We start from the raw sequence: 72,089 nt of genomic DNA, 5'->3' as shown, positions 1-72,089 counted from the left end.
TGCTCGTGTGCAAAGAAGGTTGCTGCTCACCTGAGCCTGTCGAAGCTCTTCCACCTGATTGTGGTCTTTCCCCGGGGAGGGGGAAGAAGTCATCAACCAGGAATGATTATTCCATTGTGTTCCTTTATTTTATTCTCAGAACCTATCAGTGTGGATAATAATGATATTAGCAGCTCGGGTTCGAAAGCACAGGCTGTATTTTCCGAAGGGCTCTCACCTCTACTGTTACTCAATTCAGCCAGTTTGGGGGACCATTTTGGGTAGCCTTTGCTACATGAACAACCCCATCCCTCCCCAAACTTGATGACTTAAAGCTGCAATGACTTATTGTTTCACACATATCTTGATGTTGGCCTGGCAGTTCTTCTCACTTGTTTCAACTGGAAGGTCAGTGGTACTGGAAGCCTCCAGGGTAGGTTTGTTCACAGGATGAGGAGCTGTGTAGGAACATTTCGCGGCACTCTGGTGGCCCTCTGTGGGGCCTCCCATCCTGCTGGAGGCTAGAGCAGCTTTCTGACCTGGTAGTCTCAGGGCAGAGTCCCACGAAGGCCAAGGCAGAAGCTGTAGTGCCCCTTAAGGTCTAGCTTCCAAAGTCTGTGATGTCACTTCTGCTACATTCTACTGGTCAAGGCCAGTGGCAAGGCCAGTCCACTTTCAGAAATGGGGAGATGGATTCTGGCTCCACAGAAGGAGCAACAATGTGTTAGGGTCATACCTACCTCGAGGATTAAGAAAAATCTCAAACAACATAATCTTATAAGGAGCTAGAAAAAGAACAACAGACAAAATCCAAAGCCAGCAGAAGGAAGGAATTAATAAAGACTAGAGCATAAATAAATGATATAGAAACTTAAAAAAAAAATTGAACAGAGCAATGAAACCAGAAGCCAGTTCTTTGAAAACATCAACAGAATTGATCAACCTCTAGCTAGACTCATCAAGAAAAAGAAAGAGAAAGGCCTTAAATAAACAAAATCACAAACGAGAGAGGAGGAATAACAATGAATCCTACAGAAATACGAACAACTGTGAGACAATATTATGGAAAATTATATGCCAACAAATGGACAACCTAGAAGAACAGATAAATTCTTAGAAACATACAAACTGCCAAAACCGAAGAAGGAAGAAAGAGTAAATTTGAACAGACTGATAACCAGCAAAGAAATGGAATCAGTAGTCAAAATCTCAAAAAAACCACAAAAGTCCAGGACCAGATGGCTTCACAGGGGAATTCCAACAAACATTTAAAGAAGAAGTTATTATCTATTCTCCTTAAACTATTCAAAAAAAAAAAAAAAAAAAAAGGAAAAGAAAAGGAAGGAAAACTTCCAACTCATTCTATGAAGCCAGCATTATTCCAATGCAAAGCCAGATAAAGATACCAACAATAAAAATAACTATAGGCCAAAATCTTTGGTGAGCATAGATGCAAAAATCCTAAACAAAATACTGCAAATGGAACCCAATAGTATATTAAAATAATCACTCACGCCTTACCATAATAAAGGTCTTTTATGAAAAACCACAGCCAACTTCACACTCAATGGAGGAAAACTGAGAGATTCTCCCCTAATGTTAGGAACAAGACAAGGATGTCCACTCTCATCATTTTTATTTAACGTAGTACCAAAGTCCTACCTCCAGTGATTGGACAATAAAAAGAAATAAAAGGCATCCAAAATGATAAGGAAGAAGTAAAACTTTCATTATTTGCGGGTGACATGATACTATATATAGAAAACCCCAAAGATTCCACCAAAAGTCTACTAGAACAGATGAATCAATTCAGTACAGTCTCAGGGTGCAAAATCAATATACAGAAATCTGTGGCATTTTTATATACTGATAACAAGACATCAGGAAGGAAATTAAGAAAGCAATCCCATTTATAATTGCATCAAAAATAATAATATACGTAGGAATAAACTTAACTAAAGAGGTGAGAGATCTGTTCCCTGAAATCTATAAAACACTGATGAAAGAGAGTGAAGATGACACAAAGAAATGACAGAAAGACATTCCATGCTCATAGATTGGAAGAACAAATATTGTTAAAATGTTTATACCACCCAAAGCAGTCTACATGTTCAATGTAATCACCTTCCAAATACCAACAACATCTTTCACAGAACTGGAACAAAAAATCCTAAAAAATCATTTAGGGCACCACAAATAGCCAAAGCAATCTTAAGAGAGAAAAGCAAAGCTGGAGGCATCACAATTCTGGACTTCAAGCTCTATTACAAAGCTGGAGTGATCAAGACAGTATGGTACTGACACAAAAACAGACACATAGGTCAATGGAACAGAATAGAAACCCAGAAATGGACCCACAACCTATGATCAACTCATCTTCAACAAATGAAGAATGAATATTGTTGAGAAAGACAGTCTTTTCAACAAATGGTATTGGGAAAACTGGACAGCCACATGCAAAGAATGAAACTGGACCACATTCTTATACCATACACCAAAATAAACTGAAAATGGATTAAAGACCTAAATGTGAGACCTGAAACCATAAAAATCTTAGAAGAGAACACAGAGAGTAACTTTTCTGAAGTTGACCGTAGTAACATTTTTCTAGATATGTCTCCTCGGGCAAGGGAAATAAAAGGGAAAATAAACTATAGGGAAGACATGAAAATGAAAAGCTTCTGCACAGCAAAGGAAACCATCAACAAAACTAAAAGGCAACCTATGGAATGAGAGAAGACATTTGCAAATGCTGTATCTGCTAAAGGGTTAGTATCCAAAGTATATAAAGAATTGATACAAATCAACACCCCAAAAACGAACAATCCAATTTAAAAATGGGCCTAGACAAAAACAGACATTTCTAAAAAGAAGACATCCAGATGGCCAACAGATCCAAGAAAAGATGCTCAACATCACTCATCATCAGGGAAATGCAGATCAAAACTATAATGATATATCCCCTCACGCTTGTCAGAATGGCTAAAATCAGAAAAATAAGGAACAGCAAGTGTTGGTAAGGATGTGGATGGAAAGGAACCCTCTTTCTCTGTTGGTGGAAATGCAAACTGGTGCAGCCACTCTGGAAAACAGTGTGGAGTTTCCTTTAAAAGTTAAAAATAGAACTACCCTATGATCCAGAAATCACACTACTGGATGTCTACCACCCAAATACAAAAACACTAATTCAAAGGGATCCATGTACCCCTGTGTTTACAGAGCATTATCAACATTAGCTACATTATGGAGGCAGCCCAAGGGTCCATCAACTGACGAGCAGATAAAGAAGATGTGGTATATATACACAATGGAATATTACTCAGCCATCAAAAAGAATGAAATCTTGCCATTTGCATTGACATGGATGGAGCTAGGGAGAATAATGCTAAGTGAAGATAGTCAGAGAAAGACAAATACCATATGATTTCACTCATGTGTAGAATTTAAGCAATAACACAAATAAATGGGGTGAGGGGTAGGGACAGAGAGAGAGAGAGGAGCCAAGAAACAGACTCTTACTCTAGAGAACAAACTGATGGTTACCAGAAGGGATGTGGGTGAGGAATGGGGGAAACAGGTGATGGGGATGAAGGAGGGCACTTGTTGTGATGAGCCCTGGGTCATATATGACAGGGTTGCGTCACTGTACCGTACACCGGAAACGGATACAGCCCTCTATGTTAACTATACTAGAATTAAAATAAAAACTTAATGAAAAAATGCTGTGGCCATGTTTAATCTGAGGCAAAGGAGTGGTGTTATTTACTGAGATCATCTCAGCTAATTCTCACAAGAATCTTAAAAGGGAAGGATCACAGCACATCCGTTGTAGAAACAGAAACTGAGAATCAGAGAGGTTCAGTGAATTTCCCCAAGCCACACAGCTAGAGAGTCGACATCAAAACCCATTTCCTTCCCTGACACTGCAACATTTTATCTCACTGAACTTGATTTCTGCTCTGTCATTGAGGAGATTAGAGAAAAGACCGAGAACCCTAAAGAAAACCTCCAGAGAGCTTCTGTGTGGATCATTATTTCTCACCCTGTCTTTCACCCGATTCTGACCAGCCTATTGGTCTGTGCCTCCACCAGGCCATGTCCCAGAGCCGTGCGGGCTCAGGGCAGGAAAAGTCTCTCCAGGCAGGTAAGCCTTCTGTCCAGTGCCATAGTGATCCTGCCTGTTGCCACAAAGATCAAGGAAATGGTTCTCTTGCCTTTTGCGAATAGTTACGGACATTGAGAGCAGATAGGAATCATGGAGAGGCTGAGGAGGACTGAGATAGGGGGTCTTGTGCCCCCAAATTACCTACTCTCCGACAGACCCTTCCTCCCGCACCATCAAAGCGTGTGCCACTGAATCTTTCTTAGAAACAGAGTGTCCTACAGGTCACGAATTGCCAAGATAGAGATTTGCCTGATCAGTGAATCGGAGTGTGATTTGTTTCTGGTTTCCTATAAATGATGAGTGGTCGAAGACTTTTTTTTTTTTTTTTTTTTTCCGAAGACTCTTGATAGTGAGTTTAAGCCCCACGTTGGGCATAGAGTCCAGTTAAAATTTTTGTTTTAATAGCTAATAATTTTTTTTTAAAGATTTTATTCATCTATTTGACAGAGAGACCACAAGTAGGCAGAGAGGCAGGCAGAGAGAGAGAGAGGAAGAAGCAGAGAGCCTGACGCGGGGTTCGATCCCAGGACCCTGGGATCATGACCTGAGCCGAAGGCAGAGGCTCAACCCACCGAGCCACCCAGGCGCCCCATAGCTAATAATTTTTTAAAAAGTCATCTCCTCTCCCTTAATACTGCCAGGGTTGGGAATTCGTCAACTGCATAATCCTACTGGAAAGAGAAGCAGGTCCTTTTCCCTTCCCAGGACCCAACCCTGGACATTCTGCCCCAAGTCTCGGACACCCTGGAGGGGCCCAGCCTGGCACACAGTGGGGTGCCGTGGGGGAGGGGTGGGTAATCTAATCTTGCTTGCTCCGAAATCTGACCTGGTCACTTTTTCTCTCTGCTCCTCAATTCACTCACCTGTATAATGGGGACAATAAATCCAGTCCTGTCACTTCCCAAGCATGCCGGGAGGATAAACGGGACCGTGGATGTGAAGCGGTTCATGAATCCAAGAGTGTTGCCCAGGTATGAGAACTTAGAACTCTCATGATGAGCTCTGACCAGAAAAAATGAACCCTTGCCAGCCCAGCTTCCTAGTCCTGGCAGCAAACCCAGGAGGTGGCCGCCAATACCACTGTGGCCAAACCAAAGTTCTCATCTGGACCCTTATGGGCCTTATGGCCTTGTCCACACCTGTGCGTGGGGCAGACATGACACCCTCTCCCCTACCTCCAGGAGCATTCCAGTCTTCCCCAGTCTGGCCCATAGATCGGCTCTTCCGCACCCTCTGTTGGAGGGGCAGAGTGATAACTCAAGAATCTGCCCTTTGGTGTCCACCAGGAGGGAAAAAAAGTGCCAGGTGACACTTCCTTTTACCAAGTCTTCATTTTCGATTTTAATTGTTGCATAGAATTTGGCTTTCAAATGATTAATAAGTTTGAATCCATATGACAAGTTATAGATGAACAGTTGCGGGTCCCACGGGCAAGAACACAAGAAGCTTCATTGTCGTCCATCCATCAGACCTCTAATAAGAACGTCCGGACTTCGGTGCTTTGCCTTCTGACTTGGAACAATAGGGCCACTTGGTTGGACTCTGTGTGGCCTAACCCCACCTCCGAAAGGGAGTACGTTCACCTGCAAGGAAAACTATGACCCTGGCTTTACAATGGCCCACTGAGCCAAGAAAAGGAAATCCCAAGTACGATCGTCTGGGCAATGACCCGGCTGGGCAGTCCTTGGCTGAAACGGGCACCTGGGAGACTCGGGTTTTCCCCACGCCTCAAGAAAAACATCCAAATGATGCTCTTGCAAGTTATACGCCTGCAATTATTCCAAAAACAACACCCTGAAATAGATGAGCCAATGGGTCAGGAAACGATTTCCCTCGGAGGGTAATGTCTTCTGCAACACGCCAGCCTGGGGAGTGATTTACGGGCCGGCCTTGCAGGTCTGACGGGCTGTCCTCCCCGAGCTCGTCTGGGCCTCACTGTCTCCCGCCAGCCTGAGGCCGGGTCTGCCTGGGCCGCCGGCTTCCTGCAGACTGTGGGCTCTTTGACACAGCAGCTGGGCTGGCTTTCGCTCTGCCCCGTCAGTGCACCTTATGTGTCTCCAAGGCTCACTCAGCTCCTTCCTCTCGGCTCCAGACGCTTTTTCCAACTCACTCAGCATTTCCACTCGCCACTGGGGTTCAGGCCCGGCCAGCAGCCGCCTGACCTCTGGTGAACTCTCCTCCATACTGGCTCCTTCGAAAGCCTCCTGCTTCTTTCTCCTTGGCCTCCTGGGTGAGCTCATTGGACTCGGGAGCCAAAGGGAGGCGAGATGGGCCCAGCATCTGCCAGGGAGCGCTCGGGAGGGGCGGCAAAGCACTTTCCTTCCTTCTGTGAAGATTTACTCTTGCACCAGGCTCTGCGCTAGGGGCCGAGGAGGCGACCCTGGCTGAGGCAAGGGCTCTTCGAGAGGGGCAAAAGGTCAAAGGTCACACAAAACAGAGCGATAAGGAGAGAAGGTAGAGGTTGTGGAGGAGGGCTCCCACCTGCCTGTGTGGTGGGGGTCCCCTGCGGGCAGCCTCAGCCCAGGGGTGTGTGTGGCTCCAGGAGCAGACAGTGCTTTTGGCAAAGGAGGGTGTCCCCCTCCCCCAGATGGACACAGCCCCATGTAGTGCGTGTGGCTTGGCAGGCAGAGCCAGGCCGACATATCCCTTCGGCCAGGCATCGCCCCATTAGCTGCTGGCACATGTCTGTGGAGAGGCCCTAGAGATACTTCTGGAAAAAACAATTCAAGGAGACCCTTAAAGAGCACTGTGATAGGCTGAGTGGTGTCTCCCCTAAATTCCTGTGAAAGCCCCGTCCCCTGGTTCCTCAGGAGGTGACCTTATTGGGAGGTAGACCCTCTAAAGAGGTGAGAAAGTAAAAATGAGGTTTGAGGGAGGGCCATAATTGAACTTGACTGGGGTCCTTATGGGAGGAGGGAGTCTGGACACCTGGAGAGACACCGGAGGATGCAGAGACCCACAGAGGACGCAGCGAGAAGGCAGCCGTCTACAAGTCAAGGGTGGAGGCCCCACGAGAACCCAAGCCTGCTGACCCCTGATCTCGGCTTCCAGCCTCCAGAGCTGGGAGAAAATACACGTCGATAGTGTGAGCTACCCAGTCTGGGGTATGTTGGAGGGAGCCATCCAGCCTCCCGGCAAATGGGGAGGCCCCGAGGCAGGGAAGTATTGGGGGGGTTTAAAGACCAGAAAGTCTGCCAGTGGGGTTGGATCTGGGCGAAGCAGGGGGACAGGTAGGACCTGACGTAGTGGGGGAGGCGGCGACCTCGTAAGGGGCCCTGTGGGCCGCAGTGCCTGGGTGCCGCTTAGGAGGAAGCCCCGGGTCTGGGGAGGCTGAGGCGGTCTTCCTGAGCAGAGACTGGGGAGGGAGGGTGAGGCCCATGGGTGGGAGGCCACAACTCTTGGGCCTCAGCCTGGCACTGCGATTTACTTGGGGACACATGCTTCATTTTACAGATCACACACCGCCCCCCGCAACCCTGGACATCTTTTTGCACGCAGAATTTCTTTTCCTTCCTCTTAAGGATTCCTTCCTTGGAAGAAGTCCCGGGTGGGGAGATAATAAGGGCATGAGTCTTTCCTCTGGGCCATTTGTTTTCTCCATCTTCCAGAAGCAATTTGACCACATCACTCTCTCCCTGGAATGTCACTCTCTCTCCACAGCCCCTCAGCGGATGAAAAGACTGAGGAAAGAAGTATAAAAGTGGAGCACAAACCAGGAGCTCAGAACGTCGGTTCCGAATTGTCACCTCATTGTGGGAGTCCTCTGGGCCCGGTTCACACACACTCCTGAACGGGAAGTCGGTCCCCACCACACTTCCAGAAGCAGACGCCAAGAGAAGTCCTGGCTTCCCGCATCTCAGATGGGGCATCTGCTCTCTTCGCCTCTCCTCTGCAGCCCTGGGAGAAAAGATGCACCTTCTAAGAGCAGACCTAGAGGCTATAAGCTTACCAAGCCCAGAGCAGGAGGGGGAGGGGAGCCATTGGTAGAGAGGAAGAATGGAGAGTTCGGGTCCTAGGGCCTGGGTTTGCATCCAGGCTCTCCCACACACTGCCTCACGTTGGCCGTAGCCTCAGCGTCTTTCTTGAGTCTCAGAAAGAGGAAGGATCCCTTTTGACAGGGCTGATGGGGGAACAGAGTGAGGCTGAAGCGTGGCCTTGTTCTAGACAAGGAGTTGTTGCTCAGGTAACAGAACTTCTCCTCAGTTAGCCAAGGAAAGGGGATGAGGTGGAGTGGGAATGAGTATGAGGGTACAGGGTCCTAGAGAGATCTGTAAAGAACTACCTTATTGGGCTCGGAGGGTCCTAAAGATGGGTTTATCTATGGGGTAGGGGGGCTGGGAAGGGGGCTTGTTCAAGAGGTCTCGGGCCCATCCGTGTGTACTTTCTCCCGTCACGCATCAGTCTGTGCATGGCCCAAGGTGGCTGCTTGCTCTAACAACCTGTCTCCCCCGTTTGCCAGCCTTTCTGCTTCAAGCCCCATGGCAAACACCCAATTTCCTCTCAGTGTCTCTTGATTCAAGCTCCTCAGAGAAGGGGGAATACGGTGGGCTCAGTGTGTAGCCCGCGGGCAAGAGGACCTTGGGGAAGGTTGAGGAGGCGAGGGAGGCTGGACATTGGGTGGGGTGATCATGGTGAGTTCTGAGAGGGAGGGGATTATGACAAAAGGCTACACAAAGGTGACTTTGTTGTGTTCTGTTTTGTTTTTCTAGATCGACTGATCTTATCTCTGAAATGGGCTATTATCTACCAACCAAGATTTGGTCTTTCTCTCACACATGCCACCAGCTTTTGGGGGTGGTAACCAAGTTTTAGACACTATCACTACTCCCCTTGGGCCTGACACACCGTCAGGAAGTGAATGTTACACGTACGACTAAGTCACCCCAATGACACTTTTCTTCAAAGTCTTTCTAGAGAGTTTGCCTCCCACCAAGGGTGCCCATTTGTCAAGACGTCTTCGTGTTTCCACTGAAAGTCCATGAGGAGGGATCAGACATGACGCCCCAGCTGTCCCTTTGAGCAAGGCTCTCTTTCCTGCCTCACACACCTCTGGGGCAAGAACCATGCCCTGTCCTTTATGAGCTCCCCAAAGCCTCTGGACTGATGGGTTACACCGTGTGACCTACTCTGTTCAGGCTGCTGTGACAAAATCCCACAGACTTGGTGGCTTCTAAACAGCAGACATTCAGCTCCCACAGTTGTGGAGGCTGGACGTCCGAGACTAAGCTGCCAGCCTGGTCAGGTTCTTGTGAGGAGTCTCTTATGGGTTGCAGACTTCTCACTCTGTCCTCACATAGTGGGAGAGCTAGGGAGCTCTGTGAGGTCTCTTGTATGAGGGTACTAATGCAGTTCATGAGGGCTCTCCAGGCGTAAGCACCTTCCAAAGGCCTCGCCTCCTGATACCATCATTTTGGGCATTCGAATTTCTATATATGAATGCGGGGAGACAAGAACATCTGGATTGTAGCTCTGTGGAAGCCTTCAGCCACCTTCTCACCCCACCCCTGCTCTTCTCTGTGCCTATGCCTATCTGGGGACCCACTGTATGTGGCCAACTGGCCCAAACCCATTGCCATTAAAATAGGCAGCCATCAGCATTGGACACCAACCTTCCAATTCCATCACCAGGAAGAACAATTCTTTCTTGTTCTACTGTGCTGGCCTTACGAGGTGCTGATTTTGCTGGGCTAAACCATTCCCCAAAATCCCCCTCTCTGTGGAGTTCTGGTAAGAGTGAACACCAGGGAGGTCCAAGGGGGACATCGGGAGGACAGAAGAGGACAACATGGAGCAACTGACACATGCCACTGGTCACATGTCTGCTGGCTCACTAAGCTGGAGTTGGATCTTCCCCTAGATCTTCCTTCAGCATCTTAGAACCCAGTGAGGGGCCCCCGGGTTCTATAGGACCCACACCGCCAAGATCAGAGACGGGAACCAACGCAGGGTTCTGTCCGTCATGGACCCAAACTCATGCTTGTTCTTGCTTTTGCCCTGATACATCCCAGCCTCGGACATGGAAGAACAGCCTTCCAGGGATTGCTTAACCAGCTCCCCTCCGTGTAAGTTCAAATCCCTGGAAAGGACATATCTCCCAGTGGGTTCTCTCCTCTGCTTGAACCCTGACTGATAGGTCTGCCAATCCCTGCCTCTCCTGCCACACCTGACCTGGGAAGCTGGACCCCACTACGAACACGTTTCCTTTATTCAGCAACTGGCTGGATTTACTAGACATTCAGAGCAACGTGACTTCTGCAAAACAACTCTTAGAAGCCTGGGATAGATTGACTACCTAACACGAGGCTCCTCATTTCTAAGAGAAGGCAGAAAAGGAGACAAATATATGTACAAACGGAATTTGTGGGAAAAGCACAACAATATTCAAACATATTTGGAAAAGGTCAGAGTATCGCTTCCTTCAGAAAAGGAAACTCTGTCCTGGGCGACACAGAGTCATAACGGCTGACGGGGGCACTCACACAAGGGCCTCATGGAGAAGAAAGCAGGGCAGGCACCGGCCTCTTTGTTTTCTAGCTGAAGAAACTAAGGCACAGGGAGACACCAATGTGCTACAGAGGTTGCCTGCACAGGGGCCTGAGAACCCAGCCCAGGCCTCGGTTCTATTTTACTTGGCACACATGGTATTTTGGGTCTGGTTTAGTTTGTGTTTTTTATTAGCTCCCAACATTTAAAAAAATCAGAACACTTGACCCTCATTCTCCCCCTCCCCCTCTAAAAAAATATCCAGATTTGCTATTCGGCAGGGGACACTGGAAATGAGCAGAACCCGCCCTCTTTGGAGAGAGAGGGAGGGTCCATTTCCAATGGTTTCATCTCCCTATATAACCTACAGTTTTCTCCTGGCATTTACATTTGAGCTCCCTTAAATCAGCAGACTTAAGACTCAAAGTCGGATCCAACTGATTCTAATTCTGCTGCTTTTCCACTGGACCACGACACAGTCCCAAACATATCAGACACCTGTGTTTTCAGCCACTTGACAAATAGATAGAGTGTCCTTTATGTGTAGCTTGAGAATGGTGGTGAACAAAATGGGTATCTGGGTGTGTGTATGTGTGCGCGTGTGCAAGTGTGTGCACACACGCATATAAACACATCAACATATACGATTATTCCCAAGGTTTTGGTGTGAGCATCGTCTGATGTTCCACCCGGGAGCTCGCTGTAATCTGGGAAATATCAAACCGGCCCCAGAAACTCAGATGTCTGTCTGCCTATTTCCGGAGATGGTTTGACTTTTTGTCCACTCTACTCTGAAACTGTAGCCAGCGTGTCTTTTGCGGAAAGTAACAGCTCACCTGGAAGTCTTGGCTCCTTGTGTTCCTGTTCTGCAGCTTCGTGGAGGCATCGCTGGGAAACACGTGGGCTCATGGGCTGGCTAAGTCGGGGGACACGGAGCATAACCGCTGGCCAGTGGGCTGGGAGCTGGGACCCTCCTCTCTGAAGCCAAGTGAGATTTGTAGGCTCAAACCTCAGAAAAACCCAAAGGAAACCGGAACGAAGGGCTCACCTTCGCTGGAAGGCTTCTCTCGACAAGGAGACCTGAAAGAGGGACCAAGATCAGCAGCTGCAGGGGGATACGAGGCTGTGGATTGCCGCTGTTGATGTGAAAAGCCTTTTCATGGAGCACATGCAACAAATGGGGCACTTTCCTTCCTCCTGAAGCAGCGTGGTGGTCATGAAGGAGAGCATGCGGGGTGGTTGGGGCGTTGTCACCCTTCCATGAGCCGGCTGGGTGGCCGGGACGGAGGGTTTCTTCTCCTTTTGCTTCCGCTCTCCCCTTTGTAAAATGAGCATCTTGGACTCAAAGAGGGCTGAGCTCCCCTCCAGCTGTAAGCATCAGGTACAAACCACACAGGTGAAACCTGCTATCTTACTTTGTAACCACGCAGTGTTACTCATTGCATGGTATTACTAACCACTAACTAATGTTTCTTGTGTGTTTGCCCATGCTAGGAATGCTACAGCGCTTTTATTTTTATTTATCTTTTTTAAAAAAGATTTTACCTGGGGCGCCTGGGTGGTTCAGTGGATTAAGCCTCTGCCTTCAGCTCAGGTCATGGTCTCAGGGTCCTGGGATAGAGCCCCGCATTGGGCTCTCTGCTCAGCAGGGAGCCTGCTTTCTCCTCTCTCTGCCTGCCTCTCTGCCTACTTGTGATCTCTCTTTCTCTCTCTGTCAAATAAATAAAATCTTAAAAAAATAAAATAAAATAAAAGATTCTACCTATTTATTTGAGAGAGAGAGAGAATAACTAGGGGCCAGCAGCGGAGGGAGAAGGAGAAGCAGGCTTCCTGCTGAGCAGGGACCCTGATGTGGGGCTCAACCCCAAGACCCTGGGATCATGACCTGAGCTGAAGGCAGAGGCTTAACCAATTGAGCCACCCAGGTGCCCCTGCTCTAGCTATTTTAAATCTCATTTTTAAACCCATCTAATTTTCACAGCCACCCCTAATTTACAGAGGAAGAAACTGACACGGAAAAGTAAAGCCCTTGTCCAAAGTCCCGAGGCTCCTAAGCAGTGGTCTGCTCCCACACAGTCCCACTCCAGCGTCTGTGCTCTTGGCCTGCCCTCCGTGATGCCACCTGTCTCAAAGAGGGTCTTGTCTGTCTCTTCGGGGTTTTTTTGAGCTCCTGGATGAAGAGGCAGAGGCATAGAATGTTGTAGTAAAATGCGGGGGTTAAGGGCTCGGGCTCTTCAAGTCAGAGAAGTGGGGTTATATATGGTCTGCTGCCTTCTACCTGGGGGACCTTGGGAGTATCGCTTCAAGCCTAAACTCGCTCAGCTGTAAAATGAGGCTAATAATTGTACCAGCTCATAGGGTCCCTGGGGGAATGCAGCGAGAGATTGCCTGAAAGATACCTAGCACATCCCTCCTAGGTGGATATCCCCCAGGGATAGATTCACGGGTCCCCCAATAGATGTGCCTGGGGATGTTCGTGTTCATAGGAGCACCCCTGGAAAGTGCCCGCAGGCCCATCAGCAGGACACAGCTGAACGACTTGGTATGTTCCCACAAGGAAATACTATGCAGCCAGGAGAACAAAGTTTTATGTTGAGTGAAAGCCATCAGATATGCATCTGTGCTGTCAGAGGTCGGGGGTGAGGTGCGGAGGGCAGTTCTCGGGACGGGTGGGGTAGGGATGGACAGGGAACTCGAGAGAGTTTTCTGGAGGCTTCGATGCTCCATTTCTTAATCTGATGCTGGTTTCATGGAAGTATTCGTGAATATCTATAGGATAGCCTCCTAACTCCTAATGAATATATGTACTTGTCTGTATATATGATATATTCCAATAAGAATTTTTATTCTATTTTTTATTTTTTTTAAGATTCTGTTTATTTATTTGAGAGAGAGAGAGTGTGTGCGCACAAGTGGGGGGAGGGCTAGAAGGAGAAGCAGGCTCCCCTGCGAGCCCGACACAGGACTCTATAACAGGACCCTGGGATCGTGACCTGAGCTGAAGGCAGATGCTTAACTGACTGAGCCTGACCTGAGCTGAAGGCAGATGCTTAACCGACTGAGCCACGCAGGCACCCCCAATAAGGGTCTTTAAAATAGACAATCTAATAACAATAATTATTAATACCAAGTGGCTAATAACAAGTTCAGAGAGGGTGCTGTTAGAGGTCAGGGAGCAGTTCCCAGCCTCCCTGAACTGCTGTGGGAAAAAAGACAGTCTTCTGGGCCAGGTAGTGCAGGGCCCTGCCCCTCCCCACTCCACCTCTTCCTGGCTGTGTGGCCTTGGGCACGTTGCTTAACCCCTCTGAGTTTTAGCCTTATCTTCTGTAAAAATACCAAGTACCTCACGAGGGTGCTCTGAGGACATAAGAAGATGCACTAGAGACTGGCCCTATATGCGGAAGGATCGTGATGGGCACTCCAGGAGAGCTTGTCCTCTTCCTTTCTTCCTTGCCTTTTAGAGCCCCTAGCACTGTGCAGGGTATGCAGTAGGTACAATATAAGTGCCTCCTGAATGACTAAGTAAAGTTTTTGAAAAGTCACTTGCTTGTCTTCCCAGCAGACGCATCTCTGGGATCCACAAATGAATAAATCAATGAAATTCTCCTGTTTCTCACCCAGATGTGGATGGTCTGCTGGCTCAGAGGTCAGAACATGGCTCCCCTATGTTCCGGCCCCAAGGATAGGTACTCCTTCTACCGGCTTACTGGCTCTATTACTTTTGGCAACGAGGCATGGGGAATTCACTCATCCCTTGTGTTGACTCACCACCGCTTTCTTCCCTGCTTCCAAAGTGAAGCAAAGAGGATACTGCCCTGAATTCCACCAGATCCCGCTTCCTTTCCTGGTGGATTGAGCCTGGCCAGCCGCTAGCTGCCAGACCATCGTTACTCTGTGGGTTAGAGGCTAAGCCTACAGGGAAGGCAGTAGCTGGATGGGACCTCCCTCCCTCAATGGCAGGCAGAGCTCTGGGTCAGGTGTGCAAGTCCTGGTGACACAGGGAAAGCCTTCCCCAGAGGGGTGCTGGTGGGCTTCCCCAAATAGTACCCACATGTCTCTGTCTCTGCACCTTTGTGATGGGAATTGGGTTCTGTTTCACCATAGGAAACGCTGAGAATCAGAGGGTGACCAAGCCTGGTGGAGGCTGCCCAGGCCAGGAGGCTGCAGTGCCCAGGTCAGCCTTCTGACCCCCGATCCAGGGAGCTTCTGTCCCAACCACCGACATCCGGGGTCGGGTGGCCAGTTATGCAGAGGAACGCTTGCCTTTGAGTTGTTGCCTTACTCTCTCTTATTCCAGAGCCTGCAGAAACTTCCCCATTCCGACCTTCACAACTTCTGCCACCAAATACTTACCTGGGGCCATCTGTGGACCAGTCACTGGTCCACGTGCTGGGATACAGATTCTTGTCCTCTCGGAGCTGATGGTTGATTGGTGCATTCTGTGCATACGTTGACTCAGCTGCATGAACAGAAACCAAGCAACAATGGCTTTAGCAACACAGGTTTATTTCTCTCTCACTGAAAGGCCAAGTCCAGTAGGCAGTCATGGGACGCCCAATTTCCTCCCACCTGCCCTGCCAGCACCCAGCATGGTGTTATCTTTCACCTGGAAGTGTAGGGCAGGCAGCGACCTTGAAGGGCCTGACCTGAGGGTCACAGACATCACTCCAGCTCATATCCCACTGGGCTGATCTTGGTCACATGGGCATGTCTAGCTGCAAGGGAAGCTGGGAAATGTAGTCTCCAGCTGGATGGCCCTCCACCCAGATAAAACTTGTGGGTTATATTACTAAGAGGAAGAGGAGAAGGCTAGATTGGGGGGCACTGTGCCATGCAGAAACAGACGACAGTTAATAAGTACTTTAGTAGTAGAAGTCAGATGTACAGGGATGACCTCTAGAAATGACATTTGAGTCTGAATGAAGTAAGGTCACCAGTCATGTGCTGTCCAAGGGACGAGGGCATCAGGCAGAGGGAACAGCAAATACAAGGCCTTGGGTGGATTGGGGTAGGGGTGGGATGTGGAGATGAGGTGTTCGAGAAAAGCAGCTAGAGAATGACACGAAGGGCATGGCGGACCATAGGTAGGGGTTGGCTTTTATTCTGAGGGTGAAGCTTGTGTCTGTGAGGGGTGGGGGGAGGAAGTGGGACAGGGGTTCAAGCAGTGGGACAGGTGGGAAGCCGCACACCAGTCCAGGTGAAGGATGGGTAGTCACGTTGTAAGTGGAGAGGGGAAAGAAGTTGATGAGACTGAGTTTATCCATGAGGAGGAGAAAATGGATCAGGGTCAAAAATTTCGGATAGCCTTACATGCCTGGCTGGGAAAAAAAGAGGGGGGGGGTGGATTTATTTTGCAGGAGATTTTAAAGACAAGGAACAACACGGTCAGACTGAACTATACTTGAGAAGAATCATACCCTTTCATAGACTTGGTGGGAGGAAGTGATTTTATTTAAGATGAACAGAAGTGTTGAGGGGATTGTCCTCGTAAGATGGCCCAGCTTTTCAGGCTGCTGGAAAGCCTGCTCTGCTTGCAGCCAACACGAAGAACACAGAGCCGTGGGCCCCAAGGATAAGATGGAGAAGGTTCTTAAGGACATGCGTGCCCATGCGGTGTTCCTGAAGAGCCCAGGTTGCCAGAAGCAGCAGCGGGAAGCCATTATGAGAGCTTGCACAATCTATTCTAGCTGAGAATGTTTCCCAATATAATTTACAAAATTTCAGTTGGAAATGCATTAGCAGCTGAGCAGTGAGGAACTTCTACGGGGGAAATAGGAAAACTAAATTAAAACCCCAGCTTCGAACGTGATCGAACGGTGTGCACGGCCCCTGCAGTCTTCTCTAACCTTTTCAAGTCCAAAGAGCCCTTTTGTTCTACCCGGTTTATGGGTCGGTTTTCATTGGATTTGGTTTCAGAAAGGTTTTATGGAATCCGTTCAAATGGCTGCCGATGAGCTCACATGCTAGACCGTCCGCTTACACGTGCACCATCCAAGGAGCACAGAGGGAGAGAGAGAGAGACAGATGTTTGCATACATGCACAGGGCATGAAAGAGGGATCGAGAGGAAGGGTAAGACAGACAGACAGACAGGGACGGAGGCGGAGGAAGATGGAGAAAGGCAGAGGGAGAGGATGAGAAGGACACAGGGCACTTAACCTCCTGGGCTGCCTTTGAAATCATGTAGTTTAACCTTAAGCCAGTTTTCTTTCAGTCCTGCGGGCCATCTCCTTGTCCTGTGCAGGCACATCCACCCGCTGGAAAGTTCGCTGGTAACTATAAGACCGTTTACTCCTACTTCCTGGGATTCCTGGGGCCCTTACCAAGGCAGGGACATCTTTCTGCTCCACCAATCCCTTCTACTTGACCGTGACTTTTTAGGCTCTGGTCTCCTCTCGAAATGGCTCTCCTGTTCTTCTAGAGCAGATTCCAAGTTCCAGGGGACACAGCAGGGAGAGTCCCATCCGTTTGGGGACTTTAAACACAAGCAAGGCCCTGCACAGTGTCTGAGCCGAGTGCTCCGTTCTCTCTGTAAACTGAGAGGGATCTAGTCCGCGGGCACCATGACCACGAAGCCAGTGAGAAGGTGTCAAGACACCTCCCACTGGGGAGTCATCCCTATCCCCACCCCTGAGCAGCCTGGATCCTTCCTCTCTTGGAAGAATCACGTGGGCCGTCACCTGGAGCGCCTACCGTGGGTCAGTCAGGTGCCGGGGATCCCAGACAGAGTCCCTGCCCTCACGCAGGGAAGGTTGTAGCAGGGAGACTAGCGAGAAACCAAACCCACACGTAATTCAACTCCCTCTGCCCCGCGCGGGGTCTCACACACTCTGGCTCTCTCTCCCTCCCTCCAACAAATAAATAAAATCTTTTACAAAATTAAAATTAAAATTAAAAATTAAAAAAAATTAAAGAGTAAAATAAAAAGAAGAGCGATTGATGGAACTCTAAACATGCAGCTATAACTGTCAGTACATAGCAAAGTTACACACAGAGAAATCAAAAATTCTCCACGATGGGTGTTGCACGCAGGACGTGACTTCTGCCTCGGCCGGGTCTGGACCCCAGAGAAGCGGGTTTGTCTCGCAAACTCGGTGTGTAAAACGAGAGAGAAATCCACCGAGAACACAGAATTCTACAGTCACACGTGGATCCTCTCCAGAGCGGCGAGATGAGAAGTTAATTCTAGAACTTGACCGTGTGTGTGTGTGTGTGTGTGTGTGTGTGTGTAATTTAGTACCTATAATTTTTTTGTAATTTATAACTATATGTGTTTATATATAAACTCACCCGTGAATAGGTAAGGTTTCTTCTGGGCTAAGTGTGCCATCCATCATATTTGCCTCTTTTATGGGAAGAACTAAAACCAAAGCAGTAAACGAGTGGAAAGAAACAGTGATTTTAAAATCTGAGCTTCTTGTTGGTTACATTACAATTTCAGACATCTATATGGCCAAAAAGAAAAGAAAGAAGAAAAAGAAGAAGAAGAAGTAGAAGAGAAGAAAAGAAAGAAACAAATGAACCCTACACCAAGTCAGAAGCTAAGCAACCATGTGGGAAACAGCATCACATAATAGACAAAGGGCTAATTTTTATTATTTACAAAGAGCTCTTACAAATCAATAAGGAAAAGACAAACAGCCCAACAGCTACATGAGCAGAGTACAAGAACAGGCCAATAGCAGAGAAAAACAAGATATTTGGCCAGTAATATGAAAAGAAGTCCAATCTCCCTCATAATTAAATAAAAATAAAACATTATCTTTAAAAAAAAAAATTGGCAAGACTTAAAATTCATCCTAATTTGGAGCCCCCTGAAGCAGTCCCTGAGACAGGTTTGAGCACAAACAGCTGATGTGGGAGGGGCCGTTGAGAGCATCAGGGTTGGGGTCTCCGAGGGGGAGTGAAGGCAGAAGAGTGTTGCTCCCGTAACTGGAACCGAAGGCCACCGAGGAAGTGGGGGGAGCTGTGGTGAGGCACAGGGGGCCTTCAGTGTTCCCTGGACCAAGAGGTGAGTGATCTGGGGGGCTCACATACTCCCTCCGCTGGAAGGTTGCTAGGAGGGGCTTCCCTTCTGTCCTGCGCCCTGCGTGAGCAGAACAGCCTCTTGCAGCCAGGAAAGCCAGAGGCAAGGGAATGCAGGAACTGACAGTGAGCAGGTGGACAAGGACCCCAATGATAAAGGGTAAAGCGATGGACGGTCAGGGCAGCAACAGGTGCAATACGTTCGGGGGTCACAGTGTGCAAGGCACTGAGTAAGTGTGGATTTGTCTCATGGTCTTGGAATATAACCACTCAGGATAGAGAGACAAATTTCATCTCCATTTTCAAGTGAGCAGAGGCAAGAAAGGCTTCATTAAATAACTTTCCCAGGGTCCTGCAGCAACCGCGTGGTGGAAGGATGATTCATTTCAGGCTGATCAATTCCAGAGCCCAGTCTCTTTACATCCTCACCCACCATGGACGGAACTGTAAACCCGGTACCGTCTTTTCGGAGAGTCACCTGGTGGTAACGGTCAAAAATTTAAAAGCACGCATCTCGTGACTCAACCAGTCCACTTCCAGCTATAAATCCCACAGGCATCCTTGCAAAAGGGAGTCACTCCAGAAGGATATGAAAACAATTGTGGTGTTTTTAATGAAATGATAATAATAAAACCACTGGAAACAATGTAACTAGCTGTTAAGAAAGGGGTAGTAGAATATTTAAGGTATGTCCTGATAATGAACCACGATGGAACACTTAAATATAAGGGCAAGGAGCTATTTGCATTAAAACAGAAAAAGGTCGACAATTTTTTTAAAAATTTAAATTGCTACCTTTTTTGCAAGAGTGGGTAGCAACAAATGTTTGGTTTGGCTCCATTTGTTTAAAAGGAAAAAAGATATTCATTTATTATACGTGCAGTAAAAGATTCAAAGAGAACACTGATCAGGATTGAGAATCTGAGAGGTAAGTGTGTCTCATTTCTTGCGCTATACCCTTCTATGTAAATTTGTTCCCATGAATTACTTTTGTAATTAAAAAGTCCTCGGGGTGCTGGCATTGTGAGTTCAAGTCCCATGTTGGGTGTAGAGATTACTTAAAAATAAAGTCTTTTCATTTTTATTTATTTGAGAGGCAGAGGGAAGAGGGAGAGAATCCCAAACAGACTCCACACTGAACAAAGAGCCTGACGCAGGGCTCCAATTCACGACAACAGAGATCATGACCCGAGCCGAAGCCAAGGGTCAGAGGCTTCACCGACTGAGCCATCCAGGGACCCCCAACTTACTGGTTTCTTATTAGAAGAACCTGGATGGCAAGATTTTCTGAGAAAGCGCCCAAGTCCCAGAGATGGCACACAACTCCCTTCACAGGGCCGTCTCACCCCCAGCGGGTGAACAGCGGGAAAGGGGCTAACAGTGCTTCCGCTCATGGACCATGGTCACGGCGATGTTTAAGACACAGGTTTGTTCTGGTGTGGCAGATTCTCAGTAAGTGTATGGACGCTGGCTTCTCTAAGCTGTAAATTTTCCATCCGCAAAATAAAGGAGTAAGAGACAACAAAGGTTTTTGTTTTCAAATGTTATTTTCAGTGGAATCTGGCCCTAGGAAAACCCCCAAGGTGGACCATAAAAATAATAGCAATAATGAGTTATGTGCCTACTGTGATTCTGAACACTGTAGACTTATTCACTTATTAAACTTCACAGCAATCCAAATGCCCATTTTACAGATGAGAAAACTGATGAGACTCCAAAGGGGTTTGAGTAACTTGCCCAGGGTCCCATGTGAGCAATCTGATTCCAGAGGCGGAAATGAGGAGTTGGAATGAACAGTGGGGGAAAAAGCCCTGCTCACCTTCCCCTTTCTCCCCAAGGTGGCCCCACAGAAACCTTTGGGCTCCCTGGAAGATGGCTGGAGAAGTCACAGCCCTAAATGATCTCCAAGGACATTTTCAATTTAGAGCTAATTAAAAAATATTATAATATCGCAGCCCATTTCTGTAATGTGCTTGACTCTGTAAATCCATAGGATCCTTACAACATCTCACCTGAGCATCGCACAAACCCTCTAAGGCAGAAAAGGCTTGGATTCTTAGCCTGAATTTACACAAGGAGCAGAGAAATTCAGCCCGAGGTCACACTTCAATTATATGGTAGAGGCAACTCTAGAAATCAGGTCTCCTGAGTCCCGGCTCAGGGTTTTTTGTTTTGTTTTGTTTTGTTTTGTTTTGTTTTTTCCCTTAAAGCATATGAAAGCACTTTGTCAAGTGTGAACACTGTACAAATATCCAGTATTATTATTCGCACCTACCTGCCAGCTTTGTACAAAGTACGTGTTCAATAAGGGTCTTGCATTGAATCGCTGATTATGTCTGCTTTATGGCTATAGAATTAAAGTCAGCAAAGAACAATGGGAAATCTTGTGAATTATGATTCTGTTTACCTTTCCATTGTCGAACCTAATCATTTATTTCTTTCAAGTATGCCTCCTGCTATCCTTAGGCTAACACACACACAAAGGGAACAGGCATTTGCCGATTATTCTTCAACGGACCAGGAGGGTTGGCGGCCCAGAAGCACAATGCCTAATACAGTCACCAGGCTGGGATTCAAAATCTGTCGCCAGCGGTAGCAACAACCCAGTTGTCGTGCACTAACAGGACTGCCTTGCCGGTCTGCACAAAGCCCCGAGGGCACGCAGCCACCGTTTATCGAGAGCCTTAAAGACCGCAAACTCTTTGACCCAGAAATCCCCATCCTGGGAATGTATTCTCCCAGGACCCAAGGATGTGGCAACACTGTGGACAAATGCAAAATTTGGGGAAAGGACTAAATGTTTGCTGTAGAGAATTGACTCAGTAGATTATGTCCAATCTTGTCTATGGACTATTGTTGAGTCCTCTTGATTTCGGGGTGGGGGGGGGTCAAATCCCGTAATTATCCGAGATAATGGGCACAACCACTTTTTTTAAGGCGGGGAGAAGAGGGGTTATAAAATCACAGGGGCTGTAGAGGCTCAGACACATGTATATATTAAATGAAGTTGCAAATGTGTAAACTAAAATGCAATGGTAGTCATCTCCTTATCAATGGGATTATGGATGGCTTTACGGTTTATCATTTTGTTTATCCCTGGTTTTATAAATACGCATATTTACTCGCATAATGAAAAAACAGTAAAATTGTTGTAAAGAGATACTATCCAAGGATGTTTAATAGCACGGAAGTGTGACCATGTTAGAGTTTTGCTGATAGTCGGGATTGCAGGTATTGCTTATTAAGCGCGTTTTCATGTAGGATTCTTCTCAATTCTCTACCAGCTTCCTTCCGCCTGTCCTCACAGAGATTAACGTGAGGAAGGCACTGTGATCTGTCCCCCTTACTCAGCGGGAAATCTGAGGGTCAGGGAGGCTGAGAGCGAAACCCTGTGCGTTGGCATTTCCCCTCCTGTGAAATGTGAAAGGAAAACTCGTTTGTGTGCATGCTCGTGTGTGTGTGTGTGTGTGTGTGTGTGTGTGTGTGTGTGTGTGCACGCATGGACAGATGTGTACATCGCTGCTTTCCACGCTTGCGTGATAGGTTCCAGAAGCATCTTTATGTTTTTCCTTTGCTTGTCTCTAGTTTTTCCAAAATGAGGTCATCCGGCGACTTTTTACTAGGAAAGGCAGAAGCATTTCAAGGTTGGAGAAGAAAGTTTGCTGTGGAGGATCCACACTCCACGTGTACCTAGAAAACAAAGGGTGGGTATATTCGAGAAGGAGAATCAGAAGGAGCTAGAAGATTGAGTCTGTAAAGAGATTCCTGGCCAGTTGCCTGAGGCAGAATCTTATTCCTATTGACCTCCCTCTTGCAGACCAGGATCTGTTCTCTCCAGAGGAGGTGCTTCATCAGGGGACTGACCTGGGAGAGCCCTCTGGAAGTTGCTGGCCTGAGCAGGAAGCTTCCCCCAGCACGTCTCTAAGGCTTCTCCTCGGCACTCTGCCATCCCAGCTGGCCTAGGGAGTAGACAGACTTTCGTGCACAACCTAATTCTGTGGACGGTGAGATTGCAGATAAGTCATTCCAGGTGTCTCAGCCCACGGTTGTCTTTTTTTCTGTGAAATCTACACTGTATTATAACTGATCTCTTGCATTCTGGGGCCAATAGAACCAAGAGTCCAGCATGGTGCCTGGCACATAGTAGGTCCTCAATAAAACGTAACACTAGGATTAGGCATTATGACCTATTCATAATAACGATTACTAATTTTGCACACTGCCCCCTTTCAGACTCTCACGCAAGCTTGTGCTTCTCAAATTCCCATCTTTTCCCAGCCCACTACCAAAGTCTGTACTGTTGTCTTTTCCCCCTGGAAAACCTTTCAGACTAGAGCCAGTTTCTCATAGCCAAACTCAGCCTATAAAATTAATTACCATGAAAGTACTAAGAGTTAACCCTAGCTCCACATTTGCTTCTAACAGAGACCTTCAATGCCTTCACTCAAAAGAGCAGGCACTGTACCTTGCTGATTTTAGAGGATAATCAGGACCTGGTTCTCAAAACAGGGAGGGTCCCAGAGGGGCACGGACACCTCACAGCCTCACCCACATTTCCTGACCTCTGACTCTTTCTAAACCTTCTCTTTAAGGCTCTAGATTTTTTATGCCCATTGTCATGTTTTATAAACTTTTATTTGCAACCCATGAAGAGAGATGAGCCTGGAAATCCTTGAAGTTGCTCCCAATAAGCCAGCCCCTTTATTATGACCAGGGTGTGGGGCATTTCCATAGTCCAAGGATCAAAAAGAAGCCATTTGCTTTGGCCGGAACAATGGCTGCCCAGCTATACAACTGAGCTTAGACATCATTAAGGCCAAGAATGCAGTTAGAAGGTGTGGTAATGCCATATACACAGAAGATTATGGATTTAATAGCTGGAAAAGCAGAGCAGAAAATAGATCATTTTTAGTCATCGCGGCAAACTCGGCGCTGTATGCCATAAATACATGGTTAGTCCATCAAAATGACGAGCTGGGAGTATGAAAACCAGGAGATGCTCCGTTTTCAACTCACTGATCTCACTGCTCAGACACAATCCTCTGATGGTTATATTTATGACTTCATCCCTCCAGATTTGCCTTATTTCAAATAAATCATCTCCGATCTCACTGACCCAAATCCCATTTATAACTAAACATCTTCAATCTCTCTTTCTCTCTCTCTTGAGCCTAAATGCAAGTGCAGTAAAAAAATATTATGAATCCTTTAGGGTACTTTTCACCAATTAAAAGTGGCATATTAAATTTCTGAAAACCTTTGTAATCTGCAGTATAAAATCACATTTTATGATAGCAGATAATTTAGAATCCATAAGCTAATTAAATGAAGTGAATGACAACTGTATTCTCTAGATATAGCAGGCACAGATAATGTACAAATTTAAGGGTCTGGAACCTTTTGAAGAAGAGGAAAACAAAAAACAATGGAAATACTTGAGTCACAAGTGTTGGTCCTTACACGTAAATCTGACTAATTACATTATCTGTATAATGGAATTAATTAGGGTATGTTTGCCTCCAAATCTGCACAGAGCTATGGAAATAGGACCTTCTGCTGCTGGGCACCATCTCACGATACTGAGCTACGTTGCTGATGTTCCTGGATCTGAGGGGAGGGACACAAGATCTCCAACCCTGTCCCATGTCTGGGGGGTGTGGGGGCACAGGAACTGCATGAACCCCAGCTATTGATAAAAAGGGGTAAAGTTTAAACAATACATAGTGAAAATGTCTGAAAGCCTCAGGATCATATAAAGTTAAGTAAGGTTTCGAAGAAGATCACCCAGCTCAGTGTTGAGAAGGATTCTGAGGCTGTGTTTAGGCTCAATGAGCAAGAACACAGCGATGGGCCAGAAATGTGTGGCATGGACTTGGGAGCAATAGGACACAGATGCCAAACCTGACCAAGGTCAGTTCTTTCATTTAAGAGATAAGGAGTGGGGGGGGGTGCGTGGGGGCTGCAGTTGGTTAAGCTCCTGACTCATGGTTCTGGCTGAGGTTGCGCTCAGTGCAGAGTCCGCTTGTCCCGCTCCCTCCCTCTCCTGCTGCCCCACCCCCTGCTTATGTGCTGTGTGTTTTCTCTTGCTCTCTCTCTCTCAAATAAAATGGGTAAATTTTTAAAAAAGATTTTATTAATTCATTTGTCAGAGAGAGAGAGCAGAAGCAGGGAGAGGTGCAGTCAGGAGAGGGAGAAGCAGACTCCCCACTGAGCAGGGAGCCTGACGTGGGATTCGATCCCAGGACCCCGGGATCATGACCTGAGCTGAAGGCAGGTGCTTAACTGACTGAGCCAACCAGGGGTCCCCAAATAAGTAAATCTTTAAAAAGAAGAGGACGAAGAAGAAAGGAGGAGGAGGAGGAGGAAGAGATGGTAGAGGAGGAGGAAAGAAATGAGGAGTCAGGGGGAGCTGGGTGGCTCAGTCGGTGGAGAATGCCACTTTTGATTTCAGGGTTGCGAGTTCAAGCCCCTCTTGGGGCATGGAAGCTAACTTTAAGAAAATAAAGAAAATAAGGAGTCAAACCCCAAAAGGGGAGGGCCAAAGGTGCCTAAAGTGAGAAGGTGTTTTTAGTGGTCAGAACTGGGAAGAGATTCGAAGAAGCTGAGCTTTTCTTACAAAGTGCCCCTGAGAGTTCCCCAGCACTCTGCAGCAATTCTGACCATTCTAAAAGGCAAAAAGGAACAACGCAGTTCTGTTCTGCGTAAAATACTAGCAGGGAAGAAGTATATCCTCACAGGTCCGGAGCTTCTCCAGGCCAAAGCCAGCCTTCTTTAGGCCATAAATGAAGCTTCACTGACTTCAATCAATCAGAGAGATTGTTTCGGTGTTGAACACCCAGACATACAAAGGAAAAATCCAACTGTTAGGATATCAAAGGTAGGACTGAATATCTCACGCACAATAGAAAAAGATCTGAAGGTCAGAGTGAATGGGCTGATAAAGCTATGAGGGAAACCCTCATAAATTAGATCAGCTAGAAGCATGACTTCACTTATTTCCTGAGTCATCAGGTTAATGAAAAAAAATCTGTGATAGGAGGAATGGAGGCTTGCTCTTTTCATGTATGAAGTCCAGGCATAGTACCCAGCACAGAACAGGTGGGCTCTAGGCCCTGTGTGATATTGAGTGTCTCCTGCTTAGACTAAAGAAGTCAACTACTAGCAGGCAGCTGCATGGCAAATGTGTTGATGAGAACTCTCCCAATAGTAAATGACCGAAATCCAACTGACATTAACTTAAGGGGGAAAAAAAGGTGATGTGGTTCAAGCAACTGAAATGTTCCAGGATAGAGATAATTTCAGGCACAGCTGGATCCAGGAAGTCAAAAGTTGGTCATTGGATCTTAGATTTGTCCTTCATATTTTGGTTCTTCTTTCCTCTTATGGGCTCCATTTTAGGGCAGATTCCTCATGGAGCAGAGCCAAGCAGCTGTGGGCTTATATCCTTCCAGTTTCAAGTCTATCAGAGAGAAAAAAAGACTGGGTTAGTAGAAGTCCAGGTCTGAGTCTCAGCAGGACCCGGGTCACATGCCCAGCCCAGAAGCACTCACCATGGACAGGGCCAGTGAAGCGTTCTGACTGGTCCTGATGGATCGCCCCATCAGTGCCCATATATTCTTACCAAGATGTACTAAGTCACTGGCAAGTTTTAAGTAGTATACATTGTTCAAGGTACTTTGGGGTTGTGGGGTTGGGGGAAGCTAACTGCCTTCAAACCACATCGACAGAGCTACATTCCTTTCCATGGGACAGTGGTCCCCAAAGGAAATTCAGGATTTTGCAACTCCAAATGACAGGTGTTGCCAGTGGGGGTAGCGATAAGGGAGAACTCGGGAACTTCCTGTGTAGCCCTCAAAGGTGGTTAGAAGATTATCCCCCAGGAAAAAGGTTCCACCCCACAGGGTGGGGGTCTGTGAAACCCACACCAATTCAGTGGTCAATGAATGCTTCCCTCTAGAGGGAAAAGAAAGCGGGGTCCTGACCAGGTTAATGTCCCCTGATAAACAGAAGGGAGAGAGACAGCAGTAAAACTGTGAGCTGGTGTAGTGGGCCGAATGGTGGCCTTTTTAGACACTGAGTCCCAACCCTGTCACCTGTGCATGTTGTCTTCAATGGAGACCTTTGTGTAGATGTGATCTTGAGATGAGGAGGCTGTCCTTGGTTATCTCGGTAGGCTCCGAATGACATCACAAGTGACCTTTAAGAGAGAGGCAAGGGGAGATATGACACAGACAGAAAAGGAGGCAAAGGGACCCTGGAGGCAGATGTCGGTCGGAGTGATGTGGCCGCAAGTCAAGGAATGCCAGCAGCCCCTGGAATCTGGAAGAGGCAAGAGACAGTTTCTCTCTTAATGCCTCTGGAGGGATTGTAGCCGACACTTTGATTTTGTCTGGTGATTCAGACTTCTGGCCCCCCACACTGCAAGAGAATAAGTTTCTTTTGCTCTAAGCCACCAAGTTTGAAACGGTTTGTTTTAACAGCCCCTGGGAAGCAAAGAGGGACAGCGTGAGGGAAGCATTATCTTATAGCAGGATGGTTAGGCTGGGACAGAAGGGGTCGTCAAAGGATCGCCCGGGGAGGTGACTGTAGACACGGCCAGGCCGGGGAGTGTGGCCACAGTTGTCAGGAAAGCAAGTTTCGCCAACACTGAAAGAGTCATTTTTCTGCCCCCAGTGGTGGTCAGAGCCCAGGACTTGCGTAAAGACAGATACTGTGTGTCCTATGCGGCCTGTTCCTACACGTGGAATAATGAGTGTGCTTATTAACTGGGGAGCTGGGCCAAAGAGGCAACGCACAGTCTTCTGCTTTCAGGAAAGCTGCCGGAGCAGGGAGCCTCCCTTTGGCCGGGTGCACTGGGCTGCTCTCTGGCTAGGCTGACCAGGGAAGCTTAGTGATCTTTTCCCCTGTCCTGTGGCAGCCTTCAAAGGACACATCCTTGACACCCAGTGTCCAGAAGGTCCCCTTCCTTCCAGTTTCCTCCTCTCCCCAAGAGGAGAATTATTTTTAATCCTCCTGATGGGTTTAACTCTCTTAATGGCTTGCCTTTTTTCCCACGTTTGGGGGGAGAGAGAGATTTCACAAACAAGCAGAATTATATACGTGAAAGCAGCTAATGGTTACTGGGCACTCACACCGGGCTAAATGTTTCAGAGCTGTTGAATCCTCCTTGCAAAGCTGTGAGCTTAACCCCATTTGGCAGATGCAGAAACTGAGGTTCAGATAGGGTTAGCTTCTCATCTAAAGCCACACACCTAGTACGCAGTGGCCAGGCTTTCAGCCGTGAGAATCCGGGGTGGGGCTTGCTGGCAGGATCTGACCTCTAAACCCATGATCCCTAGGCCCCAAGCCACAGCGGGAGGCAGGACAGCCCAGTGGTCCAGCCCAAGATGGCGGCTCTCACATCCCTCTGGTCCTTCCTGGGGTGGGGGTGGGGGGGTGCTCACACCCAGAGATCTTCCAGAGGCTGCTTTTGGTCTGCATCTCATTCTTCATGCTGCTACTTCTGAGCTGTGTTACTGATGAGAAAACAGCTTAGTAAAATCAATGGTTTTAAATTATACCTTTATGTACCAAGGATACAAAACAAGCTACAAAACAGAAATACTTTCCCGTGACAAAAAAATCAATCTTGCTGATGCAACTGTTTCTTGAGCTTGCCTCCCCGCCCCCCATCCCCATCCCCACCCCCACCGCCAGTTACCCTCTTACTTAAGACTTTCTCTGCTCTTCCATCTGCCGGCTTTGTGTAGACTTTCTTCAGGTTTCTTGCTCGGGAGACTCGTTTTATCTAAAAGGTCAATTCTTTCAGCGGGGCACCAAGCAGAATTGAATATAATTATCCCAATCTCTACCGTGTAGAATTCATGCTTGAATTCATTCAAAAAATAGCATGCAGTATAATTAACTCAGAGTCCAACCAAATCTATTGAGAAAGCCTCAGGTATCATACAGTTCCACTTACAATAGAACATTTTCATTTAAGGACATTGTACGTATTAACCCAAGTCAGCATCCAATTACTCTGAATAAGTGAATTCTCTGTTCCAGGAATGTAATTTGAAAATGTTGTCATGCAATCCGAGGCAAAAGGTCCTTTTTCATTAATCTAACTCTCATTAAAGTGGAAGCCTGCAGGTTATTTCAAATCCATTAGTTTTAAATACAGGTGATTACAATTCTATTGCACGTAAGACAACAAAAGTGTCTATCAAGAAATATTGGGACGTTTTGAGGGATGGGACTGGTCTGGGGTTTTGCTGTCAAGGCTGAGGATGAGATTTGCCAGATGATGGAATGGGAGACTGTTTTTTTTTTGAACCCCCCAGGGCATAGGCAATCAACTGCATAAACCCAGAGGGTGAATCTACCCTCTGGAGAGAGCTTGTGTTTGTCCCGTTCTCCCAGAATCCTCTGCTGTGTCTATTTCCAATCCACTTAGCTTTGGAAGCTTGGTGAAATGAGCACTCACCAGTTTTAATTCTTTAAGGGCCTGGCAATCTTTGGACACGTGGCATCATCTGCCTAGATTCTCCTCCCCTACGCCTACTTGCAACCTACTCATCTTTCAAGTCTCTGACTCAAGGCCCCCTCTCCCAGGCAGCCTCCCCTGGCTACCCTGACCGGGTGTGATGGGCTTCTGTCCTGAAACCCTTCAACCCTAAGCGCCTGATTCCTTTGGTGTTTGCCACCAGCTCCCCCAACATTTTAGTTATCTTTTCCACTTTGATTGAATTCAATAGATATTTCTTGAGTATCTAGCGAAGGTCAGGCACTGGATAGGTTCCTAGAGATTCAACAATGAAAGGGTCACAAACTTCATGCCTTCAAGAAACTCATGTTCTAGTGGGTGGGGTGAGGGAGAGACTAGGAACTAGGCCATTAGCCTAAGTGCCCATGACTGCTATCTGTGAGGCAGAAACTCCCAACTTGAACTTCATACCCTTGACTCATTTCCCATTAGATACGGAACACAGTCTGTACCTTTGACAAGACCTCGAGGGTTCCATGATGATCTGGGCCTCTCTCCCTCTCCCACCTTCCTATCTTTACTTTCTTTTCCCTCTTTCCCCACACTGGTTTCTCTGAACTCTTTAAACATTCTAAATTCTCTCTGATGCCTCAGTGCCTTTGTGCCTGCTTTGCTCAATGCCTCTCTCTGCAAACTCTTCAAACTAATTTTTCCTCCTTACACTTTAGTTCTCAGCTCAAAGGCCTCCACCTTATGGAAAAATCTTCTTAACTATACTTTCAAAAGTAACCTTCAAATCTGAGATATCCCCAGTTTATTTCTTTCAAAACCCTTTAGTCACCTGAAATATTAAATATTTACTTATTTAAGTGATGTCTCCATCCCTCCCTAGAGTCTACATTATAGGAAGTCAAGGACATGGTCAACTTTAATTATCACGAAATCTAGCACACCTAGCCCCAAGCCTGGCATAGAGCAAGGACTCACTAACAGTTGTTGCATACAAGAAAAAACAATGAATAAATGACTCAGGAGTTCTTGAAGTTGAGACTCTAGGAATTGCCAGGCAAAAGATAGGGAAGAAAAATGATGTCTTATTTTCAGTGTGGATCATGGCATTGGGTGGGATTCTTCATTTATGGCTCTCCAGAATGACACCTTCTATATCCAAGATGACAAAATATGTCTGTTGTCTGATTTACGTCATTTTCAGGGGCTAGGTGAACCCAAAGGATGAGCAGGGAAATATCAGAACTTGATTGAGACTGAGCCCTAAAAAGAGGTCCATAAAGCTTGCTTCTCTCCTCACCATGGAACACAAGATGGCATCCCTACATCCAACCCTTCTTAACTTCCTTTGGTGTCTATAGCTTCCCCACCTGTTTGCTGGATGCAGAGCTCAGGGCCAGGTGACTGGAGAATTGAACAATGTTAGTCACCATCTCAACTTCGGAGAGAATTACACTCGCTTTAAGGAAAATAAATCTTTCGCAGAACGATGAACCCTTTCTGGGTGTTGAAGTTCATTTATGTCCATTACCTCTGTTACTGTATCACTGAAACCTTCCAAAGTCAAAACACATGGACAGCAGCATTAAGTGGACTTCAGAGCAGGGAATGAGTGACGTCCTGAAAGTCACATATCTGGAAATACACCAAACGCGCACCTGAATCCAGGTGTTGATGGCCACGTAATAACTTTGCCAGGCTTGGCTGCCCCCAGGAAACCATGGTGTGAGTCAGAGGGAACTCCTTCAGACTCCTCTGGGACACGCAAGGTCAGGTAGAGGTGCATTAGTCTGGAAGACTGAGCATCATGGAAGTGGCCTCGGGATCCCCTTGACCGTTACCCTTGGAGAAAGTCATTCAGCAGAAAGACTTTCCCACCATTTCAAACTTTTTATCGCAGCCAGTTTGCACTTCCCTGCCCACCTCAAGGACTGCCACTGTCCTGAGGCATTCCTCAAATATTCTTCTCCATCTTACTCCTGCCGACAGTGAGCCCCAAATGATCCTGCTGTGGATTAGATACCATCTTGTGTGCTAACTGTTGCACACGTTGTTCTACCTTCCCCATGACAGTGAAAACAGCCTGGGCAGGAACAATGCCTAATAATACTAATTACAAGACAATAATCCCTTTTACGTGGCCATCCTTTCAAGTTTACAAACCACGTTGAAATTCTCGCCAAATCCTTGCTGGACTCAGGCATAAATGGTGGGAGGGGTGTTGTGATTATTCACATGTGACAGATGAGGAAACAGGTCTGGGAGACACGTGACCTGTTCGAGATGGCACCAGCCACCCAGGCAGATGAACGGTTGGAGACTCAAAGCCAAATCTTCTAATTCTTAGATTCCTCCACTACAGAACCTGGGATTATCTATCTTTGGCTAAAATCTTAGAACTTCAACTATCCCTTTCTTCTCTGGACAAGGTGTTTCATCTTCTGACCTTGACCGCTGAGCTTCTCGAACTCTCCAGGCAAGCTGGGTAACAGGCACAGAAGAGCAATACTGTCAGAGAAAAGATGGCGTTGATTGAAAAAACAAATATGTAAATAAGGGAAAATACCAGGCAGCTGTTTCCATGGGGTTCCCCCAGCTGCACCTGTCAAGAATTGATGGGCATCAAAGACATCTGTGAGCATCAACCCCGAATATTCCAGTTGTCATGCACAACCAAGAGCTCCAGCTTGGTTGACTTGAACCTTTAGACCTTGGTTGGCTTGATTGGAGTTTGGGTGACTGGGCCACCCCAAGGGCAGAAACTTCACAAGGAAGGATTTATCTGTGGATCACAAAGGGGCTTAACTACTTCTGGTCTCTTCCCACTTCATCCTCCCTCAGCAAAGAGAGTAGAGTAGCACCCTAGAGAATTTTGCCAGACCTCTACCAAGGAAAGGAGTCTAGAGCACTCAGAGCGGAGGTTTATCTTGGAAACAAGAATGCAGTGAGGAAAAGTCACCAGAGACAAGCTCCAAAGATATTTTTGTAACATTGACCCTTAAGGTTCCCAATCGGGTGCCTGAGATGTTCATGGAAGACAATGTCCACAAAGACCAAAGACCTGAATGATTGTCCATGAATGACGTATGACCTTAGGTGAACCAGGCAGAGGTGACAGTCCCTGGGAGATGGGGCCACCTCTTCTCACCCATCCTGTCAAGAGCCCGGCATGCAAATGAGTGGTGACTGTGTGTGCATAGACTAGACTAGCTCTCCTGTGTGATCAGTATTAGCAAATGTTGGCATTTTACCTCTTAAAGTTTAAAAACCAAACTCACTTGCTCACACCTCCTACTGATCGTTGCATAAAAATATGTCATGATCCTGGGCTGCCAAAATTTTTTCATCCATCCATTTCCTCCCTCTTTCCCCTGCTGCCCCAGTTCTCCTAGCACTTCAGAGGCAACAGGAGAAAAGGACAGAGGACAAAAAGCCACCAATTTACACTCCTTAAAATCACACGTGCGGGAATGTGTGTGCACACACACAGGGTAATGATGCTGCTCTCGCCTTTTAAAGCACTTTTTTGCCTTCCAGACCCTGTGCTAAGTGTGCTTTTTGCATGATCTTATTTGACCCTGTGTTATTAAAATCAGCCCCCTCACAATGAACCGAGCTCCGTGTCACACGTTAGAAAGTGGGAACGTTTAAAAAATAAAAACCATGCTTACAGTTTTACCTCTCAGAGCAATCCTCAGAACCCTTGCTTCTCTTTATTCTTGCAAATGGGCCGGTGACTCCTTTTTTTTTCTAAAGGGACATTTGAATTTCTTTTCAAATGCATATCTGACCCCATTTAGTGCGACTTCCTTTATTTTCCCAAAATGTATATTTGAATGTCTTTTCAAATGTAATAGCCTTTTGAAGTTTGTTTACTCAGGAGTACCAGGCCTTCTTTTCTTAGGAATTCCACCACATTTTCTGGAAGCTGCTAAGTGGGGCGGGAGGTGGAAGATATCATATTTATGTATTGTCTTTATGTCTAAAATTACTTTTATTTATGAATAAATACCTGTATGACGGATTAAGTATTACGTGCTAGGTATCATGTACAAACACTTGCATTTATATAAAGGAGGACCGATGAGATGGATATGTTGAGAACTGAGGTGGGGAAGTCCCCCAGCTCAATCCCTGGGGGGTGGGAGGAGGGCGGGGGAGGGCCCCTTATTCCTGCCTGCTGATCTTGAGTAAATGTGAAAAGCCATACTTCAAGGCTTTTCTTTTTTTCCCACAATATCTCATGACATTTTTTGAGAAATGTACTGTAATTATCCTGGTTCACAGCTAGGATTCCGAGAGATGAAACAAGTCACACCATGTTACGTGGCCAGGAAATGGTAAAGCCAAGGTTACCCCTAAGTCCAATTCTTTTCTGAATTTCCAATGAGATGCTGATTTTTACAAAGGTTTTTTTGTGGTTCCGGGTCTGGATTTGGTCACGCAGTGACTAGGATACCTGTTTGGGGTTCAATCACATCATAGGTGGCTGTTCGCCCTCAGGGCATCCCTCACCCATCCTCTGCTCTGGCTCTGCTCTGGATTGTGGGAGGACTCATCCCTGCACGATGCACCCCAGATTTCCATAGGCATTGGTTTCCAACTGAGTTCAGCCAATGGAGATGCCCTGGATGCCTTCAGAGCCTACCGGACAGCTTCTGCCTTGGATTCCAGCAATCTGTACCCTCTCTTTGACAACTGTCCCTTACTCCTGGGAGTGGGCAGTGGGTTCCTGCTATCTCTAATCTCAGATTGGCCCACTACCCCTTTGGGCTTCTTACCTCTTCTATCGACCATGTCACCATACCCCTATATTAAATACCTTCTGTTCATAACACTTAGACTAACTAGACTCTGCCTTTCTGGTCTGAACAGGACAATGCAGAGATAAATACACACACCTGAAATCCTTTGAGAAGACCATAAGAGACATCACAGCTAAAATGGTATGGAGCCTCCTGTGTTTGTTGGGTGGTTTGGTGGTTGGTTGCCTGCTCGTGTCTGTGGTGGGTTGTTGACTGCATTTCTCATATTCCCAAGGAGGACTTCACCAAGAGTGAATGCAGGCAGGGAGGGAGAAAACACTCTACCTATAGGCAGATATGAAGATAAAATATTTCCATGTATTTCAGCATGCACCTTTTTCTAGTTCCTTGAAGGTTAAGAATGCCCTCTTGGACTCTGTGTCCAACTCATGACTTCTTTAATTAACTACAAAGTGTAGCAAGACTGGGCACAAGTCTGTTGACCACAATCAGACAAATGTAATAATTCTAAATCTGAATCTATGTGTCCATACCTGATTTTGGGTCCCCTAACCTTGCTCTATGTCTGTTCCTATTGAACTGAAAACGGGACTGAATAAGGAAGATTTGTAAGGCTCACTGGGAGGTCCAAGTTTCAGCTGGACACAGGACAATATCCATAGAGTTTCCCTGGGCACCCCCTGAAAATGCAGCTGCTTCTTTTCCCACCAAGGAAGCCCCTGGGAGATGTCTCTGTCTGGTTACGGCATAAGTGAATTACAGTAGCAAGTCTTAACCAGAGACATTACACCGCTTGGTTTCCACACAGTCTGTGTTGGAGCAAAAATCTCAATTCAGGACATGTTGTGTGTATTAGTCATTGTTCTCCAAAGAAACAGAACTTATTGGACATATACGCAGAGATCAATTACAAGGAACTGGTTCACACAATTATGGAGGCTTGGTGAGTCCAAATTCTACAAAACAGTTTTTCAGTTTGAGTCTAAGAGCTGCTGAAGGACCTGGAAGAGCTGATGTCCCAGTTCAAAAACCATCAGGCAGGAAGGTCTGCTAGTCCAGGTTGAAGGTCATCAGGCAGAAGAATGCTCTCTTCCTGGGAGGAAAGTCAGCATTTTGTTCTATTCATACCTTCCACTGATGGGATGAGGCCCACCCACATTATGCAGGGGTGTCTGCTTTACTCAGTTTACCAAATTAAATGTCAGCCTCATCCAAAATCATCTTCACAGAAACACCGAGAATAATGTTCGACCAAACACCTGGGCCAGTCAAGTTGACCCATGAAATTAACCATCCCAGGGGGTGAGAGGTTTTATAAAACATAAAAGTTGAATCACAAGGATGATTCCACTTATAGGAGGTACGTAGAGTAGTCAAATCCATAGAGAGAAAGCAGAATCTCTGTTAGCAGGTGTTGGAGGGAGATGGAATGGGGATTTATTAATGGAGAGTTATTTAATGGGGACAGAGTTTCAAGTTGGGACAAGGAAAAAGTTCTGGAGATGGACGGTGGTGAAGGCTGGGCTGCACAGCACTGTGAATGTCTTGAACACCACTGAACCGTAGGTCTCGAAAACGGTGAAAATGATTGATTTTAGTCATGTATATTTTAACGCACTGAAAGTTAAAATATAAGTAGTTAAGTAGAAAAAAAAAACGAACAAAAAATTAGGTAATGGAGTTGTCAACGCATTAATTAATATTTCCATAATTTCTCAGTCAAAAAAATAAACAAAGATTGTTTCCTTTACCTGGTGTTTCCTAATAAATCACACCAAATAGAGGGACTTCAAACAGTGACAACTTATTACTATGTTGTTGTTGTTATTCTGGCTTGGGATCCCTCACAAAGAGTCAGTCAGGCAGTGGTTGAGGCTCAACCATGTCAGAAAGCTTCTCTTCTGTGCCTGGGGCCTGGCCTGCACCTCATCCCTTCTGTCTCAGTCTAGCATTGAAGCACACCAAGGCAGGCCTCCTTGTAGGGCCAGGAAAATGGACTCCGCTTTTCAAATGGGAGAGGGACAAGAATCGGTAGCCTTCTCGAAGCCACCCTAAGGTGACTGAGCAGTGACAGTAAGCAAGAACGTTCTGACTTGATTCTCATTCTGTGGCATCAGTTACAAGAATATCTCCCTTGGGAAAGAAAGCTCCATGACCCAGAACGTCACAATTTCCAGCTCCCAAAACCCTGAGACCATCAGGATTCCACGGCAATAGGCATGGGCCTTCTGGTCAACCAAATCCTTGACCCAACAGGGTTTCTAAGTACACTACTGCGCAAGTGGCCAACATTCAAAGGCTTGGCAATTCCATGTGCTTAATGCTGCAAGTCTGCAGAAATTCATTTCAACCTTCTCAGATGACTCAGAAGCTGGCAGTGAGGAGGAGGGGGTCACCACCAGCGGGCATCCATTATCATTTCGCTGGTCCGGCACCCCAGGGCTGGTTGACAGAATGCCAAAGAGATAAACCTCTTTTACTGTAATTCACACTCTGAAAAAAAGGGATTTACTAGGCAAATTAAGAGGGTGAAGAAACTTGCAGAGGGTGACATTCAGCCAGTTCCAGACACCAAACTTTTCAAGCACTTTAGAAGCACAATTTACATACAATTACAGGAATGCTTCATTTATCCGCCCCTGTCAGGGGAAGAGAGTTGAACGGAGTGAATTTTTCAGATAATGCTTGCTTCCCTCTAGAGGCACCAAGCCCTTTTCACCAGGCTGGACAGAACTCTTACCCAGACGAATTGCCAGGGCCCAGAAACCCACAAAAGAGCACATGGCAGGTGGCTTCGCCTTTCTTGGAGGAAGACGAGCTTTCAGACAGCGGTTATCCTGCCGGTCTCCGAAACAACAGTGGCCCAGATGACCCCCCCTCTGCGGGGCAGCCTTCCTGCATTCAAAACACATCCATTGACCCCCTACTTCTGCAAGGGGGTGGTTTTCATGGCTTTCTTCCTGTTGTTCTTTCTAACTTCGGGGACAAAGAATTGAGATCGTTTACTTCTAAGCAAGCGGCTCACTGTATCATCAGCCTTTCCATTTGGTTGTTTAAATCTCTGATCCCCTTACTGGCCCCTCACTTCCCCTTAGGCGTCCCTGCTCACCTGTTAGATACACAATCATTCATGCCTGTGTCTTAGTAAAATGCGTTGTGCTGTTTTGTGTGTCGATGTTCTATATTCATATAAATGGTATGGTCCCATGTAGTTCTACTTCTCCCACCAAACTCCATGACTTTAAGAAGGACCTATCCTGCTTCTGAACACGGTCTTGTATTCTGCAGGCAGCCATGTTTTATCCATGGGACTGTCCTAGGGATGGACAACCAGGTCACCTCTACCTCCCAGCCACAGAACTGCACTGCAAAGAACATCCTTTCGCACCTACCCGAGAAGGACACTTTCTCTGAGGGGGGCTGTGAGAGGCCAGGGTGGGGACGACACGATCTTGAAGTCTATCTGTACTCCATTTCAGAAGAGCTAACAGAGTCTTCTCCAGAATGGCCATGTTGGTTTATATGCCCCCGGCATTTCCTGAGGGGCCCTGTGTGCCCACCTCATCATCGATGTTTGGTATCATTCTTTCTTCTGCTTGATTGGAGGATAATTAACATACATTGTTCTTTGGGTTTCAAGTGTGCTATATAATCATTCACCCTTTCTATACATTCTTCCGTGCTCACTGAGGTGAGTCTGCTCTTAAAATCCCCTTTACCTATTCTATCCACCCCCCACCTATGTCTAGTTGGTTCTCTGTACTTGTCTACCTTTTTTATTTGTCTCTTTTCTTCTTTGTATGTTCATCTGTTCTGTTTCTTAAATTCCAGTGAAATCTTATGGTATTAGTCTTTCTCTGACTGACTTATTCCACTTAGCGTTATACCCACAAAGTCCATCCATGCTGTTGCAAATGGCAAGCTCTCCTTCTTTTTTATGCTACATATATACCACCTCTTTGTCCATTCATCTATGGATGAACACTTGGGTTGTTTCCATATTTGGGCTCTTGTAAATAACGCGGCTATAAACGTAGGCGTGCCCGTATCTTCTTGCGTTAGTGTTTTTGTTTGCTTTGGGTTAATACCCAGCAGTGAAATTACTTGATGGGGTAGTAATTTGATTTCCAATTTTTTGAGGAACCTCTATGCTGTTTTCCAGAATGGCTGCACCAGCTGGCATTCCCACCAACAGTGCACGCAGGCTCCTCTTTCTCTGTATCTTCATCAACACTTACTGTTTCTTGTGTTGTTGATTTGAGCCATTCTGACCAGTAAGAGGAGACATCTCACTGTGGTTTTTCTTTGCATTTCCCTGCTGATGAGTGATGTTGAGCATCTTTTCATGTGTCCATTGGCCATCTGGATGTCTTCTTTGGAAAAATGTTTACTTAATTTGTTTTAACCAATCATGATGGGTACAGAATGTTACCTACATGCTTTACTTTTGATTTTGCTGATTATTAGAAGGTTGAACACCTCTCTGTAGGTGTGTCAGCCATCATCCCTTTACCTAGTCACTGTTTTCCCAGGCTAACCACCCCCTGCTGACTGTCTTTCGTGACTCTTAGGGAACTAAAATGCTTAATTTGGGTGTAGAAAATAAATTCCTTCCTATTATTGTAGGTCCTTTTCTCTTCCCTAGTAATCTCACCTGTCACTTTAAAGTCCTTTCCATATTTTTCCCCTAGTCCCCCAAAACTGAATTCCACGTCTGAGTCTTACTCTGGTTTTCTCTCTGTCAGGCATACCCTCTTCCCATGGGCTCCACCAGTTCAATCCCTACCCTGATTTTTTTTTTTTTTTTAAGAAATAGAGTGTGAACTGGGGTGGAGGGCAGAGGGAGAGAGAGAATCTTAAGCAGACTCCAAACCCTGTGTGGATCCCAATATGAGGCTCGATCTCACAATCCCAACCTGAGTTGAAATCAAGATTCAGATGTTTAAGTGACTGAACCACCCAGGCAAACCCCCCACCCACATTCTTTTCTTTTGTTCCAACTCTGCACATCACCTTGCTTGCATATCAATTCAGCATCCCATAACTCCTGAAGTTAGTCATTGTGATCTCCATCTCCCCTGTGAGATTAAAAGTTCCTTGAAGGTGGGACTTGAACTCCACCTGCCTTGCTATTCCCAGGTGAGCTTCACAGTGACAGGCAGACAGCAAGGAATTGGTAAGTTCCTATTGAACATATTAAATAAATCTTTTTAAGAAAGTGTACAGCCTGAAAAATAAGCTAGTCTCCAGCCAGCATTAGCATGCCCCATTGAAATGTGCTGACATTTAAAGAAAAGTCCAATGTAAAATCCAGCTAAAACCTTCTCCTTTGGAGTAAGTGAAGGCATGGAAGGAATTTGTTCAGTAAATCCAAGGCTGCAGACTCAACAGGTCTCTATAGGAAAGAGAGATGTGAGAGGAGAACATGGGGAACAGAGAAAGTACTAGATCTTTCCATCAAGGGGTGAAGATCATCCTATTTCACAATGGTGTACCTTCTGTCTTCTGGTTATTGATTATTGTGGGTGATCTGCCACCGATTTGTCCTTAAAGCTGTGGTGGTGATCTATGATTGCCTCTCCCAGTTCTGGGGGGTGACTGGGCTCCACTGGTCAGTTCTTACTTGGGAGTGGGGTTGGACAACCATTACAGTTAGACTATGGCTCTAGCTGGAATCATCTGGAGGCCTTCTTCACTCACATGTCTGGTCCATGGGCTTGACCAACTGGGCCACTCGACTATCCCTTGAGGTGTTCTGTCTGTGAGGTCTTGCCATCTTGGTGGCTATCGGTAGCCAAACTTCTCACATGGCTGCACAGGGCTTTAAAGGCATGGGTCTGAGGAGTTGGAGGAAATGAGCAAGCAAAGCAGGAGGAAGCCATTCCACCTTGCTGACCTGGCCTCAGGAGTTATGTGGCAGTGTCTCCAGCATCTCTGTTCATTGGGGCAAAGACCCACCCAGGTTCAGGGGGAGGAGAAATAGACCTCACATCTTTACAGAGATCAGAAAGATTTGGAAAATGCTTTGGAATTTTGAAACATTACTATGACTATTTTTGGAAAATACAATTGCCTCCGGCTTGTATCTTCAAACCCCAAAACCAGACTGAAGGTATGACAGTGTCTTGGTTGCCCTGTCTGAACAATGAGCCAACTGGGGAGGCCAGTGGTTTTAAGATTTATTTATAGTAACTTTCATCTAACAAATCTTTTTCTTAAACTCAAAATAAAGAGCCAGTAAGGTTGAAGTTGTTACCTTGGAATACAGATGCCACAAACCCCCCAACCATTATAGCTTCCTCTTTCTGCACTAAGGCTCTAAGCTGGCTTCAGCTTGGAACCTTCCCAGCTTTGACAATTGCATAGCCTCGGGGGAGAACCCAGGTCCCAGGGAGGACTGGGCTTTCTTTCTGGCTCCTCAGCTTGTGCCTACAGATCAAATAAACCCCCTTCTGTTGCCACTCCCATTACCCAGGCTGCGAGCTGATTGACTTAACCCAACAGAGATAGATTGGCAAAATTACCCTCGCAATAGGTGCTTGAGAGTAATGGTACCTGGGAGGGACAGGTAAGCAAAAAGGGAACAAACCCAGGCAATTTTCAGACATGGCCACTGCCCATTACTTTCTTCACTTAAATAAACAAATAACCCCCAGGCAATCAGCAGCCAGAACCTCAGAGGCTGCAGGAATGATTTCCTTTCACTAGAAGCCAAGACCAATCAATGCTCCTTAATCGCAACACCACATGCACAAACAGCCCGTGCAGCCCCAGCCAGCTCTCCACTTGCAGACATCTACTCCACACAGAGTGGGTCTGAGACTCCTCTTTCCCATGCCCCGAAGTAGGGAAGGGCAATAATTAAAGGAGAAAACCAGCCCCATCACATGCAGCTGGGGCTCTCTGCTGGGTAAGGCAGTGGATACGGTCCAGTGTGCTGAGACTGAGGGAAAAATGAAGTATGAACGGGATCTTGGACATTGGAGGTTCTGTGAGAAAACACAGGGATCATCTTCCATCACCAACTTCTAGAATCTACTCTGTGTTCCTTGAATGTGTCCGGGGCACAACCTTCCTTTTCCCAGTGAATGGATCCCAGTGGGACAGGAACCATGTTGACCCTTGAGACAAATGATCAGGTAGTGAGCCACAGTGAGTGGTCAGAAACTACCTTTTTTCACTTGAGCCAGCATCTGTCCCCACAGGCCCATTCTGAAGTTTGTCTCAGGGAAGATTCCATGGAACACACATTCCCATACCTACCTCAACCTTGACTTTTGCAGTGGTGTCATCTCTGATTATGAAATCAGTGAGCAGCTCAGTATCAATGTCAGCCTTCCCTCCCAGGGTAGCCAGGAAGAAAGGCTCACAAATAATGCTGTCTTATCTGTTGCAACAAGAGAACAAGATTCAGTAAATGTCAAATTTCTACCATTTTCATATTACAATCACCATTTTGGCCATGCCCCACATTTTATTTATTTTTCTTTATATTGAACTCGCTTTTATAGGAAAAGAAAAGAATATTTATTTTTAAGGAAAAGTTTTTATCACTGCCCAAACTGGAAAACCAATGCTGCATACCATAAATAGACTATGACTATAAAAATTAGCACAATGGGAGTTCACGGCGGATTAAACACAAATGTCTTACTCTGCTCATTGCTAAAACCCTAATAAAATGACACTTAAGGGATCAAAAACAAAAAGGTATAAATCCACAGGACCAAAAAACAAAAAACCAGAAGGTAGCTAGCAAACGACAGCTGTCAACCAAATTTTGGAGACTAATGAGAAAATAGATTAATTGGGTCAGTGAGGAAGAAAGCAAAGAGGTAAGCTGTTCTGACCAGGAGTGCCTCTAAAAATCTCCTGGAAAGGTGGGAATTCAGGTAGGGCTACAGTCAGTAAAATGAATGGAAAGCCTGAAATAGAATCTATCAGAGCCCTAGATTCCCTCTCCCACCAACTTCCTGCCGGGAGACCCCAATTCCACCCCAGGGGAAGATGGACAGTTTATTATTTGGCAAGGTTGGTAACAAAATCAGTCCTTCCATCATTAAAGGACCTTTATGACACATATTCTAAAAGTTAAAAAGGCAGTTAACAACATACACAAATCCTTGGTGTTTTACTACCTGGAGGACACACTTTTCTTAGGCACCTGGCCTGCTTGTGCTAAAATGGTAAGGCCTGAGAGGGACCTTGTGGGCTCTGCAGCTTCTGTTATAATCAGATAAGAAGAGGTATTACATCCACAACATAGAAATAGAAGTATAAGAAGGAACATTCAGGGAAAGTTAAAAAAAAAAAAAAAAAAAGAAAAAAGAAAGAAAGAAAAAAAAAGAAAAAACAAAAACCAGTTAGAGGAGAACAAATAAAGGATAAGAAAAAAAGTGAATCATTTCAGGTTTGCCATTTAGATAATAGACATTCCAAAGGAAAAAAAAACAAAAACAAAAACAAATGAACAAACAAACAAACAGAAAAGCCAAAGAAAAGCAAAAACAAACAAACCAACAAAAATCCCAGAGGATACAGAAGGGAGGAAATTATCAAAGAAATAATACAAGAAAATCTCGCAGAAACTAAAGACTTTGGTTTCCTTCCTTCCTTCCTTCCTTCCTTCCTTCCTTCCTTCTTTCTTTTTTGAAAGATTTTTAAATTTACTTTTTAGAGAGAGAGAGCACAAGTGGGGGCAGAAGCTCAGGGAGACAAACTCGAGAAGACTCCATGCTGACCAAGGAGCCCATTGAGGGACTGCTCAATCAACTGAGCCACCCAGGTGCCCCAAGACTTTGTTTTTCTGGTTGAATGGCTCCACTGTGAACCCCTCAGAAGGAATGGACAAATAGTCTCACCAAAGGATATCATCATTAAATTTCAGAGCAGCAGAAATAGAAGGGCCTAAAATCTTCCAGAGAGAAAATTTAAAAAGAAAATAACAACATAACCAGGTATATAAAGAAGTAAGAATGAGTGAGGCGGTAGTCTTTCTCAGCAACTCTAGAAGCCCAGGAATAGTAGTACCTTTACAATTCAGAAGGAAAATTACTCCAACCCTTAAATTTTATACACAGCCAAACTATCAATCCAAAAGGGAAGGGAAATAATAGACATTTTTTTCAAAGGTACTTAATGGTGTCCAAAATATGCACCCTTTCTCAGGAAAGTATCAGGGATGTGCTCCACCAAAACAAGGGGGTAAATCAAGAAAGATGAAGACATGATACCCAGGGCACAGGAGCTTATGCTTAGGATAACAGCAAAGGAAGCCCTGGTGACAGCTGTGCTGTAGGCCTGGGAAGCCACAGGATCAGATGGGGCAGGAGGATGGATGGCTCCAGGAGGGATGTCTCCAGGAATAAATGGAACTGACAGATTAACTGACAGGTGTGGCCGGGTGTAAAATTGGATTGAGGGCCTTTGTACAGAGCTACTGGAGGGTGTGGGAAGAGTCACCCAGACATTCAAAGAGCACCAAGCCAAAGGAGGCAAAGGCCAGGAGAGAATGACATCCTAAGACACTACCCAACTAAGCTTGTGAATAATATTTACCCATTCATCATGAAAACACTAGATCTGGATTCAATTAAAGAAAAAAAAAAAAATACTACAAACCCATGGCAGGAAGTTTGAAGGAGGAGAGAATCAGTCTAAGTAAGAAGTGGTCTAAGAAATAGCTCATTGTTTATATGTGGAAATTAATAATATCTACCCGATGTGTGAGAAAAATCAGGAGACAGTAGCATACACATGTCATTTAAAATTACAGAGAGAAAAAAACCCAAAAGAAATTTCCGTAAGAATCAATAGTGTTTGTTTCAGGGAATTTGAATTTGGGGGCTAGGGGTCGGGGTGGACCAAGGGCCTTGCTGTTTATTACAAGCCTGATACTCTTCAGTTATGGATTAAGTAGTGTTGCTGTACAATTTTGACCCAACTTTTTAAAAGAATCGAAAACTAACACAACTAAAAAAACCACCCTGTTTACATTTTTCGCTAGCTATCATTGCCAGTTGAAAAACTCTGCATCCCAAGGCCCATGGTCTATTTTAAAAAGGAGATTGGGAAAAATCTGAGAGGAGACAGAGACAAGCTAGTACCTGTTAGAGATTCCTCCAATGCAGGTGATCAGAAAGATAGAAAGAGGCCACACAGGGGCTCCTAAAACCTGACCCACACAACCTGTTGCCCAGAACAACCCAAGTTCATTGTTAATGCAGCAAAGGAGATTAGGACTCTGGCAGAGTTCTGGTGGTGTCTCAGGGCATATGACACCAGGCCAGAATCAGCTGAGAAAACATGCTTCAGGAGGGTGTCTCAATTCAGGATTGGTGGAAACAGCAAGGAAAGATTTTGAGAGGACAGAGTCAAAGGAATCTTGGGGCATAAAATGTCTGCTGGTGTGTTCCCTGGAGTGGATGGGTCTTCACAGAAGTCAGACAACTTGGCCTGAGCAGGACGGTCTTGGAACGTGGTCAGGCTCACAAAGACCTAAATATGGTCAGGCTCACATGAGTAGCGAAGGCAGGTTACCTTGGGCAGTGGGGGGCCTGTTCTCAGTGTCAGGCTGAGTGTAAGGGCAGATGGACTGAGTTCTTAAAGAAAACAAGAAAGGAATAATTGACCAATATTAATGAACGTCACCTTTGTGGATCATCTGCACCCAACGTTCCTTGGCTCACATTTTGGGACAAAATGAGTATCATGATAAACAAAGTGTTATGATCAAAAATGCTACTTATACTCTTGGTGATTATTAGACTTCAAAACTTGAGGGCCTGAATCTTTGATGATCTTTCTCTTCCTTCAGTGATTTAGAAACAGTGAGAGAGAGAGAGAGAGAAGCCTAGTTTCGAGCCAGATCCCTTAGTCTCACAGCCTGGTTGCAGGATGACATGTCTGAGGCACTTGCTTTTTTATCTTTTTCAAGGTTCCAGAGTTCTTGGAATGTGAATATTTGAGGCATTTCATTTCAGTATATGCTCAAAAATATTAATATGGTATTATATTGTTATTTTATTTTATTATTGTTATATATTATATTATATCCTATTATTGTATTTCATATTATATCATTATTGTACTACATTATATTATACTATATTATGAATTAAATCCACTAAAAGATTTTGAATAACACCCAATGGAAGGCAATGACCCACATTTACTGGCTGTACTTACTACATCCCCAGATGTTTCCCAGGCCCCTGTGCTGGCCTTGCACAGATGGGAGTAACGGGGCCCATGAGGGGTCCATCGAGAACTCGTGATTGGGGCGGTATGTGTCCAGAGAGCCATGGTTCCCAACTGCCGCCTGCCCGAACACTGATCCCATAACTGCTTTTGCAGTTTCCCTCCTGAGAAAGAGTGCTGCGTGATATTCTCTCCCCACATATAAAGGTCGTTTTCCAATGAAAATAGGATCGAACGTGGTTATTTACTTTCAGAAACAAATGTGTGAGCAAACCTCTTTACCCTGTGTCTGGGAAGCAAGGCCTTCTTCTTGGGGTGTCCTGGGAGCAGGCTCTCCCGAAGCCCAGGCCTGCCAGGATGACTTCTCCCTTCCCTTTCCCATGTGTCCTGCATCTAGATAAAGGGATCGGTGTGGGTGAGTTTTAGACCAGGTCTGAAGATCAGTGAGGCAGAAGACCCCCTCCAAGGCAACCCCCTCCAAGGCAGCCACCATTCCCTTGGCCTGAAAATCGCTTCTGCTCTCAGCAGCAACAATACCAGGCCCACAAGTTCAGGAGCAACCCTGAGCTGAAGCTTCTTTCAGATTCCAACTCCAGAGGTTGATGGGGGATATTTTAAAAGTTCAACCCACTCACAAAGGCCTTGGAGCACGAGGTGGCCTGTGGCAAGTTCTCTGATGCCACCAGCTATTGCCTAGAAAAGCAAAAAAAAAAAAAAAGCAAAAACAAACACATAAAACCTACCAAACAACAACAAAAACCACAAAGGGGAAAACAAACAAACAAACAAAACCCCAACAACAATCCTGCTTTATTTACTTTTTTAAAGGCTGGCTTTAAAGGCCAAGTCAGGTTGGGTTTTGAGAGGTGGACTGGGTGCCCAATGGGAGCCAGCGGCACTGGGCAGTGAGGCCAGACTTCCTCCTCAGGAAGGCCTGCAGGACAAGGTCCCGGTGCCTCCCTCGCATCCCCCAGCCGCACCCCTCCCTGCCCATTCCACCCGCCAGACCCAGAACAAGACAGGAGATTTGTGACCGCTGATGTGTGGCCCGTCCGAATGAAGGGGGCTTTTCATTAACAAAGTAGCGGGCGGTGTCATCTTCCCCTGAGTCGGAATCATTCACTATTAGCACAATGTGTTATTATTGTATTTTTAATTGAAATGTAAATTCTGGGGACACTCTGACCCAATTTACTCCCAGGGAAAAAAGGGCAAAATTCTCATTTTCAAGGCTCTAGAAATGCAAGTTAGTGTTATTAATGATTAAGCTCTTTTTCCTTCCCCCCTGCTGTGGGGTGGGGGCCGGAATGGGACCTTCTTATCCGAGCACAATGGTAACGTTACCCAGTCCTCGGAGCACACTTGATCGGCAAGGTAGATCTGGGTGGGAAGCTCACATATTCCCCCCGCGGTCTGTCCTGGGGTTCACACCTGGTCCGGGAAGTGTCCAGAGTGTATAGATGTGGTTTCAGGTTTTAAATGCCCATGATGATTGATGTGTGATTAAATGATTGATTTGGAGAGGAGATTCTTGTCTCCTCTATTTTAAAGAAACTTGCTTTGTATAAACAGAACTGCATGGAGACAGGATGATGGGGGGGGGGTTGATTCAGGCTTTGTCTACGAACATTGCAGCGCTCACACCCCACTAGTTGATAATTCTAGAACTGACGCCAGAACACAAAGGGTGGTGAACATTTGCAACCCCAACTCTCCTTGCACTGACAGGGGAGAGAATTCACTCTACCGACAAATTTTATGGAGTACCTACTAAGTGCCGACCACTAGGAGATTGATGGGAAAGCAAAGATGAATAATTTAGAGAAGTACTTCTGCCCTCCCTCTAAGTGTCAAGGACAGCTCAGAGGTTGCCTTCACAAGAGAGATATCCTACCACCTGTCTAAGGCACTCTAATGCACTCTCTGCCCCCAGCCCTTTAAATATTCTCCTCATTGAGCTCATCGTTGCTGGAAATGATCTTGCTCACTTGTCCATTCATTTATTGCCCATCTCTCCTCACCAGCCCGCTCCCACAAGAATGCAAGTGCCACAGAAGGTCCCCTTCTTGACGATCCCCGGTGTATCCCCCGAACAAAGATGCCTGACACTCACCAGCAATGAATAGTTCTCTTAAGAGAACAACTACAGTATTAAAAAGCGCAAAAACTCCACTGGGCTCCAAGACCTACTGTATCTCCTACCAATGCTACACACTTAACTATGTGCCAGAGAAATGAATAAAATGCAGCTTTGACCAGGAGGGAGCTCAGAGTGAGTGCAAAAGACAAATAATAAAATACAGCCCTGTGTACGGGGTGCCTGGATGGCTCAGTCAGTTAGGCATCTGCCTTCAGCTCAGGTCATGATCTCAGGGTCCTGGGATTGAACCCTGCATCGGGTTCTCTGCTCGGTGGGGAGTCTGCCTCTCCCTCTGCCTGCTATTTCCCTTGCTTGTGCTCTCTCCATCTCTGTCTCTCTTTCTCAAATAAAACCTAAATAAATGAATGAATGAGTGAATGAATAAATAAATTGGCATGCCTTAAAATAAAACAATACAGACCAGTATGATCACATAGACCATGGTACTCAACTGAGGGTGACTTTCCAGCCCCCTACTCCAAGATCTTGGGCTGTGTCTGGAGATCTTCTTGGCTGTCACAACTAGGGGAAGGTGTCACTGGCCACCCAGTGCAGAGAGGCCAACGGTGCTAAGCATCTTGTAATGCACAAGGAATTAAGCCATGAATGAAAAAAGTCTTTGGTTCAGAATGTCAGTTATACTCAGTTTGAGAAGCTCTGTTGTAGACAAAGAATTGTATCTAGGATTAATCATGGAGGCAAAGGTAGGGAGGAGGGAGGTCCTGGGGTTCCTGGTCTGGGCAGGCCTCACAGAAGGTGTGGCATGCAATGCACACCCTTGACCCCTGAAGTCACGTCTCTATCAAGCCAGAAGTACAAGGGTTCTAGATGTCTGCTAACCCTCCTCTCTCATCGGCTTGGATACGTGACCCCTTCTGCCAGGACTCTCAATGGAATCCATCATTTTACAGAAGGAGAGGTTGAGGTCTGACAAGGGAACAGACAGGAAGATTACCTAGTAACCATCTGGTAGTGAAGGCGGTTACAGTGTCTGGTTAGAGAGGGGAAGACCGCCTAAGCTGGCGCTGCATCTGGGGTGCCTCCCCACCGCTTTCCCTCCAAGTAAAGGACCAGAGTTGTGCATGCTGCCTGGTCTGGGCACACTCACAAGCCAAAAAGGACCAAATCCAACATCCCCTCCAACTCTACCTCTGCCCGTCTGGGGAAAGAGGGGAGAGAAGAGAGCCCTTTAGCTCAGGCTCTTCATGTTACTCTTAAATTATGTGTGGCTTCCTTTAGCCAAACGAAAATAAATACAGGTTAAGAGAGAAATAATGGGCAAAAACCGAGCCGCAGGCAGGGACCCCGGGATGTCGAGACTTCAGGCGGGCGACATGGCCCAGCCCCACATCAGGGAGCAAAGCCCTGTTGTTTGTTATTGGACGATCCCCAGGTTGATCTTCGGAAGGGGGCGGGGGGGTTGTGATTTTCTTTTTAAAGAAACTTGGCATTTTATTACATCTACTTATAGACTCTAGATCAAATGCTCAGGAATGCGGTGGGGCGGGAGAGTCAAGCATGAAGTATGGAGGGTCAGGATGCTTGGGGGAGAGGGACGGAGGATGCCATAAAAGGAGTCAGCCCCTCTGTGGGCTCTGCCTTCTCAGAGCCTGGGACTCTGATGCTGTGTTTCCACACCGGGGAGTTGGGGCTGAGCTAAAAATGCATTTGCCTTGCAGAGCCCCTTGAGTTGAGGTGGGAAGGGACCCCAAAAGCCAGCTTCCCTGAGGTCCCAGGCCAGCCCTGTGAGCTCCGAACAGACATCCCGGATCAGATGTCCCCTTCTCAAGAGGGCTGATCAAGGTCCCTGTATTTATGGACACCAGAAGACCAAGCCAGAACATCCCAGAGCTCCCTTCGTGGACAGTTTTCTTTCATCCACCAGTGAGCCGGCAAGAGACCTCAACCCTGAGCCAGGCAGGGATGGGTGGCCAACTCCCTCCAGGAGTTTATTACTTAGGGTGGCAAGGTACATATGTGTCAGTTAAACAGCCACAATTATAAAGTGACCCCCTAGAGAAGAGGTCATGTGGTAAGAATGAAGAGGAGAGAGCATTCTGGGCAAGGAGTGGTCCCAGAAGCTTCCAGGAGGTGGTGGTCATGTGTTCTGAGGTCTCCTTGAGAGATGGACAGGATTCTGTAGACCCTGCCCTGAGGGCCCTTCACTGGAAGATACAAAAGAACGAATCACACCCCAGGCTGCAAAGAGCTTTCAGTCCTCTGCAGAGGAGGACGTTGCCAGGAGTCTAGACCCACCTTCCAGGCGGTGTCCATGATGGTCCTTCAGTTCCTCAAACCCAACACCTCCAAGTCTGAGCTCTCCATTCCCTCCCAAGCCTGTGGCGTTTCCTGTAACATCTGTCCTGGGGAGTGACACCACTGTCTTCCCCACTAGCAAACGGGAGTCTGGGAAGTCCTCCCTCTCCCTCATCCCCTTCGAATTGCTGCCTGCCAACGTGACCTCTTTAACATCTCTGCTCTTTAACACCTGCTCCTCTGGGTCTCCGTCCTTGAATGCAAGCTCTTTCAACCGACTATTAACATGTACTCTTCAAGGCTTAGTGCAAATATTGCCTCCTCCAGGAAGCCCTCTGCATGTGGCCTTGGTTAAGGGGGCATGCTTTCTCTGGGCCACCACAGTGCCCCAGGTACCTGTCACAGGACTTACACTATATTGCAATTGTTTTCATGCGTTTGCAGAAAGGAGTGTGCCTTTCCTGAGAGCAGGAACTGTGTTTTCTTTTTCCTAGCATAGTGGCTGGCCCCTGGTAGATACGTGGTAGGTGGTCGTTTAGGGAAGCTATGAAACAGGTCTTTAAAACACGGGTAGTTATGGTGTGTGTTGAGTTAGAAGGTCCAGACTTTCAGCTGCAGAGAGGTAGAGAGACAGAGATAGAGGCAGAGACACAGAGAGAGACAAAAACATAGAGAGTAGAGGAAGTGTTTGGACAATATTTCAAGGTGAGACATTCGCCTGGAATTGGGCTGTCTTGTAGACTTTCCATCCTTGAGGCTGCAGAGACAGTGTAACCCCAGGGAAGAGGGAGACTGTGCTGCCATCTTTTTAAGCCTGGCATCTAAGTCACACATCATCACAAGGCATAGATCCAACACACACACAAAATTCGATGGCGCGCATAAGTATTATTACCATTGTGCAGTGGTGAATGGCTCAGTATGTGCAGTCTAACAGGATGGGCTAGCCTCCCAGCTCTGCTATTGCTGTGTGACGTCGGACATGTTCCTTAACCTCTCTGTACCTCAGTGTCCTCATCACAAACGAGGGATATTTAAAAATATCAACCATTCTGGGTTTCTGTGACTATAAAATCCAGTAAGTATGTAAGACCAACTCTCAAGAGTTGGTATCTAATATTATCACCATACATAACGTATCGCCAGTCATGACAAATTGGACTGGAGAAGTATTTCATCTAGGCATTTTGTGACACTCCTTGCGATTGGCAGAGACCTCCTGAGAAATTACAAAGGTGGGGTGGGAAGTCATGTTATCATCTGTGTGGGAAGCCCTGTCTGCCGAAAGATCCAGAAGCGGAGAGTTAAACCCACTCGCCCACCAGTGAAGATGAGCAACTCCTTTTCTTGCAGCGTGAGCTCTGGGGTCACCCGAGATTGGCCATTTTGGGGACCCAGAAAGCCCTACGCGCAGCAAGACGAGATTGAAAGACTCTATCAATAGTTTGTGACAAGTGCTTCCTGAGAAACTCGTCTTGGTCAAAGAGCAGCAATCATTAAATATATGTGGATCCGTCAATTTAATCCGTTCTTTTCATATGGATTGATTGGGTTAGCCAAGGAACGGCTAGGAGACAATCGACATTTCAGCATCCCTTGCAGACAAGCTGGAGAGGGGGGCGGGCAGGGAGGCTGGGGAGGGGAGCTCACCCTCCACAACCCCCACCCTGCAGATTCCACCTGTGCCTCCATTCTGGCAAGGGGGACAGGTCACCGGCCATGGTCTGGAGGAGGGTCAAAGGCACAGGGGTCTGAGGTTGATGTAGGCGCAGCTCCTCCTTGAGTCCAGAGAATGGTTCTTGCTGCTTCCCCTCCTGCTTCTCTTCCTCCTCCCAGCCAGACCAGCTTGCTCATACTGCACATCACACCTGTGAAGAGGCTGCTGGGTCCTGAAAACCAGGGGCCCTGAAAAGCCCCCTCCAGCCAGCAGTACAGCAAAGGAAACGGAAAATCAAGGTCAACTTGAAACAGACAGTGGAGCTCTGGGAGGGAGGCCAAGGCAGGGTTTCTCCCCCTGGAACGTTTCCCAGAAGACAAGGTGAGGCATCTCCCTTGAGAAAGGTGGGGTGGGTGGGGAGAGGTGAGAGGGATTCGAGGCAGGACTCTGCCCTCCTCCACAGCCCCCTTCTCTCCCACCGCCTAGGGAGGAAAGATACAGAGAAGAAATGGCACTCTTCGGGATGCCTCTTACCGGCAGCTTCCACACTACCCACGTTTCTGGGAGCAGGGGAGGACGTGGTGAACACAGCCTTTCTGGGGCCCAAGCCACATCCCGGTGGCCCAGTTGATCTTGGCATGGGCGTGGTAGACATTTCTCCATCCAATGTCCACGTGTCTGGTCCCCAGCCAGTCCCGTAGCAGTAACCAGCCCCACCATGCTTTCTGGCTTCTATTCCTTTCTTCTGTCACTGTCCCTGCTCCTTCAACTCCTGCCTTCTGGGACATTTTTTCAAATTAGCTATCTGCACCCAAGTCCTTTTCTCAGGCTCTGCTTTTGGGAGAATCCAAACTTATGAAGCATGAGAAACAAAAGATACAGAGCACAGACAGGACATACATTTGCAAAGCAACAGATGCCTAGTTTGCTCCAGACTAAGCCAGGTTGTGTGCTGTGTCCTCAGCATAGGCCTACCCCTAGTGGGTGAAGACTTAATTCCCCAGGAGGTGTTATTCCAACATCATGCCCTTGCTTCCTTTTGGCGGTTGGGGGTAGCCTCAAGGAATGATCTAGACATCTTGACAGACAGTTCATCAGCACAAGCACAACTCTCTCTCTTTTTTAAAAAATTAGTTTATTTGACAGAAAGTGACAGAGTACAAGCGGGGTGGGGGTGGGGGAGCAGCAGAGGGAGAGGGGGAAGCAGGCTTCCCTTTGAGTAGGTAGCCCAGTGTAGGGCTTGATTCCAGGACCCCAAGGACACTACCTGAGCCAAAGGCAAACGCTTAACCGACTGAGTTACCCAGACACCCACAAGCACAATCCTTGGAGGTAAATTCTCATTGAGCTATGACTACACCAGGAGGCAGGGGCAAGACAGGGAATCATCCTCGTTTGAACCGAAATGGCAAAACCAAAAGCATTCTCAAGAAGAGTTCTTTGAAAGAGGTTTGATGGCATCTTTGATAGTCATTCAATAGACGCATGCCAGCTTGGCGCTTCTCATTCTTTTGCTTTGATAGATCAATAAAACAGCCCAACTTTGGGATATGTGGAAGTGATACTTTGTTGTTGTTGTTGTTTGGGGGTTTTTTTGTTGTTGTTTTTTTAACTATCGCAGTATTTCTCAAGGCATGGCATGCTTTAGGAAGTATAGGGCCATACCTCTTCAGAAACTTGAACCACACAGCAAGACAAAACTTCTCTTTTCAATATTCTTCTAATTCCACAGAGACAAGCAAAAAGGCTCAGTTTGGTGCCAATAGGTCTTTCAGCCCCCTCCAAAATCCAACAATCTCTCAATCTCTCTCTCTCTCTCACGAAGAGAGAGTAGGCTTCAGGCAGAAAATAGTACCTGGCTAACACTTTATGATTGCTTTATTTTCATGGAGTTAATTTTCAGATTTACTTTTTTTTTTTTTTTCTAGGAAGAGAAAAGTCAGCGTCCATGTATGGAAGTGATATAAGCTTTCTCTTTTGAAAAATATCATTAAAGCAAAAAAAAAAAAAAAAAAAAGGAGTTAATTAAAATACAAGGCAACCGACCATGGTGAAATTTACAAGTGCCATTTGAGAGCCACCTGAGTTTTGGGAACGCTGTTATAAGCCATCACTCTACTTAGCATTTCTGTCTCCCTCAGCCCCCAGTTAGTTCTCTAATTTGGCAATTAAAGTGGAAAACATTCTGTTGAAAAGAAGTCATCAGTCTGGAAAAGGATTCAGAGATTTGTTGTGCACCTGACAAGGTCCCCCCACATTCTGGAACTCAGTTTCCCTGTCTTTGAAATGGGTGGTGGGATGGGTAGATGTTCTCCAGGGGCTCTCTCAACTCTGGTGTTCCAGGTTTGTGAATGTGGGAGGTCCCCAAGACCTGACCCGCAGCCCAGACTTTTCTCCTAACAAGCTCAAGGCCTAGAACACAGCACATCCCTGATTTAACTCATCCCCTCTCCTGTTCATGTCTCCATGTTGTCACTCTGCTTCCTCCTTGTCCCACCTCCACTGCCCCTCTGGGCTAGTCCTGGCATCCGCCCCCTCTCCTGGACGGAAGCAACAGCTTCCTACCTGCTCTCCTTGCTTCCCCCCCTTTTCTTCCTGGATACAAACTTCACTAATCACTCCGATGGTGGGACTTTAAAGTAAATCTAGTCACATCAGGACAACACATGAGCTCTTCTCCACACTTGGCCACCTGTCCCACCCTCTGACCTTCTCGGCCTTTCCTCTCCCTGAGCCACCACCATCTCCTTTCTGCCCACCCTTGACCTCACTCTCAATATGTTATCTGGCTAATTCCTTTCTTGGAAGACCCATCTCAGGGGTCACCTCCTCCATGAAGTTTTCCTTGATTAGATTCCCCATGACCAGGCTGAGAGAGGCACTGCTCCCTTCCGAGACTTTGCGTTATCCTGGTTTTTGGCCGTTACCACATGGCATCGTGGTTATCTCTATCTGTAAGTGCCCACTCCCTCATCAGACCACCAAATTCTTCCTATGCTCAGTGTCCATCCGAGACAGGCACAGAATAAGGTGCCCAACAATGATATGATAAACACATAACTGATTTATCAGCTATTCATCTTATTACTCTGGGAGCCTATGGCTCTGCCGGCAGAGCTCTTCCAAAGGACTCCATGGTCTTCCTCATCACACCTTGGCATTTTCTTCAGAATTACCCAATGCGGACATGGTTAGTTTATCACCTACATCAATACTGTCTTTCTCAGGAGGCTAGAAGCTTCTGGAGGACGGGGACTGCCTCCTGCTGCACTCCCTTGCTAGGGAAACAGGAATCATGAGTCAAGCTCATGAGTCCAGTGAGACTCAAACTCTTCATAAACATAAACAGAGTATCCTCTAGGGCCCCCTGACATCCCCCTGCTTCTATGTTGTCCCCCTCTGGGTCATACCCATTTCATCGTTCCTGAGCATTTGTCCGGATACCCTCTAGCATGCCATCGCACCAGATACAATTATATACGGAGGAAAGAAATTTCTATTTTGGTCTCAAGAAAATTATGTGATTTTGCTTAAGTTCAATTTTAAAACATGGAATATGACTGAACTTAATGTTAGTACTTAAGAAAAATGTTCACAGTAATTACAGATGAGGATACATATATGCAATTTATTTCAAATTTAGTAATACAAAAAAATTCTGGATCCTAACGTAACTATTTATAACTTGGCCGGGAGAACTCTGAGCATCCCAGTTATTTCGACAGAATAGGTTATTCTTCATGTATCTTATTTAAGCAATAATGCATGACAGAGCGTGAATTATGGTATATTAATTCTCACCTAGCGTGCTATTAGGACTGCATGGACGGCCGAGAGCTGTCAGTGCAACTAGGCATGAATTAATATCTAATAATTCCCCTGCTGAAATGTCTTATTGAGATTATAAGACTTTATTAGGAAAGGTTATTCCTTTAAAAATGTTTTTGTATGCTAATTGGGAGATGGGGGCCCAGCATGGAAAAGACTTCCCTGCTTCTCCCTGCAGCCATTTCTGAAACCACCTCTTTGATGCCCCCAACATGTCACCCTGGTTGATAGGCAAATATCGCCTTTTGGAAGTTTTCTCAGAAGCCTGACACAGAGGAGCCCCTTAGCAATTGGAAACAGGAACATCAGAGTACCGCTTTGACCAGAAATTCTGTTCAGTAAACTGTGAGGCTTGGCAAACAGAGGAGCTGCCCTCCAAGGTGCTGAGGGAAGATGGGCTATATGCTCTTCCCATGACAGGTGGAGGCCCTTGTGGGCTGTGGGGGACCAGGTAGCATTCAAGTTCAAGGGAGAAGCTTTGGCCACTCCCCTCTCTCTGCGGTATTGACTAACCATCTCCCATTGGGAGGTGGGGTCTAAGTCCCCACATGACCTGTGTGCATGGGAGCCACGTTCCCCTGGCTCACTGGGTTCTAGCTACTTCTTTCTGTCGTTCACATGGGCTATGATCCTTCCTACCTCAGGACCTGAGCACAGGCCGCTGGTAGTCACAGCTGCTCCCCACACTTCCAATGTGCTAACCTGTCCTTGCTTAATAGTCACACACGATTCAGATTCCTGCCGAAACCAGAGAAGCCACCTCCAATTCCTGCGCGGTAGCCATTCTGGATCATTCTCTGGGCGCCTGGAGGAGGATGCCCCTCCCACCCCCTTCTAGGGCCCCCGTGGCCGTGTGACCTGAATGGGCCAATGAAATAGGAGCAGAAGTGACATGGCCGCCTCCAGGAAGAAACACTGAAACGCATTCCTTTCTCCTGAGATGGCAGGCTGGGCTGAGATAGCGTCTCTGTGACTCAGTTCCTGATTGAGCCCAAGGAGCAGGCCTGCACAAGAGAGACAAATAGGTCCCGTAATTAACCCCTGGCATCTGGGGGCTATTTGTTCTGCAGCAGGACAGCCCCACACTAGGCAGACACACCCAGCCTCACTGCCACACGTGGTCAGGTCTCTGCAGGACATCACAAACTCTCCCCTTCTGATCACTTACTTATGTGTAATTATCTGTTTCATGTCTGTTTCTCCCATGGGACCAAAAGTTCCATGAGGACCCCAACCATGTCTGCCTGGCTCACCACTGTATCCCCAGCTCCGACGTGTCTTAGATGCTCAATATTTGTTGAACGAATGAAAGAAGGGATGATTCCAATGAACATACAATAACATAAATATAAGCACTTGGGAAACATTAGACAAAACAACAAAACAAAACAAAACAAAACAAAAAAAACAACAACTCTACCAAGAGTGTAGGGCTCAAAATCTCTGAATGGCTGGTCAAAAGATTCCTACCAAACCTGCTGTGCGACCTTGAGCAAGAGTCTTCCCCTCTCTGGTTCTTGACTTTCTCATCTGCCAAATGAAGATAATCTTTTTCAGGACCCTCCATAGGTGGGCTATGGCTCCATAGACATATACGTTTATGTATTCATAAAGTACATAAATGCCTTATGTTACGCAGGCTCTTAAGCACGTAATACCATCCACAGGCGTCCTTCTCCAGGCTGACAGCAGCCACCAGCTCTGGACGAGTCTGTTGTCAAACCGAGATGGCGGTTCCCGCTTAGAAAACTCTTTGGGGTGCCTTTCAGCCACGTCTGCTGGACCTACAGCAAGGTCAAGGGGGGGAGAATAAAGCACATTTTCCTAAAGAGGCTATTGAACGTCTCCCCTCCCTTGCGGGGGGTGGGGTGTGTGTGCTTTGTGCAACGTAGAAATGAAATGAGGGTCGTAGATAGGATTTTTCGTACATAGATAGGTTGCTGATGAGGGGGTGCTCCTTGGCATCTGGGGCCCAAGACAGCTTTCCACTCCCCCATGAAACGTAAGAGTCTTGCAAGCGCAAAACAGAGTCGTTAGTGTATTACAAAATCAACGCCCATCAGCGTTCTGAGCCCCTACATGGCCCCATGCGCAGAAGAGTGTGTTGGAGGAGCAGCTGTGCACATGCACATCCCCACTCTGCCCTGGCATGGTTTTTATAGCCATAATTAAGTTTTGAATGGATCCAGGGGAGCCTTCACAAGGAAACAACCAAGCTAAAATGGTAAGGGGCAATGGTCTCTGGGAAGGGGATGGGAAGGTTTCTCCTGCCTCCCAAAGCGGGATTAGTCTGCAAAGGAGTGGCCTTAGGGAGGGGGGCCACCAAGACAATGGGATCCTCAATACATCATTGATGGTCTCTATCATTATTTTGGATTCACCTAAGACTTCCGGTTTGCCTCTCTGAAGCTGCCTGGTTCTATGTCTGCTCCTTCCAGCATAGACCAAAGGAATCCAAATCCTCTTCCCAGTAAGTCAGGCCAGACACGTCACCCTGCCTCCTTTCTGACCCCTTGCAGAACGCTGGCTCCCAGCTTAGGACAAAGTCAAGGCCTGTCACAGACATCTTCCAATGTCTTCCTAACCCTCGGGGAGCCTCTGGTCCCCCCATGTCAGGGCGGATTTGTCTCTAGTTCGGTCTTTGCACAAAGTCCCCACCTCAGCCTAGGATGCCTCCTTTCAGACATCAAGCCAGAGGTAATAAACAAGCTGCAGGCATCATTTACCCACAAAACCAGGAGGCCAAGGATTACTACCTGGCAAAGTTGGTTACTTCTTAACAACAATGTCTATGCCTTTCCATGACGTCATCTCCGTAGGAAGAAAACCACCTGTCAGCCAGTCAAGTGGCTTCCCAGGGATACCCGCTCAAAGGAGGAACGATATGAGTCTATGTTGGGAACCATGTGATTGTGGAGACTGAAGAGGGGGACCCATTATAGAGATCAGATTACTGAGGCAGTGGAACAACTAGCCCTGATGGAAGGGATTCAAGGCTCCTCACATCAGGTCCCTGTGATACTTGTTAAAACATCTAATCCCAGGCCCCATGCCAGCCTACTACATCAGACTGTCTAGGGCCGGAACCCAGGCACTTAGAGTTCTGGCAATCTGGAAATGGCAAGTCTGGTCCCTTGTTCTCTCACACACACTCAGCCAACTTGCTTCTGATGAGCCATGAAGGCTAAGAATCTCGGCAGTAAAACTTAATTCCTGCTTTCCCACTCTAGTTTTCCCTTAAAAGGAGGCAGATCTGAGAGCCGATGGACAGTACATTAGCCTGGGCGAGTTCAACTGGCAGAGGTGAAAGAGGCCGGTTTTTAAAAACTCTTCTGCATGGTATTTTTCTGGCGATTGGTGTTGCTGCCACCACTGTCCCATCTCTACTCCCTTGTGCCGAACCCAGGACATTTCTGAAGCCCTTCTGGAGGGGTCTGCTATCACCAGTCAGATATCACCAATTTGGGGTCAGCCTTGGAGGAAGGGGCCCCGGGGACTATGTCCGTCCCGGTCCCGCCCAGGTTGTGGATCTCAAGTTTTGCCTCCTGGTTGTCCAGAGGTGAAGTTCTCCTGCCCCGGCCTCCTAGGAGGTACCCTTCCCCTCTTGGTAGTAAGCAGCTGGGCCTTCCTTGGCAGCTGCTACAGATTAGTAAATTACAAGTTTGAGATTAAAAAAGAAATGACGAAAGAATAAAACCTTTAGTCTGGCAATTTGAAGTCAGATCGCCACAGTGAACACCTGTTGAGAAAGGCCATTATTAGAGGCTGGAGGTTCTGGGTGAAAAGATCGCTGTGAATTAATTTTGATTGCTTCACAAAACTCTGCATAACAAATGATCTCTGATGCGGGGGGGGGGGGGTGTCCAGGGACTTGCATTTGAAGGAGGTGGGGGGAGATTGGGTTTCCAGCAAGGTAATAGAACCTCTACCGCGATATTAAAATCCACCATTGGCTGCACTTGTCTGTTATGCTTCTGTTTAAACAGATTGTGCATGCTAAGGTTACCGTGTATTATGTGCTTCTGGGGAAAAAAGAGAAACAATTGATATCAAAATCTTTTAAAAAGGTTAGTTGAGAAAGCATGAGGTCAGAGACTCATGACTCCCAAATTGTTAAATCATTTATTTACGTCTGTGTCTATGTAAATGGAGACTTGGGTGTGCTCTTGGTGATTTAAACAGCCTTTGTTTTATTTTTTAACTGTGTACACACACACACACACACAACCACACATTCATAACTTTTTTTGTGCAAGGGAAGACTAGACTAAAAGATGTGTTAATAAACGGATTCACTTGCAGTTAGATGCCCTTTGTAAATGTCATCAGAAATGAGAAAAAGTTAAGCATTCGAGATCACGGGGCATAGTGCAATAGATGGGGGCTGGATATACTGCATATTAAGTAGTTTCATTCTTTCCTGGAAAGAAAGAGACTCCAACTAAAATATGCCGGCGTCCTACCTGTCTGTCAGCCCCTGATTAAATCTAAAAGCAGGCATCCCATCTGTTTGCCCAAATGAAAAGTGTAATATTCTACTAACTACTTTCTATTACCGCTCAACTTAAGAGTTTCCTGCGAAATGATCCTCGGTTCATTTGAAGTTTATTTGGCACACAAAAGGAAGCTCTAGAAGGCTTTATGCTTTTAAGCTAATAAGCAATATACCCAGCTGACTCTGTGGCTGAATTTTCAACACTGGGCCATTAATAGAACATGAATTTTCATAGTCGGAGACGTCCACCCATCATGAGATGTAAACTCTAAAAATATCGTGAGAGCAGTGGACAACTAGGAGTATAAGGCAAAATCCTACTACTTTGTTCCCTCCAGTGAGGATCTTTCTAAGAGAGCGGAGAAGTTCTGTAAAAGCACGTTGGATTATGAAACAATAGTTTGTCCAACAATCATATCATTTTACCAAAACTAAAATTTGTTCCTTCAAAATGTGTTGGGACTTAGCCTCCGAAGTCTGAGTACAGACACCTGCATGAGCTTCTCACCCCAAAACCCCCAGGGAGAGCCACTCTCACAAAGTCTGAAGATGCTTCTGGTCCTTGTCTTTGTTTCTAGTTTATCCAGAAGACTGGGGAAGCCTTGCTGTGAGCAAAAGCTTCTTGAGTTCCTGCAAATGCTCTCTCCCCAGGAGCAAACGCTTTTAAAAAGAATTCCAATTTCTGCATGATTTGGGAAGTCTTTGGGGGTTCCTTTGAGATATTAGATAATTGAATATAGCTTTCTCCCATTGAAAAAAAAAAAATCACACATCCAAGGACAGCCCCCAAACTCCCAAGATCCCTTAGCGCACTAGTCAATTTTATGACAAAATTAATCTGGAACGTGACTTATGGAGCCCCAGAGGGAAGTCACTGGGGCCGGTAAATATGTAAACATGGCTTTTTCGGTTTCCGTTTCGCATGAATACAAAATAAACTGCGGCCCTCCGCACGCTGGAAAGTTCTTCCTTAAAGTTAATAAAATCTGTCAACTTCCATAAAGGCTGAGAGGAAGGGGGTCCACAGGTGCAGGCGCTCGGGCTCGGGCTCGGGCAGTCGGGGCAGCTAATAAAATGCCCTGGACATCGCGCGCCTCCTTCCCCATCAATTCTCATCAAGCGTTATTAGAGTCATCTGTCGCCTCGGAGGTGCGTCCCCCGCGCTCGCCCCGCAGAAGCGACAATGACATTTGGCCGCGCTGCAGGTGCGGCTGTGTGTGGCCGCGCGGGCCTGAGTGGGGCGGCCTTTGTGACGCTCGGGTCCTTTGATCTGGGCCACAAAGGGCCTCAGAGCTGCAGCCCCCTGCTTTCTGCTGGCGGCACCGCCCGGGCAGGGGAGGGGCGGGCTGGGGGTGGGGGTGGGGGCAAGGAGGAGGGCGGGGGCAGGGAGAGAGGGAGGGGGGATGGACCTCGGGAGGGGGTGATCCATAATATTTATTTCAACAATAGCTTCAAATCTTTTTAAACATCATAAGAACACGGCTCATTAAGCCCACAACAGCCTTGAAATTGTGTTATAAAACCGCAAAACAGAAATCAATACATTTGCTAGAAAGGAGGTAATGAAATATATTGAGTTGCCTGAGAAGTGGTTTGTATGAATCATAATATTATTATGTGCGCATCAATCCCATTTCCAATACTTAAAGTTAACCAGCTAGCGAAGAGCGCGCCCTGAACCCTCGTTAAACAGGCTCTCCCCCGGTTACTTGCCAGGCCGGCGCATCCTATAAATAACCAGGGGAGAGGATCAATGCTGCGCACCCCAGAGCTTCAGCTGCTGCAGCCCTGTGGCCCTGCCTGATCAATACGGGCTCACAATGGCCGGGAGAGCGCCGGGGGCTCCTGCCTGAGCCCCATGGCGGGCTTCTAGCTGGGGTTTGGCCAGCTGCTCAGGCTAGCCAGGCCAGAAATGGCAGCTTCCCTCCCCAGCCTCGGGGCTGGGGGGGCGGGGGGCGACCGGGAGAAGGATCCTGGATCCAAACTCCACCCTGGTGTGTGCCAGTCTGAAGACCCCTGTCTCTGAAGGGAGCACCCCAGTAACCACCCCCATGAGCAATCTGATTCTTTCCTCAACGCTTTGCTTTTCCCAATGGATGTTGTTTTCTTTCTTCCCCTGCTGTCGGTGAATTAAAACTGGATGCATTTTTCTCCTTCTCCTTCCGGATACATTTTGGGAAAAGAGGACCTGATTCTGTGATGTATGGAAGCAAAAAATCAGGGACAGATCCCAGTTTTCCGGGGGTCTGAGGTTTGTGCAACCTGAGGGCCCTTGTGGAGAAGAGCTCTCTTAACTTTTTGCCCATTTTATAGAAATAGGTGAGCGCGTTGCCAAGGCCCCTTCTGGACTTGGAGAGGCCTGAGAGGTGGGAGCCCCTAACTGAAGCGTCGAAGCTTCTGGAAGAGTCTGACCCAGAGGAAAGCCAGGGCCCTGAAATCATCTGACCCTCGCATTTCCACGCTGCCTCCACCTTCTGGAACGTAAGCCCCCCCCCCCCCCCCCCACCAGGACTCTGGCCTTGCCTGACTTTCTTCCTTCTGTGTCTTCAGAGCACAGAGCCTGGTACGTAACAGGGGCCCTGTGAATAGGGGGATCCGGAAGTGGTCTGCCCTGTGGAGTCCGCCATGGAGCGGCGGGCTCCTGTCTCAGTCTCCTCCCTGAGGTTGCCCCGTGGCCCTCGCGCCGGGCATTTGGAATTTGGACCCACGTTCCAACAAGGGTGTGTTGACTCCCAGAGCATTCTCAAGTGGTCAGTAAAACATGGACGGCCCCATGTAAATGTATCCGCAGGCACAGATGCAAAGCTTCACACCTGAACCAATGTACACACTCGGCCGGATTATGAAGGCACAACTCCTCAGAGGATCTGAGTTTTGGGAAAGACCCTGCCTCAGTAGATACTAGCAGAGCAGAGCCTCAGGGCTCAGAGCAGCGATTCTCCACCTGGGGTGATGTTGTCCCTCCAACCAGGTGACCTTGGCACCATCTTGAAAGCATGTTTGATCGTTATGACCTGGGGAGAGGAGAGGATAGGAGGGCAGGGAACAAGTGATGCTGTGGCTTCTTCTAGTAGGTAGAAGTTGGGCTGCTGCTAAACATTCCATAAGGCACAGGACAGCCCCACGACACAGGATTGTCCAACCCCAAATGACCATGGGGCCAAGGCTGAGAAATTTTGGACTAAGCCTGCACCAAGGCCTTCTGGCTAGAATTAACAGTGCTGCTGGCACTGTTTCAATCACAGTGCCTTTGCCACTCTCTCTAGGAGAAGGGGGATAAGGAGCGTGAGAGCCCATGCCCCTCTCTTGATATTATGGCTGGGAAACAGGGCTTCATTCCAGCCACCCACTCGGCAACCACTGACTGCCATTGTCTGCAGTGCTGCTATAGCTCTGGGCCTTTGCTCCAGGGTCCCTGGAAGACAAGATCTCCTTCTGACTTCTTCCAACACACCAACCATTCACCCTCTCACAGAAGGTGGGCTGTCTCAGCTCCTGCCTGGCTTCCAACGTACCTGACCCATCAGAAGGGCTTAACCAACAAATCATCAATCTTGAAATCAGTGGCATCATTTCTGCTCTCCACACCCCCCAACCATGCATACCCAACACACTCCTCACACCCCTCCCCAAACCTCCAACACCTCCTCCCACACAAGTCCCCTCCCCTTGTCCCCACCACAGATCCCACAACACACCTGACCTTGGAAGCTACTTGGATAACCATTTTTGGTCTTCGACACTGAATGTGCCTACATTTCAGAATCTAAAAGATGGGTGACAATAATTTTCCCCACAAAATCCCACCTCCCCCCATCTCGATCTGATTCCCTGTCCCTGTTTCCTTTTTTCCCCTCCCCCACTGCCTATTGTCTCGTGCTTATCCCAGAATTGATCATTCTGACCATCTTGGCCATTTGTAGACACAGACTTTACATTGACCCAAATTTCTGCTTTTGCTGGCCAGAAGAGATCAGTGGTCACATGAAACAGCACAAATGTGATTTTCTTTGTTTGGAGAGGGGGAGTGTCATCTCTACTACATAATCCCAATTATGCACAATTAGCTGACTCAGGCCACCACTGGCCACTTATTGACTAGACAGATGGTCACCCAGGCTATGATTTTTGTCATCGCAGAAACTAAAAACCAGTTTCATTTGGGTACAGCGAACTAGGAAGTGGCCTCATATTTTCTAGTTCGCCTGATAGACACAGAGAATCTGATAATTTGAAGAACCACACTAAAAAGTAATCTGTTCTGTAGTTTTCAGGTTAAAAAAAAAACGTTTTTGAAAATTAAATTGTTTTCGCTTCTAGGACGTGCCTGGGGAACGGGACTAAAAAAAGAAAAATCCTGCATAACAATATTTTCCATATTGTCAGGCTCAGAAATGCCTAAGAGAAATTAACCCAGATGACTGAATTGTCAAACTTCAGAGAAGGATGAAATTTAGGGAGAACAACAACAACAGAATTGCCCAGTCCCAAACATATTAAACTCACTTAAACAAAATAACTCAATCATCCTTTAAGTTAGAATTTGCCATAATTCAGTCATGGTTTATGAAACCAATGTTGAGTAAGAACGTCAAAATGATTTCTTTCTCTGGACATTTTTTGGGGGCTTTGTTTATAAACACAGAGATTCCACCGTAAAATGTACTTTTTTTTTTTTTTTTTTAAGCCAAGCACGCCAGACATTAAGAGTTTCTCCAAAATGTCAAGCAATTTATTCTTGTTTACTATGTTTATGATCTACAGGATGTCCATAATGTCTGGAAACATAGGTGGATATAAATAATGTGGTCAAGAACTAGTAACTCTATTTCCAGACTTTATAGACATCACCGTCCATATCCTTTATCATCACTGTCTGGTAGACAGTACAAATGAGAAGCTACTTAATATTTCTTAAGTGATGCAAATATGTGTTCCACTTAAAGGTGAATAGATCCTTCTTTACATAATAATGTACTCCATGCATGTAAATTTTTTGAAGGGCAGGTCAACATTTATTTATTTATTTATTTAAATATTTTATTTATTTTGACAGCAAGAGATCACAAGTAGGCAGAGAAAGAAGGGGAAGCAGGCTCCCCGCTGAGCAGAGAGCCCGACGCCGGACCTGATCCCAGGACCCTGAGATCATGACCTGAGCTGAAGGCAGAGGCTTTATCCCACTGAGCCACCCAGGCGCCCAACATTTAAATGAATACTATTGAAGGTGGCTTTGTAAGGTGTGGAATCTTTTTGAAACGTGAATTTACCAGTTTTCGAAGTAGAGGTTGGTATAGAATACAATGATAAGACACGGAGCATGACGGCGATGAGGGGGCCTTCTGTGTCCCCAGAGCTGTTACAGAGTGGGCATTTTGCCAGCTGCCTTCCACTGTTGATCTTAATGGAAGCCTCTTCCAGCTCTCCTGCCCAGATCCAAACACAGCCTTAGGCTCATACACCTAATACAGTGAAAAATCCTGGTTTTACTTATTTCCTGGGTGTGAATAAAATGTGCCATTGTAGGAAGAACCTAGAAAATGGGCAAAAAATGTCCGTCCCTGTGTTCCACTCCCAGCTCTTTCAAATAATGAGCTCTGTGGGTCCTTGTTTGCATCGCTTGCCCTTGGTTTACTTATAGTATCAAGCAAAATTATTCTGGGGTTAAAAAGGCTAGAATTGTAGTATCATCAACTCTGCGGATAAGGAGGCTCCCTTCGCTTTAATGAAGAATCCAACTCACAGGTCTCATGGTCCATGTAATAAAACAGTGTCACCCACAGCCTGACGGCCCAGTCCACTGGGAGGCCCGGTTGCACTGACAGGAATTACTTGAAAGAAATCTTAGGTGCCAATTCCAATACTCTTACTTAGAACTGAAAAATTAGGGGTGCCTACTGGCTCAATCAGTGGAGCATGTGACCCTTGATTTGGGGATTGTGAATTCAAGCCCCGTTTTGAACATAGAGCCTTCTCAAAATGAATGAATTAATTTTTTAAAAAAAAGAAGGAAAAAAAAAAAAGAAAAGAAAAAAAAAAGGAAAGGTCAGTTTGAACCCAGGCATGATAACTTAGGCTACCACTCTGGGTAAGATCCCACCAGGATTCTAATTCTCAAGGGCAACTCCGGTATTCTATTCATGGCTATTGCTGTGGTTTCCAGCAGGTGGACAGATGCTGCCGAAGTGTTGGCTCACTCAAAGATCTAACTGTTGGAAATATCAGTCAAGACCTGACCTGAAGGCTTTGACTTGAGTTGAAAAATATTGGTAGGGATTGTGCAGTAGGAGGTGAAGTTCATTCCTTTCCCCCTCCCATCTGACTACCTCTCCCTCCACTCCCTGCTCCCAGACCCATTCCAATCTGAAGGCTTTGAACCCTGGGTTCAGCTGAGGATGAACACATCCCCTTTGCCGCATCACCTGTGTTTACATGCGTCTCCATGGCACATGCGTGTGGATGCGCGTTCTGTGTCGCCACGTGCATGTTTGGGTGCATTTGTGTCTGCAGGTGTGTATCTCTTGCCAGCCAGGAGTGTCCTTCCACAGCTTGCGAATCTGGAAAACAGCGGCTGTATCACTTTCAGCAGTCGAAGCAATATTTTAATGGCAGATTACAAAGAAAATGAGTAGTCGGAAACCACAGGTTGCCGACCAAGAGCAGAAAAATGAAAGACCGTACATCACCTACAACAGAGAGACCCGAGAATTGACTTCCCATCCATCTCTTTTATTCCTGTACTTCTTTTATAGCCAACAACGTCTCCTCCAGCCCATGATTGCTTATTTTAAATTGTCTTCCAGTCTCGAGGCTCTGTCTTTCCTATCCCCCCCCCCCGCCCCTTCTCCCAGGCCTCCCAAATGATACAGTCTGGCTGATGTAGCCGATTTAGAGCCCCGAGCTGCTGCTTGTCTTGTAGCCAACGCCGCGCAGAGAAGAGGAGGGAAGATGTCTTCCTCCTGGAGGATGAGTTGCCGGCAAGTGAAACTCCCCTGTCCCCCTCTCCGCAGCTTTGAGGCTCCGCAGATGAGTCACATAAATTACTGCAGGAGGCAAAGTTACCAACAAGCGCAGCACACGGAAATGATCTCGGTCTGTCGCGCGCATCGATCTCCAGGCGCGAACCACTGACCTTGGTCTCTGCTCGCCCGCTCTAAATTCTGAGTCCGTGTTAACTAAAGATCGCATTTCCATTGTTACGGCTCAGAAAGTGATTCCTGACCCGCCTGTGGTGTATCTCTTACCGAGCCCCTGCTTGGGAAGGTTTTTTTCTGTTTAATCTTTGGGATATCCGAGCCACAATTCCAAACATTTCCAAGTGAGACCTCTCTCCCATTCACAGTAAACCCCAGAAAGAATGTGGGCCGAGGAAAAGGAGCAGCAAACATTCCCTTTGTTCTGCATTGAACCGATGGCAGTTGGATCATCTGTGATGTGTCATAACAAATTGTCTCTACCCCAATTGTCTCTGTGAAGGTCGGGTAAAGTCCCAAAGATCGCAATCGGGATGAAAGGGACGTACGCATTTCTCAACAGAAGGGAAGTGGGGGCGGTTTCAGGGATTTGGCTTACTAAATGTGGAATTCCTCCGCAAGTGCACATGTTCCAAAAGCTGCAAAGGAGAAAAACCTTCATTCAGGGAAAGGCTCAGAGAAGTGGATTCCGAAGATCCACATGGAACTAAATAACTCTTTCTAGATTAGCCAAATTTCTTCTCTTCCTTAGAAAATGTTTTCTACTGAGCCCATCGATCAGCCTGGGACTGTTCACTCTCTGGTCCTCAGCACCTATAGGAGAGTAAGGACCAAAACGAGGACCAACGCCCGGACCACAAAGTTCATCCTCAGAACTGACTTCTGAAAATAGAAGCTCTAGTGTCACGTTAAGAGATTTAAACATCTCTAATAAAATAGAAGTTGTGAACATAAACTATCCGCTATTGCAGATTCTAGTAACTGCAATTCTGATTATCCTACAGCAGAGTTCCAGGGACAAGTCCTGCACTTTGACGGTAGAGTGTGAATTGCAATTTTAAGCGATGGTTGAATATTAACCCTGACATTGCCCTGGCTGGCAAGTTTCTCAACATCAGCACTATTGACATTCCGGCTGGACAGTCCTTTGTTGCAGGGGACTCTCCCAGATGCTGCAGCAGTAACCCTACCCACTAGATGCCAGCAGCTACCCTCCTCCCCCCAGTGGTGACCAGCGAAAAATGTCTCCTGACATAGCCCGACGCCCCGCCCACTCAAACCCACTGGGAGAGGCGGGGTGCAAACCGTCCTCAGTTGAGAACCACTACTCTCATCAAGGAAAAATTCATTTATTAGACACTTTTTCCCCCTTAAAAGACAGAGAGAGTGCAAAGTTATATAGCACTTCTCGGGACAACGGAGGAAAAGAAACAAAGACCCCGAATTAGACATTTCGATCTCTTTAATGGAGCATTAAGCAACCATTAAAAATATGTTTTTTAAGATACTGCAGAGACATAAGAATGTGCTCATCCTATGACGTTAAGTGAGAAAAGAGCACATCACGAGAGGCCACTGCCATATACACACCCTCTAAGACACAGGTGTTTGAAACTATTGAAAGTATGCTAAGAGGAAAAACACAAAAAATGACAACCATTGTTACGTGTGGGAGGTGAGATAATGCAGTATATATTTTTTCATTTAACTTTATTTTTCCCATTTTAAAACAGACACAGAAAAAGGACAAAGGATCTGGTGGTATACAGCACATGAGCAGAAAGCCTCAAACACATCGCCATCCCATATTCCTAAATTTAATTTTCTTCCACACCCTCAAGGAAGCTGAGCGACTCCTTTCCTGCTTCTCTGATCCTCTGCTCATTAAACCCTCACATCTGCTTTCCTCTGCAGTCATCAGCTTCTAAGACCAGAATTCGGGGCTTTTTTTTTTTTTTTTTTAACACCTTGCTTCTCCACCTGGGCATGCTTGTTCATTGATTCACTCATTCATTCGTTCAGTACCCTGGTACTGTGCTAGGTACCGGGAATTCAGTGGAAAACAAGGCAGGCAGAGTCCCTGCTTTCATGGCAGAAGGACACGAAGCCAATATAAATATACGTATACATGGACAAGATCGTTCCAGATAGTAATAGGAGCTCTGATGACGATACAGTCTGGGGATATGGTCAAAAAAAAAAAAAAAAAAAAAGGCTCTAGGAGAAAGCACTACTTTAGATTATTTTAGGCTACCCTACGTTAAGGTAGTCAGGGAGGGCCTCTTGGAGGAGGTGACATTGACACTGAGAACTAAAGAACAAGAGGACAGGGGCGTCTGGGTGGCTCAGTGGGTTAAAGCCTCTGCCCTCTGCCTTTGGCTCTGGTCATGATCCCAGGCCTCTGGGATCAAGTTCCACATTGGGCTCTCTGCTCAGTGGGGAGCCTGCCCCCCCACCTGCTTCTCTGCCTACTTGTGATCTCTATCTGTATGTTAAATAAATTTAAAAATCTTTAAAAAAAAACAGTACCTTATATATCATAATTAAGCTTTTATAGAGGGAAAAGAAAAGTGAAAACTGCATGATTTTTAGTAATAAGAGACCAACAACAAAGTACCTGTTTATACCGTCATTTTTCTCTGGTATTAGGAAGCCCCTGGAAAAAAGCAGAGTAAAACTTTGTTTTAGGTTATGGCTGTGTTAAGCTTCCTTGGAGAGAACTGTAGGGTTGGAATGGAAACCTTGAAATCTGAACTCATTGGCTTTATAAAACTTAACTGAGCAGTAGACACTGAAAATTATTTATTGTTTAGATATGTTTCTTTTTAAAGATTTTTAAAGTTATTTAAAAGATTTTATATTTTGAGTAATCCCTACACCCAAAGTGGGTCTCAAACTCACAACCCCGAGATCAAGTCACGTGCTCTGCCCACTGAGTCAGCTGGGTGTCCCTACAAATGAGATTTTTAAAATTTTTCCTTTTATTTATTTTTAAAGATTTTGTTTATTTATAAAGAGAGAGAGAAAGAGGGAGAGCACACAAAAAAGGGGAGAAGCAGAGGGAGAGGGAAAAGCAGGCTCCCTGAGGAGCAGGGAGACAGAAACGGGCTCTATCCCAGGACCCTGGGATCATGACCTGAGCCGAAGGCAGACAGACCCTTAACTGACTGAGCCACCCAGGTGCCCCTAGATTTTTTTTTTAAAAGGAGAGGTTCTTTATTAAAGCAACTGTGCATTAATATTTACTACGTTATACTAGAATTACATACATGTTTTTTTTAAATATGTAAGACAAAGAAATACAAACACTGTCTTATCAATAAAGACTTCTACATTAACTTTCAACAGTCACGGATCTCCTCTCGTGTTCCGTCTTCCTCTTACCCAGGATGCTTTGTAATATTTGACCTTTCTCATTGCCCTTGGTGTGAACATCTCTGTGTTCTTCCTTTACCCTGTAAAATCCCTTCATCTCTGTCTGTTTTCTCATTAATATAGCTGTTACTGCAGTTTGGTTTTTGTTTCTTTTTTTTTTTTCTTTAAGCTTTTTTTTTTTTAAATTTTTAATTTTTTATAAACATATATTTTTATCCCCAGGGGTACAGGTCTGTGAATCGCCAGGTTTACACACTTCACAGCACTCACCAAAACACATACCTTCCCCAATGTCCATAACCCCACCCCCCTTCTTCCAACCCCCCTCCCCTGATCTTTAAGCTTTTATTTATTCATGGGAGCCTGAGTGGCTCAGTGGATTAAAGCCTCTGCCTTCCTTTGAGTTGTGGTCTCAGGATCCTGGGATTGAGCCCTGCATCAGGCTCTCTGCTCAGCGGGGAGCCTGCTCCCCCCGCCCCCCAACCTCTCTGCCTACTTGTGGTATCAGTCTGTCAAATAAACAAATAAAATCTTTTAAAAAATTTATTTATTCATTTGACAAAGACACAGCGAGAGAGGGAACACAAGCAGGGGGAGTGGGAGAGGGAGAAGCAGGCTTCCTGCCGAGTAGAGAGCCCGATGTGGGGCCTGATCCCAGGACCCCAGGATCATGACCCGAGCCAAAGGCAGATGCCTAAGGACTGAGCCACCCAGACACCCCGGGTTTCACTGATTCTAAGACAGGTCCTGTTGCTTTTCCTTCAGTGGCCAAAAAAAGACTGTGTCTGTATGAGCCCTCTGGTGATTGTCCCGCATTAATGAAGGTCAAGCCCACAGCCCGTGAGTGTTTGTGGGTTTACCGCAAGCTATGAATGAGGGTTCCTAGGTAAGGAGCACTATCTATTTTATTTTAATTTTTTTCTTTCTTTAATTACGGGGCATCAGAGGCCGCTGTTCTTCTGTCTGAATCCATCATAAATACGTTTCTTGTGGAAAAGATGTGCTCTTTGCCCTAGCCTGGCTGGAGGTCATCTGAACTGGAAGGAGACACCTCACCTGGGGAGAGTGTCCCCACCTGGAATGCAGGCAAGGGCTGTTTGATTCAGGTTTCTGGGTGCAGAAAGCTCATAGGAAGAAAATTCTTCCTACATGCAAGACTTTTTCAGCAGGAGGGTTCTCCTGTGTTCTAGACTTCCAGAAACAGATGTCCCTGGAAATGCAGACACTCGCTTAGTGTGTGGCCGGTGGCAGTTTGGTCCCCTTCTCATCCTACTAATGCAGGATGAAAATATCTCTATGGCAGTTGATGTTGTTAAGACCTGTTAATATTCCACGTGGGTAGGATACCAGCTTTTAGAAAAGGAGCTGACTGTAAGCAACCTACAGGGAGAGATTCCTTCTGCTTTCGGTCACTGCTGTGTCCCTGAACTCAGCACAGTGTCCCCCACAGAGCAGGTGCTCACTGAATATTTGCTGAAGAAAGGAAGGAAGCAAGCAACACAGCAGCAGGCACATTCCTAGGGTCTGGGAGGGCTTCCCTGAGTTTATCTCCTGTGGTAGCTAGACTTGGCGGTCCCAGGTGTTGACCTTCTAGAACACCTCACTGCACTCACGCCCTTCCACGGCGGTGGTCTACACGGCTCTGCGAGCACCAGAGCGTAAGCCTGGGGCTCACCAAACTGCCTGGCACTTAGAGGTGCTTCATAGTTTAATAAGCTTTAATAACCATTTGATGGAGGAAGGAATGAGGGGAGGTGGGAGGCAGGAGAGAAAGGGAGGCTCTAGGTAAAGTGGTTAATTAGAGATTGCTCTCTCTACATAACTCCATGTCGATCTGGGGAGCTAACCCTTTTTAGGCTTTGCTGTGGCTGGGTCTGCATTGAACCTTCCCCGACTCAAAGGTGGGAGAGCCTTTTTGCCCGAGGACAATTAACAACCTCCTGAAATAGTGTTTCATTAGAAAGAGCCCTGGGCAGCAAGGGGAAAAGCTGGATTTCCATCATTCTCTGCCACTGACTAGGCAACCCTGGAAAGGTCTCGTCGAGGTCTCTAGCTCTCAGTTTCCCCATCTGTTTAAAGGGAATGCAGCTACCATGCTCTGCGCGCTGCGGGGTTGACGGAGACAGTGAGTGTGGAAGTGGTTTGTAAAGCACTAAGCCTTTGGCGTGCAAAGAATGACCAGGGAAACCCAAACTCTGGCTTATCCGGGCCAGCTTGAAGTCATTGTGTTCTTCCTGTCCCCTTCTCTACCTTGCATTTCCAGCCAGAACG

The 72,089-nt window shown here is 46.5% G+C and overlaps 1 long non-coding RNA gene across 3 annotated transcripts; it reads right to left on the bottom strand.

Annotated features, from left to right (window-relative positions):
- Positions 1-25,847: 25,847 nt before the first annotated feature.
- LOC309853263 lies at positions 25,848-44,087 on the bottom strand. 3 transcript variants are annotated; one of them, XR_014305606.1, is made up of 8 exons: positions 44,001-44,087; positions 41,158-41,281; positions 31,575-31,636; positions 30,660-30,763; positions 28,360-28,452; positions 27,903-28,166; positions 26,745-26,848; positions 25,848-26,110 (listed from the first exon to the last, which is right to left on the bottom strand). It is a non-coding gene; the product is annotated as an uncharacterized lncRNA (long non-coding RNA). The 3 variants fall into 3 exon arrangements; XR_014305607.1 differs by lacking the exon at positions 30,660-30,763; XR_014305608.1 differs by lacking the exons at positions 30,660-30,763; positions 31,575-31,636 and having other exon boundaries at positions 28,360-28,438.
- Positions 44,088-72,089: the final 28,002 nt, after the last annotated feature.

Source organism: Mustela nivalis, assembly GCF_964662115.1.
Source record: "Mustela nivalis genome assembly, chromosome: 18".
NCBI classification, from domain to species: Eukaryota; Metazoa; Chordata; class Mammalia; order Carnivora; family Mustelidae; genus Mustela; species Mustela nivalis.
The sequence above is the reverse complement of the archived record's forward strand: the minus strand, read 5'-3'. Positions and strand labels throughout refer to the sequence as shown.